This window comes from Gorilla gorilla, chromosome 20 (assembly GCF_029281585.2).
Source record: "Gorilla gorilla gorilla isolate KB3781 chromosome 20, NHGRI_mGorGor1-v2.1_pri, whole genome shotgun sequence".
In the NCBI taxonomy this organism is placed as follows: Eukaryota; Metazoa; Chordata; class Mammalia; order Primates; family Hominidae; genus Gorilla; species Gorilla gorilla.
The window spans coordinates 47,866,267-47,931,169 of record NC_073244.2 but is presented as its reverse complement, the minus strand read 5'-3'; the positions used below and the strand labels follow the sequence as shown (position 1 = coordinate 47,931,169).

General features: G+C 40.8%; 1 protein-coding gene and 1 long non-coding RNA gene across 9 annotated transcripts; one reads left to right on the top strand and one right to left on the bottom strand.

Moving 5' to 3' along the window:
- Positions 1–18,533: 18,533 nt before the first annotated feature.
- On the bottom strand, positions 18,534–52,480 carry ZNF567 (zinc finger protein 567). 8 transcript variants are annotated; one of them, XM_063701836.1, is made up of 7 exons: positions 52,223–52,480; positions 50,388–50,488; positions 47,375–47,498; positions 45,007–45,081; positions 27,334–27,460; positions 26,978–27,064; positions 18,534–20,910 (listed from the first exon to the last, which is right to left on the bottom strand). In XM_063701836.1, the coding sequence occupies exons 4-7, from the start codon at positions 45,013–45,015 to the stop codon at positions 19,190–19,192; spliced, it is 1,944 nt and encodes a 647-aa protein (XP_063557906.1). In that variant the 5' UTR covers positions 45,016–45,081; positions 47,375–47,498; positions 50,388–50,488; positions 52,223–52,480; the 3' UTR covers positions 18,534–19,189. The 8 variants fall into 8 exon arrangements, with proteins under 8 accessions (XP_063557906.1, XP_063557907.1, XP_055225100.1 ...); XM_063701837.1 differs by having other exon boundaries at positions 52,256–52,480; XM_055369125.2 differs by lacking the exon at positions 47,375–47,498 and having other exon boundaries at positions 50,164–50,488.
- Positions 52,441–54,159, top strand: LOC109024176 (uncharacterized). The gene is made up of 2 exons (XR_004068097.3): positions 52,441–52,622; positions 53,084–54,159. It is a non-coding gene; the product is annotated as an uncharacterized lncRNA (long non-coding RNA).
- Positions 54,160–64,903: the final 10,744 nt, after the last annotated feature.

Below are 64,903 nucleotides of genomic sequence, written 5' to 3'. Positions count from 1 at the left end.
AATTCTCCTGCTTTAGCCTCCCAAGTAGCTGGGACTACAGGCATGTGCCACTGTATCCTGCTAATTTTTTGTAGACACAGGGTTTCATCATGTTGCCCAGGCTGGTCTTGAACTCCTGAACTCAAGTGATCCACCTGCCTCAGCCTCCTAAAGTGCTGGGATTACAGGCGTGAGTGAGCCACCACACCTGGCCTTATCATGTTCTTTTTTTTCACAAATATTTTCTTTTTGAAATTGACATAGAAAAATTGTACGCATTTGTGGGGAACATAGTGATGTTTTGGTACACATAACATATAGTCAGCAGATCAGGGTAATTATTAATAGTATAACCCCACTTCAAACATCTTTTTTGTTGTTGTTGTTGAGAATATTCAGTATACTCCTTCTTGCTATGTGGCTGTGGTTTTTTTAAATCTTTTTTCTTTTCTTTTTTTTGAGACAGAGTGTTGCTCTGTTGCCCAGGCTGGAGTGCAATGGCAACATCTCAGCTCACTGCAACCTCCGCCACCCAGGTTCAAGCGATTCTCTTGCCTCAGCCTCCCAAGTGGCTGGGATTACAGGCACACACCACCACGCCCAGCTAATTTTTTGTATTTTTAGTAGAGACAAGGTTTCGCCATGTTGGTAAAGCTGGTCTTGAACTCCTGACCTCAGGTGATCCACCTGCCTTGGCCTCCCAAAGTGCTTGGATTACAGGCATGAGCCACCGCGCCCGGCCTTAAAATCTTTTTTTTTTTAATTTTTTTTAATTTGTAACTTTTGTGGGTACATAGTAAGTGTATATATAAGGTATATGAGATGTTTTGATACAGGAATGCAGTGCATAATAATCACATCATGGAGAATGGGGTATCCATCCTCTCAGGCATTTATCTTTTGTGTTACAAATAATCCAATTATACTCTTTTAGGTATTTTTAAATGTAAAATTACTTTATTATTGAGTATAGTCACCCCGTGTTGTTATCAAATAGTAGGTCTTTTTCATTCTTTTTTTACCCATTAACCCTCATCACTTCCCCCATGACTTTTCTCAGCCTCCATTAACCATCCTTCTACTCTCTCTGTCTGTGAGTTCAATTGTTTTGATTTTCAGATTCCACAAACAAGTGAGAACCTGTGATGTTTGCCATTCTGTGCCTGGCTTACTTCACTTAACATAATGATCTCAAATTCCATCCATGTCGTTGCAAATGACAGGATCTCATTCTTTTTTTATGGCTGAATATTATTCCCTCATGTACACAAACTACATTTTCTTTATCCATTCATCTGTTGATGGACACTGAGGTTGCTTCCAAATCTTGGCTATTGTGGACAGTGCTGCAGCAAACATGGAGTGCAGTTGTCTTTTCGATATACTGATTTCCTTTCTTTTGGGTATATGCCCAGCAGTGGGATTGCTGGATCATATGACAGTTCTATTTTTAGTTTTCTGAGGGACCTCCAAACTGTTTTCCATAGTAGCTATACTAGTTTATATTCCTACCAACAGCATATAAGGGTTCCCTTTTCTTTGCGTCCTTGCCGGCATTTGTTATTTTTTTGTCCTTCTGATAATAGCTATCCTAATTGGGGTGAGATGATATCTCTTTGTAGTTTTGATTTGCATTTCTCTGATGATTAGTGATATTGAGATTTTTTTCATATACCCATTGGCCATTTGTATGTCTTCTTTTGAGAAATGTCTGTTCAGATCTTTTGCCCATTTTTTTAATCGGGGTTTTTTTTTTTGCTATTGAGTTGTCTGAGCTCCTTATATGTTCTTATATATTCTCATATATATAATTATATAAGAGAATACTAATCCCCTGTCAGATGGGTTGTTTGCAAATATTTTCTCCCGTCTTGTGGGTTGTCTCTTCATGTTATTGATTGTTTCCTTTGCTGCACAGAAACTTTATTTTGATGTAATCTCAGTTGTCTGACTGAATTCATTTTTCAGTTCTAACAGTTTTTTGGTGGAGTCTTGCTTTTGTTGCCTGTGCTTTTATGGTCTTATATAAAAAAGTCTTTGTGTAGACCAATGTCTGTGAGTGTTTCCCCTATATTTTCTTCTAGTAGCAGGTCTTACATTTTGACTTTATTTTTGTGTATGGTAAAGATAGAGGTCTAGTTTCATTCTTCTGCATGTAATTATCCAAATTTCCCAGCACCATTTATGAAAAAAACGTTCCTTTCCCCATTGTATATTCTTGGCACCTTTGTCAAAGATTAGTTGGTTGTAAATGTATGGATTGATATTTGGGTTCTCTATTCTATGACATCGGTCTGTGTCTGTTTTTATGCCAGTACTATGCTGATTTGGTTACTATAGGTTTGTAGAAAATTTAAGTCAGGTAGTATGATGTCTCCAGCTTTGTTCTTTTTGCTCAGAATTCCTTTGGCTACTCAGGGTCTTTTGTGGTTCTACATACATTTTAGGATTTTTTTCCTATTTCTATGAAGAATGTCATTGGCATTTTGATAGAGATCATATTGAATCTATAAATTGCTTTGAGTAGTACTGTCATTTTAATTATTCTAATCCATGAGCATGGAATATCTTCCCCTTTTTTGTGTGTCATCTTCTACTTCTTTCATCAGTTTTTCATAGTTTTCCTCATATACATCTTTCACTTCTTTGGTTAACTTGATTCCTAGGTATTTTCTATACTTTGTAGCTTCTTAAGTGTGATTGCTTTCCTTGATTTCTTTTTTCAGGTTATTTGCTGTTAGTGTATATTAAATGTTATGATTTTGATATGTTGATTTTGTATCCTGCAACCTTACTGAATTCAGTTTTCAGTTCTAACGGTTTTTTGGTGGAGTCTTTAGGTTATTAAGCATATAAGATCATGTCTTCTGCAGAATTTGACTTCTTTTTCAATTTGGATGCCCTTTTTTTTCTTGCTTAATTGCTCTTGCCAGGATTTCCAGCACTATGTTGAATAAAGGTGGTAAAGGTGAGCATTTCTGTCTTGTTTCAGATCTTAGAGAACATACCTTATTGCGGGATCTGGCCAGTAGCCTGCAATGCAACGGGGCTCTCTCTTTGTTCCCAGGCAGATCGGCAGGTTGAGAAATAATAGACACACACAAGATAGTGAAAGCTGGGTCCAGGGGGGTCACCACCTTCTGGTCCCGCGGTGCCAACAATGCACTGGATATACCAGCATTTATTATTAAGTTTAATGAGGGCGGGGGTAGGTTAGTGAGGGATTTAGGGTCATTTGATTATGAGGTGAGATGGTCACATGGGGATGAAGTAATTCTTTAACATAACATCTGTATGCAGAAGTACAGTATACAGAGATAAGAATTTACAATAGTGTGCATCAGTAATTTCTAACAGAACCTTAACACAGAAACGCAGTCTCCATAACCTATGATTAGCAAGACATTAATCAGCAGTAACAGTTGCAGCAAAAGCTGGTTACAAACAATCCATAGAAACAGGACGTGAAGCCAGACAACCGGTTAGACCAGAAATTCTCAGAAGGGAGTATGCCTTAACCCTAAAGAGACCTAGAAGAGCTGTGGCAAGATGAGGGCGTATAGCCCTATCTTATCCATATGAACAGGCACCTCCAATGCGTCCATTTATAGGCTCCCCACAAGGGTCGCATTCCATTCCCAGAGCTATGAACATCTGCTTTTCTGGGATAGGAATCTTGGTGATGTGAAACCTCCCTGACTGCATGTCCGTTTATAGGCTCTCTGCAAAGGAAAGCACATCACGTGCTGTTGGCTCATTCTGGCAGTCCAACTTGGCATTGTCTTTACACAATCCTGCATGCAACTTTGTATTTACAATAATCAGGAGCATTTCATCTTTTATTCCATAGCAATAGTTTCACGGGGTCTCCCTACAATACCTTTAATTTTTCCCCACTCAGTACAATGTTAGCTGTAAGTCTGTCATATATGGCCTTTATTTTCTAGAGGTATGTTCCTTCTATACCCACTTTGATGAGGGTTTTTATCATAAACAGATGTTGAATTTTATCAAATGCTTTTTCAGCATCTATTCAAATAATCATGTGGTTTTTCTTTTTGATTCTGTGAATGTGATGTACCACATTTATTGATTTGTGTATGTTGAGCCATCCTTGCATCCCTGGGATGAATTTCATTTGATCAAGGTGAATGATTTTTTTTTTTTTTTTTTTGAGACAGAGTCTTGCTCTGTTCCCCAGGCTGGAGTGCAGTGGCACAATCTCAGCTCACTGCAACCTCTGCCTCCCGGGTTCAAGTGATTCTCCTGCCTCAGCCTCCCCAGCAGCTAGGATTACAGGTACATGCCACCGTGCCCAGCTAATTTTTTTGTTTTTTAGTAGAGACAAGGTTTCACCATGTTGACAGACTGGTTTTGAACTCCTGACCTCAAGTGATCCACCTGCCTCGGCCACCCAAAGTGCTGGGATTACAGGCGTGAGCCACCATGCCCGGCCAGTAAATGATCTTTTAAATGTGTTGCTGAATTCAGTTTGCTATTATTTTCTTAAGGATTTTTGCATCTTTCTTCATCAGTGAAGATGTCGTTTTCTTTCTTTGTTGTACTCATGTCTGATTTTGGTATCAGAGTTATGCTGGCCCTCCTCTTCAATTTTTGTGAAGAGTTTCAGTAGAATTGGTACTAGTTCTTCTTTAAATGTTTGATTCAGCAGTGAAGCCATAAGGTCCTGGGCTTTTCTTCAATGGTAGACATTTTATTATGGCTTCAATCTGCGGTATGTCTCCAAGAGTTTATCCATTTCTTCTGGGTTTTCCAACTTGTTGCCATATAGTTGTTCATGATTGTCTCTGATGATTCTTTGTGGTCTGTTATTATGTGTCCTTTTATTAAGAAAAACAAACTGGATCTCTCCCTCTGTGGCCCAGGCTGGAGTGCAGTGGCACAATCATAGCTCACTGCAGTCTTGAACTCCTGGGCTGGAAGGATCCTCTCGACTCAGCCTCCCAAGTAGCTGGAATTATAGGCGTGCACCACCATGCCTGGCTAATTTTTTAGAGATGGGACTAATTTTGTAGAGATGGGGTCTTACTGCGTTGCCTAGGCTCAGGTGCTCCTCTTGCCTTGGCCTCCCAAAGTGCTGGGATTACAGATATAAGCCACCATGCCCAACAACCTTCTTCATTTCTGATTTTATTTACTTGGATCTTTTTTTTTCTTCTTAGTCTACCTAAAGGTTTGTTGATTTTATCTTTTCAAAGAATCAACTTTTTATTTCACTGATCTACTGTATTTTCTTTTTTCTTTCTTTTTTTAGATGGAGTTTTGCTCTTGTTCCCCAGGCTGGAGTACAATGGCGCGATATCAGCTCACCCCAACCTTTGCCTCTGGCATTCGAGCAATTCTCCTGCCTCAGCCTCCCAAGTAGCTGGGATTACAGGCATGTGCCACAACACCCAGCTAATTTTTATATTTTTAGTAGAGACGGGTTTTCTCCATGTTGGTCAGGCTGGTCTTGAACTCCCGAACTCAGGTGATCTGCCCGCCTCAGCCTCCCAAAGTGCTGGGATTACAGGCATGAGCTACTGCTCCTGGCCTTTTCTATTTTTTTAGAGATAGGGTCTCACTCTGTTGCCCAGTCTAGAGTGCAGTCACACAATCAAAGCTTGTTGCACCCTCTGAACTCATAGGGTCAAGCTGTCCTCCTGCCTTTAGCCTCCTAAGTAGCTGGGAGTATAGGCACTTGCCACTGTGCCTGAGTAAAATTTTTTATTTTATTTTGTAGAGATGGGGGTCTCACTTTGTTGCCCAGGCTGGTCTTGAACTCCTAGCATCAAGTGATCCACCTGCTGCAGCCACTCAAAGTGCTGAGATTCTTCTAGGTGTGAACCACCGTGCCTAGCCTGTTTTTGTTGTTGTTGTTGTTTTAGCCTCAATTTCATTTATTTCTGCTCAAATCTTTATTATTTCTTTCCTTCTACTGTTTTGGGTTTGGTTTGTTCTTGCTTTTCTAGTTCCTTGAGGTGCATCATTAGATTGTTTATTTGAAGTGTTTCTAGTTTTCTGATATAGACATGTATTTCTATAAACTTCCTTCTTAATACTGCTTTTGCTGTGTCCCACAGATTTTGGTATATTTCCATTTTTATGTGTTTCAAGATATTTTAAAATTTCCTTTTTTGGTTGGGATATGTTCTTGCTCTGTTGCCCAGTGCAGTGGTATGATCATAGCTCACTGCAACCTCAACCTCCTCAGCTTAAGCATCCTCCTGCCTCAGCCTCCCAAGTAGCTGGGACTATAAGCATATGCCACATGCTCAGTCAATTTTTTAATTTTTAGTAGAGACAAGGTCTATGTTGCACAGGCTGGTCTCAAACTCCTGGACTCAAGCCTTCCTCCTGCCTAGCATCCCAAAGTAGTGAGATTACAGGCATGAGCCATTGTATCTGGCCTTAAATTTCCTTCTTAATTTCTTCACTGATCCATTGGTCATTCATTAATATGTTGTTTAATTTCTATGTGTTTATGAAGTGTTTGAGGTTCCTCTTGTTATTTATTTCTAGTTTTATTCCATTGTGGTCAGAAAAGATACTGGATATGATTTCTACTTTTAAACATTTGTTTAGACTTGTTTTGTGGTCGAAGATATGGTCTATTCTGGAGAATATGCCATGTACTAATGAAAAGAATGTGTATTCTCCAACAGTTGGGTGAAATGCTCTGTAAATATCAGGCCTATTAGGTCTAGTGTGTAGTTTACCTCTAATATTTGTTGATTTTCTCTCTGGATGATATGTCCATTACTGAAAATGGTGTGTTAAATCTCCTAATATTATTATATTGTAGTCCATCTCTCCCTTTAGCTATATTGTTTCCTTTATATACATGGGAGCTCCAGTGTTGTGTGCAAATATATTTATAATTGTTATATTCTGTTTCTGAATTGACCCCTTAATCATTATATAGTGACCATCTTTGTCTCTTTTTTGTCTTTGATTTATAGTCTATTTTACTTCATAAAACTAGAGCTACTTCTGCTCTTTTCTAGTTTCCAGTTGCATGGGGTATCTTTTTCCATGTCTTCACTTTCAATCTGTGCATATTTTTACAGGTGAAGTGGGTTTCTTGTCAGCAGCATATAGTTGTGTTTTATCTTTATTCATTCAGCCACTGTATGCCTTTAACTGGGGAATTGAGTTCATTTACATTTAGTATTATTTTTGATAAATAAGTACTTAAAAGTGCCATTTTGTTGCCTGTTTTACTCCTCTCCTCCTTTCTTCTTTCCTGTGTCCCTTTGTGATTAAGCGATTTTTCTCTAGTAAGGTGTTTTAATTCATTGCTTTTTATTTTTAGTGACTCTTTCATAGGTTTTTGCTTTGTGGTTACTATGAGGCTTACAAAAAACATAGTATACATACAGTAAATCACTTTAAAGAGGTGCCAACCTATCTTAGATCACAAATAAAAGAATAGAAATAAAGAAAAATGGAAAAAATTTTCCACACTTTAACCCCTTCCCCCCATATTTTTACTTTTAGTTCTCCAAATTTACATATGTTTATATTACCTCTCTCTTAAGAGGTTGCTGTGGCCATTATTGTTTTTGATAGATATGTCTTTTGGGCTTCATGCTAGAGTTATAAGTGAATTACACACATTTATAGTAGTAGAGTATCCTGGGTTTGTCTGTTTACTTAATTTTACTGGTGGGTTTTGTACCTTCTTTGAAAAAACTTTTTGCACATTAATGTTCTTTCTTTCAGATTGAAAAACTCCTAGGCTGTGTGCAGTGGCTCATGCCTGTAAACCTAGCACTTTGGGAGGCCAAGGCGGGCAGATACTTGAGCTCAGGAGTGTGAGACCAACCTGTGCAACATGGCAAAACCCCATCTCTATAAAAAAAATACCAAAATTAGCTGGACATGGTGGCACACACCTGTAGTCCCAGCTGCTCGAGAGGCTGAGGTGGGAGGATTGCTTGAACCTGGGAGGTTGAGGCTGCAGTGAGCCAAGATCGCACCAGTACACTCCAGCCTGGGTGACAAAGTGAGACCCTGTCTCAAAAAATAAAAAAGAAAAGGACAAAAAAGAAAAAACAAAAACTCCCTTTAGCGTTTCTTGTAACAGGGGTATGGTGGTGGTGAATTCTCTTAGCATTTGTTTGTCTGGGAAAAACTTTCTCTTTCATATTTGAAAGCTAACTTTGCTGGATAGGGTATTCTTGGATGGCAATGTTTATTCTTATGGCACTTCTAAAATGTCATTTGACTCCCTCCTGTCCTGTATGGTTTCCATTGATAAGTCTGTTGCCAGATGAATTAGGGCTCCTTTAAATGCCATTTGTTTATTTTCTCTTACTGCTTTCAGGATCCTCTCTTTTTCCTTGACCTTTGAGAGTTTATTATATGACTTGGGGTAATCATATTTGGGTCAACTCTGTTTGTTGTTCTCTGACCTTCCTGTACCTGGATATGTATATCTTTCTCAAGTTTTGGAAAGTTTTCTTTCCAAAGAAGACTGGAAAGTTACTAATATTTTTAAAAATAATCTTTGTACCCCTGTCTCTTGCTCAACTCTTTCCTCAACATCAATGATTCTTAAATTTGGTCTATTGAGGTAATGTTCTACATCTTGTAGATGATCTTTGTTCCTTTTCATTCTGTGTTCTTTTTTTCCCCCTCTGACTTTCTGTTTTCAAATAACTTATTTTGGAGCTCATGGATTCTTTCTTCTATTGGACCCATTCTGCCATTGAGAGCCTATAATGAATTCTGTTTAGAAATTTCATTTTTTAGTTGCAAGATTTGATTTCGGTTTTTTTATTTTTTTCAATTTCTTTGATACATTTCTGAATTGCTTTTCAGTCTTATCTCGGAAATCACTAAGTTTCTTTAGAACTGCTATTTTCAATTTTTATCACACAGCTCACATATTGCCATCTTGTTAGGATGAGTTACTGGTTTCTTGCTTTGTTCATTTGGTGAGATCATGGTTCCCTCTTTAGGCATGTTGCTTATGGATGTACATTGATGTCTTTGCATTGAAGTATTATTTATTTATTCCAATGTTCTCTGACTGGCTTGTTACAATTTTTTTTTTTTTTGATACGGAGTCTCGCTCTGTCACCCAGGCTGGAGTGCAGTGGCGCGATCCCGGCTCACTGCAAGCTCCGCCTCCCGATTCACGCCATTCTCCTGCCTCAGCCTCCAAGTAGCTGGGACTACAGGCGCCCGCCACCACGCCCAGCTAATTTTTTGCATTTTTTTAGTAGAGACGGGGTTTCACCGGGTTAGCCAGGATGGTCTTGATCTCCTGACCTCGTGATCTGCCCGCCTCGGCCTTCCAAAGTGCTGGGATTACAGGCGTCAGCCATCGCGCCCAGCCTACAATTTTTACCGGACATATTGGCTTAGAGGTTTTTTATCATGAGGTTACTGCCTCCTTTTCAGCTCTAGGTGGTGCCTTAAAACCTGGTTCGCCTTGGCTTTAGTAACGGTTGGAACAATTCACTTCCTTAATGGGGTAGGTCCCAAAGAGGGTATTCTGGCCATGTGGGAGGGCTGGCTAGGGGTTTGTGCCCAAGAGATCTGTGGAATGAACCTCCTACAGCATGGTGCTGCTGAACAGCCACACTGAGTTTAAACAAGATCTACATGTTGGGCTTAGAGGATAAAGCTCTTATATATCTTTTTTTTTTTTTTTTTTTTCTTTTTTTGAGACAGAGTCTTGCTCTGTCTCCCAGGCTGGAGTGCAGCGGCATGATCTCGGCTCATTGAAAGCTCCGCCTCCCGGGTTCACGCCATTTTCCTGCCTCAGCCTCCCGAGTAGCTAGGACTACAGGTGCCCGCCACCACGCCTGGCTAATTTTTTGTATTTTTAGTAGAGACGGGGTTTCACCGTGTTAGCCAGGATGGTCTCGATCTCCTGATCCGCCCACCTTGGCCTCCCAAAGTGCTGGGAGTACAGGCGTGAGCCACCACGCCTGGCCTAACCACACTGATTTTGCGTCTCCTCTGGCCAAGTTACAAACCAGAGTTTCCCACGGGTTAAGGCAAGGCCAGGACACCCAAGATGGTGGGGAAGCTGGTGGTGCACCTCAACCTCACTTTTTCCACTACAGAAACCATGAGTTGAGGGGAAATTTTCTACATGTTTGGTGCCAGGCAGAATTGGGGAAGAGGTGTCATGGATGTGGAAGTCTGATTCTCCTACCACTGCTCAGAGATTTTTCACTTCTCTGTAGCTCCAGAACTGACTCATCTTCATATTTGAGTTCTAGAATATTGTTGGTGATAATCTTGGTGATGCACACTTGTTTTTGGTTTTCTGTTGGTGGGCAGTGAAGCCAGTTTTCTTCTGCTCCATCATTTGGAACCAGTAGTCTTCGAACACTTAAATCTTAGAGCCAATGACAACCTATTTGCTTTATCACCACCCTCACCACATCCTCCTTCATTATTCTCTAAACTCTCTTTGCCTCCTTCAAGTTGTGTAAAAACATTATTGAAATATATTTCTAATGTACATTATTTTCAATTCATCACTTATCTCCAAGGTTTTGGGTTTTTTTCCTGGTACAGGAAAACATCTGTTTTCTTGCTTTTTTCAGGTTTGGAGACCAAGTATGACACAAATACATTATTTCCAGAAGAAAAAATTTTGAAATACATTAGCTGGAATACTTCACAAAGAGAAGCTGCCCACTGATGCTACTTGGATACCCCCAGCTGGTACTGTTCACATAGGATAACCAAGATATATTTTTTCCTTTTAGATACCAGTTTTTAAGATAATAACTTTGCTCCTTATTGTTCTGTGATCACTGATTCTTTAGTATTGCTATAAGTTTGGGAATTTAAATGTATTTGGTGTTTCAAATATAAATTTTTATAAATATAAATGTACATTTATATTTATTCAAATATAAGTGTACATTTATATTTATTCAAATATAAGTGTACATTTATATTTATTCAAATATAAGTGTACATTTATATTTATTCAAATATAAGTGTACATTTATATTTATTCAAATATAAGTGTACATTTATATTTATTCAAATATAAGTGTACATTTATATTTATTCAAATATAAGTGTACATTTATATTTATTCAAATATAAGTGTACATTTATATTTATTCAAATATAAGTGTACATTTATATTTATTCAAATATAAGTGTACATTTATATTTATTCAAATATAAGTGTACATTTATATTTATTCAAATATAAATGTATTTGGTGTGTTTCAAATATAAATTATTTTTATATTTAAGCTTGATTTGTCCTATCCTTGGTCATTGGGAACCTTTCCAAGTTGGCAGTGCTTTTTCATTAATCTACTGATTTTTTAAATTAGATTTGTTATTATCTGGTATGAGAAAATACTGCAGGCTCATTAAAAATTTTCTGCCCATACTTGGAATCAGCCACTTCTCCCAAGAAATCCTGGTTTCTTTTAGCAGGAAATGGTCCATAAATACCATAATGTATGTGCTAGTGATGTGTATTGCTGCTGGACTGGTCAAAGTGATACTCCCACCAATTAAAATTCAGGAATATAGAGTATTTACTTACTTTTTCTCTATTTCATACTATTTAATTAGAATCATTGTTCTCAATAACCTCAATTTGGATTTATCTGATGTTTCCTCATTTTAGATACAGGTTATACATTTTAAACAGAAATACCATTACAGCAATGATGTATCCTTCTCAGTGCATGTCATTAGGAGGCACATGGCATTGGTTTATCTATTATTGGCCCAAAGAAAAAACAAACAAACAAACAAACAAAACAGGCCAGGAGCGGTGGCTCATGCCTGTAAACCCAGTACTTTGGGAGGCCGAGGCGGGCAGATCATGAAGTCGGGAGTTCAAGACCAGCCTGACCAACATAGAGAAACCCCGTCTCTACTAAAAATACAAAATTAGCCGGGTGTGGTGGTGCATGCCTGTAATCCCATACTTGGGAGGCTGAGGCAGAAGAATTGCTTGAACCCGGGAGGTGGAGGTTGTGGTGAGCCGAGATTGCACCACTGCACTCCAGCCTGGTGATAGTGCAAGACTCCATCTCAAAAAGAAAAAAAAGTCCTAACAAAAGGATGCTCTGTGTAGAAACAGACCAAGAAAAGGGCACCCGAGCAAGACAAAACTTCTAGATAAGAATTGCAAGGCCGGGCGCGGTGGTTCACGCCTGTAATCCCAGTACTTTGGGAGGCCGAGGCAGGCGGATCATGAGGTCAGGAGATCGAGACCATCCTGGCTAACACAGTGAAACCCCGTCTCTACTAAAAATACAAAAAATTAGCCGGGCATGGTAATGGGTGCCTGTAGTCCCAGCTACTCGGGAGGCTGAGGCAGGAGAATGGCGTGAACCCAGGAGGTGGAGCTTGCAGTGAGTTGAGATTGCGCCACTGCATTCCAGCCTGGGTGATAGAGCGAGACTCCGTCTCAAAAAAAAAAAAATTGCTCTACTCGGCCAACCGCAGTGGCTCATGCCTGTAATCCCAGCACTTTGGGAGGCCGAGGCAGGCCAATCACTTGAGATCAGGAGTTTGTGAGACCAGCCTGGCCAACATAGGAAACCCCTTCTCTACTAAAAATACAAAATTAGCTGGGTGTGGTGGCACGTACCTGTAATCCCAGCTACTTGGGAGGCTGAGGCAGGAGAATTGCTTGAACCCGGGAGGCAGAGGTTACAGTCAGCCGAGATCGCACCATTGCACTCCAGCCTGGGTGAAGAAGTGAGACTCCATCTCAAAAAATAAATAAATAAATAAATAAATAAATAAATAAATAAATAAAATTGATCTACTCTAACCAAAAAGCACAGGAAAAAAAAAAGAAAAAGAAAGAAAGAAGGAAAGAAAGAAAGAAAGAAACTCAAAACACCTGATGCCACTCCACTCATGCACCTTGCAAAGGCTGAGTAGGGAACCTAGACTTCTACTCTCACTAGACTGTAACAAGATACTCTGACCTCCCTGCCAGGATGGTTTCAGGAAGACTGTGAAGGGAGCCAGGACTATAACTGCAGATGGAATTACGTAGGGCCCCTGGAGTCATTTGGGGAATCTGGATTTCCATTCCCATATGCAGCAGTAAAAAGATACTTGTTAAACTACCTGCTGGGCCAGTGTCGGAGTAGGCATAGTAAAGTCAGGATCTTCACTACTATCCCGCCTAACAGGGCCAGCCCTGCCTCTGTGGTGTATATGGAAGGCAAATGGAAATCATTAACAAGGCACCACTGTCTCTCTTACTGGGGTATAAGACAGGTATAAAAAGGTGACTAATAGGGAGCCAGAACTCCTCATTCACACCTAACCGTAAGGAGGAGCACTTCCACCCAGGTGTCAGTGGAGGGTGAGTGGGAAATCTGGATTCTCACCCCCTATGTGGCACAGCAAAATGGCACAGTTGCCCTCCCCATGCCAGGGTGGTATCAAAAAGCCAGCTAAAACAGGTTTAAATAAGATCTACAATCTCATAATAGATAAAATTGCACATTTCAATGGAAATTCAATAATTGTAACCAGGAAAATCTCAAATGAAAAAAGACGAGCATGAAGATGACAATGATGTCAGAATTATATGATAAATACATGAAGCAGACATCATAAAAATGCCTGAACAATCACACACTTGAAACAAATGAGATACAATATCTCAACAAAGAATTAGTCCAGACAAGAAATTAGAAGACATACAAAATAACCAAATAGAGAGTATAGAATTGAAAATATAACTAAAATAAACTCAAATGGAGGGACAAAGAGTAGAAACAGAGGAAACAGAGCAATCAGTGAACTGCAATACAGAACAATAGGAACTACCCAATCTGAACAACAGAGAGATAGTACACTGAAAAAAATAACATGAAAAGAATGAGGAACTGTGAGAATGTAACACAAGATTAACATTCATGCCCTTGAAATCCTGGAAGGAGAGGAAAAAGAAGACAGGGCTGAAAAAGTACTTAAGGAAGCCTGGACAACACGGTGATACCGTCTCTGTAAAAAATATAGAAGTTAGCCAGGCCTGTTGGTGCATTCCTGTAGTCCCAGCTACTCAGGAAGCTGAGGTGGGAGGATCGCTTAAATCCAGGAGGTCGAGGCTGCAGTGAGCTGTGATCATGCCACTGCACTCCAGACTGGGTGAGAGAGCAAGACATCCCCTCTCCCCTACTACAAAGGACTTAAAGTAGTAATTGCTAAGAACTCACCAAATTTGGCAAAAGACAGATTCAAGAAGCTGAGTGAATTTAAACAAGATAACTTTCTTCCCATCCCCAAAACGTAACACCACAACACATTGTACCCAACTTACGAAAATTAAAGACAAGGCCGGGTGCAGTGGCTTACACCTGTAATCCAGCACTTTGGGAGGCCGAGGCAGGCGGATCACCTGAGGTGAGGAGTTTGAGACCAGCCTGGCCAATAGAGTGAAACCCCGCCTCTACTAAAAATACCAAAATTAGCCGGGTGTGGTGGCATGCGCCTGTAATCCCAGCTACTTGAGAGACTGAGACAGGAGAGTCACTTGAAACTGGGAGGTAGAGGTTGCAGTGAGCCAAGATCACACCATTGTACTCCAGCCTGGGCAACAAGAGTGAAACTCCATCTCAAAAATAAAATAAAATTAAATAAAATTAAACTAAAGACAAAAAATAAAAATCTTGAAAGTAGTAAGACAGAAATACCATATTTTTAGAGGAAAAAAATTAAAATAGCAGATTTCTTATGAGAAACCATGAAGACCAGAAAGAAGTGACATTTTTCAAGTGCTGAAAGGAACAACTCTCAATCCCAAATCCTATTTTCAGCAAACCATGTTCAAGAATGAAAGAAACCTACATTAATCATTACAGAAACACAAATCAAAATCTCAATGAGATACTTGACACCCACAAAAAAGGTTATAATTCAAAAAAATTTTTGAAGGAAAATAAGTGATGAAAAGAATATGGAGGAATGTGAACTTTTTTTTTTTTTAATTTTTTTGAGACGGAGTCTTACTCTGTCACTCAGGCTGGAGTGCAGTGGCACAATCACAGCTCACTGCAACCTCTGCCTCCCAGGTTTAAGCTATTCCCCTGCCTCAGCCTCCCAAGTAGCTGGGATTACAGAACCCCACCACCAAGCTCAGCTAATTTTTTTTTTTTTTTTGAGATGAAGTCTCGCTTTTTCGCGCAGGCTGGAGTGCAGTGGCGTGATCTCGGCTCACTACAATGTCCACCTGCCTGGTTCAAACAATTCTCCTGCTTCAGCCTCCAGAGTAGCTGGGATTACAGGCACGCGCCACCATGCCTGCTAATTATTGTATTTTTAGTAGAGATGGGGTTTCGCCATGTTGGCCAGACTGGTCTTGAACTTCTGACCTCAATTGATCAGACCGCCTCAGCCTCTGAAAGTGCTGGGATTACAGGCATGAGCCACCACACCTGGCTTGAGAAATCTGAACCTTTTTGCATTGCCATTGGTAATGTAAAATAGTGAAGCCACTGGGGAAAACAGAATGATGATTGTTAAAAAAAATTAAATAAAGCAGGGCGCGGTGGCTCACGCCTGTAATCCCAGCACTTTGGGAGGCCGAGGTGGGCGGATCACCTGAGGTCGGATGTTCGAGACCAGCCTGACCAACATGGAGAAACCCTATCTCTACTAAAAACACAAAATTAGCCAGGCATGGGGGCACATGCCTGTAATCCCAGCTACTTGGGAGACTGAGGTGGGAGAATCGCTTGAACCCAAGAGGCAGAGGTTGTGGTGAGCCGAGATCACACCATTGCACTCCAGCCTGGGCAATAAGAGTGAAACTGTCTCAAAAAAAAAAAAAAAAAAAAAAAAAGAAATACAGAATTGCCATATGATACAGCCATAGACAGTTTCATAAGAAACTAAACAGTTTTTCATACAAAGAACATGTTAAAACTGAAAGTTATGAGCATGATTATGGAAAGATGCCCAATAATTATTATACAAATACTTTTGTGAATTGTTTATATATCCTATACTGGAAGTTTTCTTAGATAATAAAACATCCTTAAATAATCTCTGGGTTCATGATTATATTTTCTTTTTGAGACACAGTCTCACTCTCTTGGCCAGGCAGGCGTGCAATGGCATCATCTTGGCTCACTGCAACCTCCACCTACTGGGTTCAAGTGATTCTCCTGCCTTAGGCCCCCGAGTAGCTGGGATTACAGGAATGCGCCACCACACCTGGCTAATTTTTGTATTTTTAGTAGAGAGGGGGTTTCACTCTTGGCCAGGCTGGTCTCAAACTCCTGGCCTTAGGTGATCTGCCCACCTTGGCCTCCCAAAGTGCTGGGATTACAGGTGTGAGCCACCACGCCCAGCCTCAAAAGTTTCAAAGTTTGGCCATTTATAAAATTGCCCGTTAATATCTCATACTTTCTAGTTCTTCATATTCAAGAGCTATAAAACATGAATATATGTAGTATGTTTGAAAATAAAGTGGACATTGGATACAATGTTCTACTGAAACAGTACATGGCTATTTCATGATAATCAGTAAATCAGGAGACAGGGCAGCACATGCAGTGATGCCACAGATACTTTTTATTTTTTGTGGTAGCCACTGAAATGTCTGGAAATGCAAACTCAAAGGGGAGTAGAATGTCCCAGAGAATGTGACTCACATGTTCCCCAAATCTTTGGTGGGTTGACGCTAGGATAAACATCCAGTTAGGCCATCCTCTCCACCTAGAAAAACAAGGTAGGCTTCCATCTTTGGTCATGAGTACAATTCTTCTGTTAGTCACCATTGTTAGTATATACTAGTATATAACTCCCCTATAAATTCACAATGACAAAATCCTTGGGTTCTCACAGTTCTGATTATAAGTCCCATAATTACCTGTTTTAGTTACTTTAATAGGTTTATTAAACCTATTAATAATTCTTTATATTCTTTAAAAATGTATATTCTTTTAAAAATCTTTATGCATATATAAATTATTAAGGCTAAATTTAATGACATCTGTCTAGTCATTATAGACAAGGCATTTTACATATATACACACATACACACACGTGTGTTTTCTGTGTGCTAGTATCAAGTCTAAATTTTTATGCTTTTGTCTCATTGCCCTGTTCATTTTTTGCTATGAAATTATCAGAAAAATAAGGATTGACAAGAATGGTTCCATTTACTACTGATTGGCAATGGCTGTCCCTTTCTAACAGGCCAGAGGGTCTGTTTAATATATTTAATGTCAAATATTTGAACCCTGAACCATCTTTCTGTTTATGCAGATACGGTTTACAGTTCTAAATCTTTTAAAAAATAATTTTCAGGCTGGGCACGGTGGCTCACGCCTGTAATCCCAGCACTTTGGGAGGCCGAGGCGGATGGATCACGAGGTCAGGAGTTCAAGACCAGCCTGGCCAACATAGTGAAACCCTGTCTCTACTAAAAATACAAAAATTAGCTGCGTGTGGTGGCACGTGCCTGTAGTACCAGCTACTTGGGAGGCTGAGGTAGGAGAATCGTTTGAACCCAGGAGGCAGAGGTTACAGTGAGTTGAGACCATGTCGTTGCACTCCAGCCTGGACGATAGAGACTCCATTTCAAAAAATAAATTAATTAATAAATTTCACTTTCTACTGAATTTAATTACAATGACTTCATATACATAGTAAATACTGGTTGTAAGTAATCCTTCCCAAGAAGGACCTGCAATAACGCTGTTCAAGTTGCCACTGAGCTTACTCTTCTCGCCAAAAGGATACCGTGGAAGTCACTGTCTTCGCAGATTTCCAATTCTCAAACATCAAAATCTCTCTAGTCACTTATTTGGGATTTTCAGAGACTTACATTTCTTATAACATAGATTATGGTATAAAAGGCTTATGTTGTAGCCAGGCGTGGTGGGTCACCCTGTAATCCCAGCACTTTGGGAGGCCGAGGCAGGCGGATCATGAAGTCAGGAGTTCGAGACCAGTCTGACCAACGTGGTGAAACCCCGTCTCTACTAAAAATACAAAAATTAGCTGGGTGTGGTGGCACATGCCTGTAATCCCAGCTACTCAGAAGGCTGAGGCAGGAGAAGCGCTTGAACCCAGGAGGCAGAGGTTGCAGTGAGCCGAGATCGCTCCACTGCACTCCAGCCTGGGCAACAGAGCAAGACTCTGTCTCAAAAAAAAAAAAAAAAAAGACTCTGGTACTCTCAAATTTTCCTCACCTATTTCCCTTCTCAATGTCCCTTTCTCTTGTATGAATTCTAATTCCTTGATATTAAATAAGGTGTAATAAGCTATGGCTAAAGTACCCCTAAAATCATGACAACTACAAGATTTCCCTCCAATACGAATTTGCTTGTTTTGCATTTAAGCATTGAGAGACAGCTAAAGGCCTTCTACATATACTGCATTCACATGTCCATGATTTATTAATAGCCTTCTCACAATTATAAAGCCGCAAGGTTTCTTTTTAGTAGAAATTCTCCAGTCTGAATGACCAAAAAAACCTCATATATACTCTTGGAATGAATAAGTCCAGTCCCAGGTATAAATTCAACAGAAATACATACACGCAAACACACATGACATAAACAAGAATATTTACAGCAGTATTTTTATTATTACACAAAAGTATAAAAAATACAAATATCCATCAATAGGATAAACAGCAATATATTCTTAAAATGGAATAGTATGCAAAACGAAAATACACTACTGCCACATGCAATAATGTACAGATCTTAAAAAATTGAGTGAAATAAGCAAGACACAAAATAATTCATGATGTCTGATAAAATATATATTTATAAAATTGAAAACATGCAAAAACTACGTTTTGATGTTATAGGCTACGGAAGTGGTAACTCTTAGGTAAGTAACAACTAACTGCTTTTTATTACAGAGTGCAATGAGAAATATAGTTCATAAATATTTTCTCTTATGGAGATTAATGCTTATAATCATTGTGTATCTTGTCTCTGCATGTATTATATAAGTATTTTTAAAAAATAAACTATTTGAGTCAGTAGGAAGAGCAGTTGACTTTAAAATTTAGCTTCATAGCTGATAGAGTTCAATAATAATGATCATACTTATTTTATATGCTAGTAAACAGTAGACAGTTATTCCGTATGGTACTTTAATAATTATTAGACTTGTGATTTAAAATTACATTAACATGTTTCAGCATGCTTTTCTTTTTAAAACTAAATGTTTACAACAGCTTGTAAAGAATTCACATAAGAAACCACATCATTTATTGCATTTCAATGTTTTCTCCCTTGTGAGTTCTTTGATGGACAATGAGGTTTCTCTTATAACTGAAAGACTTACCACACTCATTACAAACATAGGGTTTCTCACCTGTGTGAGTTCTCTGATGTACAATAAGATTTGTCTTCTGGCGGAAGCACTTTCCACATTCACTACATTTATATGGTTTCTCTCCCGTATGAGTTCTTTGATGATGAATGAGATACGACTTCCTGCTAAAGGCTTTCCCACACTGAGGACATTCATAGGATTTCTGGCCGGTATGTATTTTCTGATGTACAGTGAGGGTTGCTTTCTGGCGAAAGGACTTCCCACATTCATTACAAATATAGGGTTTCTCCCCTGTATGAATTCTCTGATGTAGATTGAGATTTGTCTTTTGACTGAATGATTTACCACATTCATTACATTCATATGGTTTCTCTCCTGTGTGAGTTCGGTGATGATCAATGAGGTATGACTTCATTCTAAAGGCCTTCCCACAGTGAGGACATTCATAAGATTTCTCCCCTGTATGTGTTCTCTGATGTGCTACAAGGGTTGTCTTCTGGCGGAAGGACTTTCCACATTCACTACAAATATAGGGTTTCTCCTCATTATGAGTTTTCTCATGAAGAGCAAGGGTTGTCTTCTGGGAGAAGGATTTCCCACATTCATTACAAATATAGGGCTTTTCCCCTGTATGAGTTCTCTGATGTACAGTAAGATTTGCCTTCTGGTGAAAGGACTTCCCACATTCTTTACAAATATAGGGTTTCTCACCTGTATGGATTCTCTGATGTAGAGAGAGTGTTGTCTTCTGGCGGAAGGACTTCCCACAGTCATTACACTCATATGGTTTCTCTCCCGTGTGAGTTCTCTGATGACGAATGAGGTGTGACTTCAATCTGAAGGCATTCCTACATTGCAGACATTCATACGATTTCTCCCCTGTGTGTGTTCTCTGATGATCAGTGAGGGCTGTCTTTAGGCGGAAGGACTTACCACATTCAGTGCAAACAAAGGGTTTCTCTCCTGTGTGAGTTCTCTGATGATCAATGAGATATGATTTCCTTCTAAATGCATTTCCACATTGATGACATTGATAGGGTTTTTCTTCTGAGTGAATTCCCTGATGCAGAATCAATACTGATTTCCTGCAGAAAGATTTCCCACATTCATTGCATGTATGTTTTTTTTCAATATTGGTTGCTCTTCTTTTTTTATTATATACAGATGGGTTTTCTCCTTTGTAAGGTCTACTATGTGTAATCAGGCCTCCCCTTTTAAGGAATGATTTCTCACAGTCATTATATCCAAATGACTGTGCTGGAGTTTCCGTTTTCTGATACTGCATAAGAACTTCATTATGACTGAAAGCTCTGGCACTTTGATTATGGGATTTGACTTCAGGATGAGTAGTCTCTTGTTTAGTACTCAGGAGTGATTTCCCATATCCATTATACTCACTAAGTCTCTTTCTTGCAGGATTTAGATTACTGATGATTAATTCTGAAACATTTTTCAAAATCCTTCCATGAGTATCATATTCAGGAGGTAGATTTTTTGAATTCACAGGGTTTTTGCCTACAGTAAATGTCTTTTCATATATTTTACTCTTCTCCTTCACCAGTTTTTTGTGGTTGATGCTTACAACTGATCTAGAATACTTCTCTTGGTGTTCCTTGAATTTCACTAGAAAGTCTTCAGCTTTCCAGTTTTCTTCTAGAAAAGAATATAATTGATAACAATTTGTGAATCTTCACACATTTCCTATGCAAAGAAATTTTACTAGGGTCTAGCACATGGTGCAAAAAGAGACTCAGAACAAATGACCACTGGCCTGGCAGGGGTGCGGGGAGGGGAACCTAAACAAAAACTGCTTCAGAGTGGAAAAGGATGAAGATGTAAACAATAAACATTAATACCTTTTGCCATTTTGCACTAGAACTTCTTAGAGAAAGTGAAACCAACCAAGAAGTCAAAGAATGGTAGAAGGGGGTTGATGGTTAGATAAGTGTTCAGAAAAAATGAAGTGAACCTATCAAAAGCATTAAAATGTAAGCAGGATGGACAAGAAAAATTAGCAGAAATCTTTGTTTAGCGAAAATACTAGAGGAAAGATTACTTCTGGAGGACACAGATCACCTATAATTATTCTTATTTTTTTTTTTTTGAGACAAAGTCTCGTTTTCTCACCCAGGCTGGAGTGCAGTGGCGTGATCTCGGCTCACTGCAACCTCTGCCTCCTGGGTTCAAGCGATTCTCCTGCCTCAGCCTCCTGAATAGCTGGGATTACAGGCACGTGCCACCATGCCTAGCTAATTTTTTGTATTTTTAGTAGAGACGGGGTTTCACCATGCTGGCCAGGTTGGTCTCGAACTCCTGACCTCATGATCTGCCCACCTTGGCCTCCCAAAATGCTGGGATTACAGGTATGAGCCACTGTGCCCGGCCGATCACCAATACTTTTATACACACATCCCTAGATGACTGTGGTAAAACACTTCCAGCTGTTCAACCCACCTCCTCTATGTAGTCAACATTGATTAATTTAGCTTTTAAATTATCAATTCATTTTCTAATGTCTATGCTCTAATCCTCTACATAATTATGTATTATTTTCTCTTATGAACGGAAAATTAGGAAAATACTTCCGATAGCAACTTTAAAAAAGATCAGAATATATTCAATTGCTATATTCAGACTGCTGCTAAATCACTTCTTTCAGAATTGTTCAATAACAAAGCTCTCATGCCTAGTCCTCTTTTCAGTTACTGACTCACTTTTCCAGGTTTAAGACTGGCTTACATCCTTCCCCAATGCAGTAACATTCCTTTATTCCAGTTTTTCTTATGGTAGATCAGAATACCAATTTCAAATGGTAGACTGAACAATCTGGTCCTAAATCAGAGTAACTTTAACCTTCATTTCTCTTATAAAAGTATAGCTATTTCTAACTTTACTTACCTTGCAATCATCTATATCTGATGAAGCAATGTTAAAGCTATGCTCAAAAATATATTTCTTCATTGAGTCCAAGAACTTCAATTCTAACATATACAAGGAATTTCTCCTGTAAACAAAACTATATTGTCTAGATTCATTTTTTATATTCTCACAAGTTTTCAGGGTTGTCCACATACCTGACAGATCTCACCTGTTTATAACAGGTAGTTTTTGCCTCAGTCAGGCCTGATACTTACTGCCCTATATATACCTTACTTATTCCTAATAACACACTTGTGCACACATTCTTTTAATTAATTAGCTTGCCTTCCAGGTTTATTTCTATTTATCTTTAGAGAATCTTCAAAGAAATCATACCATTCCATGATCTCATAAACCCTTCATATATTTCCCCTACCATTTTAAGCTCTATTTCTTTAAAATTTTCAATATAATTATTGCCTAGGAAAACTTTGTTAACAAATCTTTTAACAACCTTACACTTTGACATAAATATTTCATGAAAAATGCAGACTTGATAGTGATCCTTCTTCATAGAAATAAATACTTTATTGGTGATCTTTAAACTCTTTTGGGCTCGGCATGGTTGCTCATGCCCGTAATCCCAGCACTTTGGCAAGCCGAAGCGGGCGGATCACCTGAGGTCAGGAGTTCCAGACCAGCCTGGCCAACATGGTGAAACTGTCCCTACTAAAAATACAAAAAAAGCTGGCCGGGCATGGTGGCATGCACCTGTACTCCCAGCTACTCCAGAGGCTGAGTCAGGAGCATTACTTGAACCCGGAAGGCGGAGTTTACAGTGAGCCGAGATCGCGCCACTGCACTCCAGCCTGGACGACAGAATGAGACTCCATCTTAAAAAAAAAAATTTTACATGATCACTGCATAATCATAGTTAGGTGGTGTCTGGCAGAATGCAACCACTTCAAGCACAATCTGTAGGGACACAGCATGAGTAGGTACATCTAAAAGGAACTTGCTAGTATATGCTTTCTGAATGGATGAAAAGATATCTCCCTTACATAGCTCCATAAGCAATTAACACAGTAACTACTGAATACCTAACATGTTAAATAATACCACAGTAATGAAGGTTCAAAAGGGATCTTATCTTTGAGGAAAAGAATCCTTAAGAATGCTTGATTCCTTCAAAGAAATGAAGATTCAAAAGGGATCTTATTTTTGAGGGAAAGAATCCTTAAGCATCCTTAAAAATCCTTAAGCAAAAACAATTAGGAATGAAATTATATGACTATTCAAGAGTTGTGCATGTTTGTGTTATAGTCAGTAGTTAGGACAGGAATTCAGAAAAAAAGGAAGGTAGATATGATGTGCAGTAATCAAGGAAGATTTCACAGAGAAATCTTGAGACTTAAACGATATAGTATAAAGGGAGAACACAACACAATGAAAAGTATCTATGTGATGACAAACCCTACATTCATGAACAACAATTAGGAGACTAGATCAAGTGGAAATTATCAAGAATTTTCTCCAAGAGAAAGTTGAAAAGACCAGATGAGGGCTTATTGTGACAGTTCCTGAAAGAAGAGAAATTTCCATTTCATAGAATAAATGATAAAAAATAGGGAAAAACTGATGGTATATTTTGTGAGGAAAGTAACAATATACATTGAATGAATCCAGACAAAACTTACCACAAAGACAAATGGTAATTCTAGTAATAAATACATGAAATAAGATAGTTGTCATTTTGTATGACGTCAGTGAGAAATGAGAATATGGGAGGATGTCAATATATTTCACAAGCTGATAAACATATTACAAATTGTGAAGAGATCCATAAGAAATGATAAGAGAGACAGAAAAATCAAGTTGACTTTGTAGTAGAAACAAAATAAATTTGAAGGGATTGGGCACGGTGGCTCAGGCCTGTAATCCCAGCACTTTGGGAGGCTGACACGGGCAGATCGCCTGAGGTCAGGAGTTCAAGACCAGCCTGACCAACATGGAGAAGCCCCATCTCTACTAAAAATACAAAATTAGCCGGGTGTGGTGACTCATGCCTGTAATCCCAGCTAACCAGGAGGCTGAGGCAGAAGAATTGCTTGAACCTGGGAGCCGGAGGTTGCGGTGAGTCGAGATCACACCATTGCACTCCAGCCTGGGCAACAAGAACGAAACTCCATCTCAAATAATAATAATAATAATAATAATAATAATAATAATATTATTTTGAGTTAAATAATGGGAGGCCGGGCATGGTGGCTCATGCCTGTAATCTGAGCACTTTGGGAGGCCGAGGCAGGTGGATCACCTGAGGTCAGGAGTTCGAGACCAGCCTGGCCAACATGGTGAAACCCCATCTCTACTAAAAATACAAAAATTAGCCGGGCATGGTGGTGGGCACCTGTAATCCCAGCTACTCCAGAGGCTGAGGCAGGAGAATCACTTGAACCCAGGAGGTGGAGTTTGCAGTGAGCCGAGACTGAACCACTGCACTCCAGCCTGGGTGGCACAGCAGGACTCCATCTCAAAAATAATAAATAAATAAATAAATAAATAAATAAATAGTGGGAAAAAATTTAAGAGCTGAGAAAGCCAGTGATTTTCATTTCTGACACATTGTCAGAAAATAGGTGAGATGATAGACTGTAGTACGCCTGATGAACTGGAGTGAAGGTAGGAGAAATGTGCTTTGTATGTTGACGTCAGTGCCATCTACATAAAATAAACAGCATCAGTCTGAGAATGCATGGAATCATTATAATTGAAAGGTAGATCATGTGAGGGCATATGAGAGAAATGAGACCGAGTGTTAAGTGAAACAATAAACATTTATTTAAAAAAATAAAATCTGTTACGACTATTATATGCCAAGCATTTTTCAGGTGATATGGCCACAGTGGTAAAGAAAACAGGCCAAGTTGTAAATAAGCATTCAAGGAATTAGGATAAGAATTAGTGTTATTTCACTTAAACAAAGGATTGATTGCAGGAATGATGAAAAGCCATGTAAAATGAACCACAGGGGTTTTATGGAAGAAAATGGCAACTTTGACTTTATCAACCTGGGTTGTGTTAAGTGAGTTCTAAAATTAATAGCTAAATTTGTAGTGAGAAGGGGAGCTTAGCACAGAAAACAAAGCTGAGGTGGTATGAAGGAAAGGAAATGTTAAGTAAGTAAGGAGAGGACCACTAACCAATAATTTTCTCTTTTTAAAGACAGGCTGAAGAAAGCCTGAAAGAAATCTATTACAATGGTGCCAGGTGCAGTAGCTCAAGCCTGTAATCCCAGCACTTTGGGAGGCCGAGGTGGGCAGATCACAAGGTCAGGAGTTTGAGACCAGCCTGGCCAACATGGTGAAACCCCATCTCTACTAAAAATACAAAAAAGTTAGCCAGGCCTGTTGGTGCGCACCTGTAATCCCAGCTACTTAGGAGGCTGAGGCAGGAGAATCATTTGAACCTGGGAGGCAGAGGTTGCAGTGAGCCAAGATGACGTCACTGCATTCCAGCCTGGGCGACAGAGTAAGACTCCATCTCAAAAACAAAAACAAAAAACAACCAATAAATAAATAAATAAATAAACCTTTCCTGATGAAACTTATCACAATGGCAAGATAAGGACTGAGAAGGCTGGAAAAAGATACACGAGCTAATAAAAAAGATCTAAAAGAAAGATGGCTTATGGTACATTCAGAGTGGCAGTTGTTTTTGATAATATGAAGCAAACTAGGAAAGAATGTATTTGGGGAGAGTGATATATATATGTATTATTTTTTTTTTTGAAATGGAGTCTTGCTCTGTTGCCCAGGCTGGAGTGCAATGGCACGATCTTGGCTCACTGGAACCTCCACCTACCGGGTTTAAGCGATTCTCCGGCCTCAGCCTCCCGAGTCGCTGGGATTACAGGCATGTGCCATCACACCCAGCTAATTTTTGTATTTTTAGTAGAGACAGGGTTTCATTATGTTGGCCAGGTTGGTTTCAAACTCCTGACCTCAGGTGATCTGCCCGCCTCAGCCTCCCGAAGTGCTAGGATTACAGGTGTGAGCCACCGTGCCCAGCCGGAGAGAGTGATATTTAAAAGTCTGGTTCTGTTTTTGTTTTTGAGACAGGGTCTTGGCTCTGTAGCCCAGGCTGGTGTGTAGTGGTATAATCCTAGCTCACGGTAACCTTGAATCCTTGGGCTCAAGTGATTCTCCTACCTCAACCTTCTGAGTAGCTGGAACCACAGGTGTATACCATCATTCCTGGCTTTTTTTTTTTTTTTGAGACAGGCTCTTGCTCTGTCTCCCAGGTTGGAGTGGTGCAATCACAGCTGACCACAGACTTGACTTCCTGGGCTCAAGTGATCCTCCCACCTTAGCTTCCTGAGTAGCTGGGACTAAAGGTGCACACCACCATGCCCAGCTAACTTTTGTATTTTTTTTTGTAAAGATGGGGTTTTGCCATGATTCCCAGGCTGGTTGCAAACTCCTGGGCTCAAGGGATCTGCCCATCTTGGCCTCCCAAAGTGCTGGGATGAAAGGTGTGAGCCACCACACCCAACCTTAGCTAATTTTTTATTTTTATCTTTTTGTAGTGATGGGGTCTTGCTATGCTGTCCAGGCTGGCTCTGAACTCGTGGCCTCAAGTTATCCTCTCACCTTGGCCTCCCAAAGTGTCAGATTATAGGCATGAGCCACCATACCTAGCCTAAAAGTCTGGTTTTGAGTTTTATAGGCATGAAGGTTTTCAGAGGTCAAGAGCCTTTAAAAAAAGATACTCCTGAAACATTTCAAAGGTATCACCCCCACTTGACCCCTTTAAATTTACATTCTGCTAGACTGTGTCTGCCTAGGAGCCAGAAACTCACCCAAGCAGGTATGACCTGCAAATGATGTCCATGGCTCTTCTCCTCGTTCCAACTTGAGGATCACATCAGGTTTGGTCATGTGACACCCTGAAAAGTGAAAAAAAAAGACTTAAGTTGATTGGGCTATAATACGATTGAAAAATGAGGAAGGGGCATGTTCAGTACTGCAAATTAAGACACCCATTTGTGTAACAATATAGGTAGCACCTTGCACTGGGCAAGTGAAGACACAATCATTCATTCTGCTAACCAAAAGGAATTCATCACCTCTTATTCCTGAAATTCAAGATTATACACAATTAGGCACTTTGAGAGGAAGTGCATGCTACTAAAGTTTAAAAGAGGATTTTTCTTACCCACAGAGATGAGGTGGCAATAGTTTTCCAACATCACATCCATATATAGAGTCTTCTGAGCATGATCCAGGTGCTGCCACTCCTCCTGAGTGAAGTCCACAGTCACATCATTGAAAGACACTGATCCCTAGAATGGATGGAACTGTAATCAGAACAGGTGGACTTGGCCAGGTACAGTGGCTCACGCCTGTAATCCCAGCACTTTGGGAGGCTGAGGTAGGTGGATCACTTGAGGTCATGAGTTAAAAACCACCCTGGCCAAGATGGTGAAACCCCATGTCTACTAAAAATACAAAAAATTAGCTGGGCATAGTGGCGTGCGCCTGTAATCCCAGTTACATGGGAGGCTGAGGCAGGAGAATAGCTTGAAACCAGGAGGCGGAGGATGCAGTGAGCCCAGATCATGCCACCGCACTCCAGCCTGCGCGACAGAGCAACACTCTATCAAAAAAAAAAAAAAAAGAAAAAGAACAGGTGGACTAGATATTGGGAACTACTTTTGACCCTGCTTCCTTGTGGCAGTCATACGAATCCTAATATAGAAAGACTACAATTTTCCCTGTTTTATGATTTATATTGTAGGGAAAACAAAAATCAAGGTAAAAATATCCATCAGTTAGTTTTTAAATAACACATTCTAAGAATATTTACTGTGAAGCCACTTAATGCCAAAAACTGTATTTATTTATGGAAGTGCCAAGACAAACACTGTTTCTGCTCAGAAGTTACCAGAGGCATGTAACACATACTTGCAAGAAAATGTAAGTAAACACAAACCTGCAAGGTGTCACAGGTACAACAAAGAAGTATGTACAAGATACAGCATGTATCACAAAGGTAGAACAATTTCTCAGGCTTCACTAAGGAGGAAAATTGTATGTGCATGGTGAGATTTTTCAGCATGCAGCAATAACAGAGTAAAACAGTCAGGGAAACTTTCCCTCAGATAATAATTATAAAATGTGCACATGCCATACAATAAACAACTAATAGCACTGGAAAGCAACCAAAGCAGGCGGAAACTGGAAAAGAGCTTATCCTTGAAGGATAGCAACTGCAATGTACAAGAACTGCTGATTTTGTGGCTGTTTTTGCATCACGGTACCTGAAACCCCACAGCTCTCATGGCATAAAACCACCACTTACTTCCTCAAAGGTGACGGGAGGACAGAAACGAGAGCTTGAGGCTGGGTGTGGTGGCTCATCTGAGGTCAGGAGTTCAAAACCAGCCCAGCTAACATGGCAAGACCCTGTCTCTACTAAAAATACAAAAATTAGCTGGGTGTGGTGGTGGGTGCCTGTAATCCTAGCTACTTGGGAGGCTGAGGCAGTACAATCGCTTGAACCCGGGAGATGGAGGTTGTAGTGAGCCGAGATTGTGCCACTGCACTCCACTCTGGGTGACAGAGAGAGACTGTGTCACACACACACACACACACACACACGCAAAAAGTGAGAGCTGGAAATTTAGGTTAATTCTGGAAGCGAGGGAACTACAGAAAGGATGAAAATGAAAATCTGAGCATAAACTCTGCCAAACTCCTGGTTGATAAAATATGCATGTGTTGGAGAGATCACCGAGGGCTTAGCAAAAAGCAGGCAGAAATACAACAGAAAAGAATCTTGAAAAATAAAAGTGCACCTAGTAAGATTCTAAGGCTTCTGCTTCTTGACTGATGGTATTCCACAACCTGCTCATAGCCCAAGAAGAATAAAACTTAAGGCTTATGGGATTAAGGTGTCAGAGCTTGGACTGACAAAGCAGCAGGAAGTGTAGAGGGTAAAACTTGAAAAAGAGAAATGCAGGACATAAGCCCCCAAATCTAAACACTCACCAATTCCTTGATTGAGAGAAAAGCAGATGAACACAAGAGAGAACCTATCTGCTTTCAGGAGGTTAGGGTAAAAGGCAGCAGCTAGAAGCTTGAAGAACTAAGAGGATATATCAGCTGCTTTACACTGAGCAGGAAGACAAAGTTTGATGTTTGATTACAAGCAAGCTAATTGCCTACTAAAAATAATAATAATTCTCAGAAGAACATAACAGACATAACAGAATTCAGATTACAATACTATTTATGATGTCCAGTTTTCTAGCAAAAATTACTAAACATGCAAACAAAACAAAACAAAAAGGAGTGGGGGGAATAAAACCTGTAGTCACAAAAAGACAATCACAGAAACTAACTCCTAGTGGGCCCTGATGTCGGATTTTGCCAAAAAAAAAAAAAAAAAAAAAAAGGCTTCAAAGTAGCTGTTCTAAATGTATTCAAAGAAATAACTGAAATAAAAAATTAACTAGAGAAGCTTGATAGGAGCGCAGAAATACAGAATCAGTATCTGTGTAAATCAATCAAGAAAAAGTAAGTAATCTGAACAGAAAGAAAAAAGAATCATGAAAAATGAACAGACTCACAAAGATCCATAGGTCATATTCAAAAATCCAACATGGATATAATTAGAGTCCCAGAATGGGGAGAGAAAAAGAAAGGGCATAAATAAATTTTATGGAAATAATGGCCTAACTCCAAACTTGGCAAGAACTTTTAATTTACATATTCAAAGAGTTTAATTAACCCTAAAAGGATAAACACCAAAGAAAACCACACTTAGCCAAATCCTAATTAAACTGCTACACAGCCAAGAATTCTACACGCAGCAAAACTATATATTCAAAATGAAGGCAACATAAAGATATTTTCAGATAAAACCTAGAGAATTCATCACCAGCAGGAATGCACCATCAAAAATACTAATAGGCTGGGTGTGGTGGCTTACTTCTGTAATCTGGGCACTTTGGAGGGCTGAGGCAGGAAGACTGCTTGAAGCTGGGAGTTTGAGATCAGCCTGGGCAACATCACCAGCAGGACTGCACCATCAAAAATGCTAATAGGCTGGGCGTGGTGGCTTACTTCTGTAATCCGGGCACTTTGTGGGGCTGAGGCAGGAAGACTGCTTGAAGCCAGGAGTTTGAGATCAGCCTGGGCAACAAAGTGAGATCTCCATCTCTGGAGTGGGGGAAGGGGAAGGGGTGGTGGGGCCTAAAGGAAATTCTTCAGGCTTAAGGTAAAAATAACACTAAGGTCTTTAGGAAGGTATGAAGAAAATAAGAAAAATTGTAAGTGTATAAATATTCATTTCCTTTCTTCTTTATGAGATATGACTGTTTCAAGCAGCAGTCAGGGAATGTCTTATGCTATTTTAGCATGAAAGCAACCATAGATAATATGTAAATAAATGAGCAAAGATGTGTTTCAATAAAACTTAGTTATGGACACTAACATTTAAATTTCATGAAGTTTTAGTGTGTCAGGAATATTTTTTCTTGTAAATGTTTTCAAACGTTTCAAATGCAAAGACAATTCTTAGCTCACAATCTGTACAAAATAGGAAACAGGCTGGATTTTGGCCTGTGGACTACAGACCCTTCTAATACCATTTATTGCAAACATAAGTATCATATACATGGCAAACAAAAAAGGAAAAGACAGGTATTAATAAATGAAACTATAATGTGGCAAGATTGATATATTTTTACCATAACTAATTTAATATTAACCTTAAGAAAATCCTGGTAAGTTGAAGATCCATACTGTAATCCTAGGGCAATCACACAAAAAATGCAAACGCATAACTGAAAAGCTAACAGAGGAATGAAAATGAATCATTAAAACGTATGTGACTGACACAAAATACAACAGAATGTAGGAATAGATAAGCAAAAACGGGTTAGGAGGAATTTAAATGCATATTACGAAGTGAATGAAGCCACTCTGAAAAGGCTACATGGTATATAGTCTTCCAGATTCTAACCAAATGGCATTCTGCAAAAGGCAACATTTTGGAGAGAGTAAAAAGATCAGTGGTTTCCAGGGGGTAGCAGGGAGGGAGGGATAAATAGGCAGAGCAAAGAGGATTTTTAGGGCAGTGAAACCATTTTGTAAGATAATATAATGGTGAATATGTGCCATTATATATTTGTCAAAACCCACATTATCAATATCAATAGTGAACCCTAATGTAAACTATGAATTTTGGGTGAAAATAATGTGTTAATGTAGCTCCAGGAATGGAACTAAATTAGCCGTAGACCAAAATGCTGCTCTTGACCTACACTAACAAAAACTTAAAAGCAAGCCTCAAAAGGATCAAAATGGACTGAAGTAACTTAATTCTTTAATGTAACATAACAAAATCCAGCATTCAGCAATTTAAAATTCAAGTAAAAAATTTCCAAGCATGCAAAATAGGACTAATATTCATGAGGGAAAAAAATGATTAAAAGAAACAGACCCAGAAAATGACAGAGGTAATGGATTTAACAAACAAGATGGGTTGGGCACAGTGGCTCGTGCCAGTAATTCCAGAACTCTGGGAAGCTGAGGCAGAAAGATCACTTGAGCCCAGGAGACCAGCCTGGGCAACATAGCGAAACCCTGTCTCTACAAAAAATTTAAAAATTAGCTAGGTGTGGTGGCACACACCTGTGGTCCCAGCTACACTGGAGACTGAGGTGGGGGGATCGCTTGAGCCCAGGAGTTAGAGGCTGCAGTGAGCTCTGATTGTACCACTGCACTCCAGCCTGGGCAACAGAGTCTCAAACAAACAAACGAAAAACCAGGATGTTAAAACAGGATTATTATAGGCCGGGCACACTGGCTCACGCCTGTAATCCCAGCACTTTGGGAGGTCTAGGCAGGCGGATCACCTGAGGTCAGGAGTTCGAGACCAGCCTGGACAAAATGGTGAAACCCCAATCTCCACTAAACATACAAAAATTAGCCGGGCATGGTGGCAGGTGCCTGTAATCCCAGCTACTCGGGAGGCTCAGGCAGGAGAATCACTTAAACCCGGAAGGCAGAGGTTGCAGTGAGCTGAGATCGCACCATTCCACTCTAGCCTGAGCGACAAGAGTAAAACTCCGTTTCAACAACAACAACAACAAAACAGGATTATAAACATACTCCATAAGCTCAAGAATGTAGAAAAAAAGATAAACATGAGAGAAATGGAAGATATAAAAAGGATCAAAGAAAAGTTCTAGAGAAGAAAAATACATGATATGAAAAATACAACAGGTGGTAGTAACAACAGATTACACATTGAAGAAAGAAAAGATCAGTGAACTTGAAGAGAAAGAAAGCAATATAAACGATGCAAAATGCTTTCACAGTTGGCTGAGTTCCAATAAAACTCTACAAAACCAGGCATCATGCCTGACTTAGCTCAAATGCAATGGTTTGCCAACCTCTGGCCTAGAGCAACCACTAAAAAACAAAACAAACAAGAAAATAAAGAAGTACTTCTAATAAGTGAATAAATAATACAGAAACAAATGAAATCATAAAAAATTTCTCAATCTTAAAAAAAAGAAAACATAATTGGAAAAAATAGGAAGATGGCATATTTAAATTCAACTATATTGATAATTACATTGAATGGACTAAAAACTCCAATTAAAAGATAAGAGTATCAGATTGGAGGAAAAAAGAAAAACCAAACCATCTACTAGCTGTACCAGATTAACTATAAACGTTAAAACATAGGTAAATAAAAGTATAAAGGATGGGCAAGGTGCAGTGGCTCACACCTATAATCCCAGCACTTTGGGAGGCCAGGCAGGAAGATCACTTGGACCCAGGAGTTCAAGACCAGCCTAGGCAACATAGTGAGACCCCACCTCTATAAAAAAATTAAAAATTAGCCGGATGAGGTGGCACATGCCTGTAGTCCTAGCTACTCAGGTGGCTACGGTGGGAGGATTGCTGGATCCTGGGAGGTTGATTGCACCACTGCACTCCAGTCTGGGTGACAGAACAAGATCCTGTCTCAAAAAAAAAAAAACAAAAACCAACAGTAAAAAGGATGGAAATCAGGTATATCATATACTATAGTTTGAATGTGTCCCCTCTAAAATTCAGGTGTAGGCCAGGCACAGTGGCTCACACCTGTAATCCTAGCACTTTGGGAGGCCAAGGCAGGCGGACTGCTTGAACCCAAAAGCTCAAGACCAGCCTAGACAACATGGTGAAATTGTGTCTCTACAAAAAATAGAAAAATTAGCTGGGCATGGTGTCACATGCCTGTAGTATCAGCTACTCAGTAGGCTGACGTGAGAGGATCGCGTGAGCCCAGGATGTTGAGGCTGAAGTGAGCCATGATTGTGCCACTGAAATCCAGCCTGGGCTACAAAGCGAGGCCCTATCTCGAAACAAAAACCAAACAATAATCAGGTGTTGCCAATGTGATAGTATTACGAAGTAGGGCCTTTAATACGTGATTAGGCCAGTCATTAAGATTTCTCCCTTTGTGAATAGGATTAAGGCCCTTGTAAAAGGGGCTTCATGTAGCATGTGGCTGGCTTGTACTTTTGCCATGTGAGGACATAGCCTCAAGGTGCCATCTTGGAAGCAGAGAAGAGACCTCACCAGACACCCAAACCTGCCTGAATCTTTATCTTGGACCTCCCAGCCTCCAGAATTGTGAGAAAATTTATTTTTGTTCTTCATAAATTATCCAGTTTCAGGCATTCTGTTATAGCAGCACAAAGAACAAAGACACCATACAATCATAAGAAAGTTAGAATGGCTATAAAAATATTAACCAAAATAGATTTCAGGACAATATTATTTAGAATATTATCAAGGATTAATTGAAGCATTTCATAATAATAGGGCAGGGTGAATTCATGAGAGGATACAACAATCCTAAATATAAGTGCATCTAAAAACAAAGCTTAGTTATAATAGAAGATTTCAACTTTCTTCCTTCAGTCATTGCTTTAACAGACTGAAGAACAATAAGAATACAGAAAACTTTGAACACAATCAACCAATTTAATCTCACTGATATTTACAGGGTACACCCAATAACATCAGAATATGCATTCTTTACAAGGGCACAGAGAAATCTGACCAAATTAAACTGTACTCTGTGCTATAAAAGAAGTCTCCATAAATTTAGGAAGACATCATATAGACTCTGCTCTGAATGCAACAGAATTAAACTAGAACCAGTTACAGGAAGCTATTTGGAAAATCCCCAAATATTTGGAAATTAAACACATTTCTAAATAACCAATGAGTAAAAAACAAACATGAGAAAATTAGAAAATATTTTCAACTGAATAAGAAAATGCAACATGTCAAAACTTGGGAGCCCTTTAAATAGTGCTTACAGAGAAATTTATAGCATTTAAAGCTTCTATTAGAAAAAAAGAAATGTCTTAACTCAATATACACTTCCGTCTATGTAAGAATTGGAAAAGAAGAGCTAATTATACCCAAAGTCATGAGAGGGAAAGGAAATACAAAATAAAAGAGGAGAAATGAGGAAACAAAAATACTAGAAGAAATCAATGAAACTAAAAGCTGCTGTGGTACTTTGAAAAGATCAACTACATTGATATACCTGTAGCCAAAGAACCAGGGGAAAAAGTGAGAGATACAAATCATCAATAACAAGAATAAAAAAGGGGTATTGTTACAGATTATACAAACATCAAAAGGATAAAAAGAGCAACAACTTTATGCCAATACATTTTACAACTTAGATGAACTGAACAAATTCCTAGACAGTCACAAACTACGAAAGCTCATTGAATTAAAAAGAAAAACTGATAACCTGAACAGTCTTCATTCTATTACCAAAATTGAACTACTGGTTAAACATCTTTCCACAAAGAAATCTCCAAGTCAGATAGATGGCTTCACAGTGAATTCTAACAAACGTTTAAGAAATAATACCAATTCTATATAAATTCTTTCAGAAAATAATAAGAGGAGAGAATACAACCCAATTCATTTATGAGATAGCATTACCCTGACATCAAACAGAAAAACTATACATTAGATCCATTATGAACCACAGACAAGAAAAATCAGTAACAACATATTAGCAAATTCATCATATTTAATATATAAAACAATACATACAAAAGTATTATATCATGACCAAGTGGAGTTTATCCCAGGACAACTAAATTTTTCAAAAATCAATCAACATAATTCATTATAGTAATATTAAAAAAAGAGGAAAGCCATATAATGTGAAAAACCAATAGATGAAGAAACACTTTTTTTGTTTTTTGTTTTGTTTTGAAACGGAGTTTTACTCTTTGTTGCCCAGGCTGGAGTGCAGTGGCACCATCTTGGCTCACTGCAACCTCTGCCTCCTGGGTTCAAGCGATTCTCCTGTCTCAGCCTCCTGAGCAACTAGGATTACAGGTGCCCACCACATCCAGATAATTTTTTTTGTATTTTTGTATGTTGCCCAGGCCAGTCTTGAACTCCTGGCTCAAGTGATTCACCTGCCCTGGCCTCCCAAAGTGCTGAGATTACAGGCATGAGCCACCACACCTGGCCCAGAAAAACTTTTGAGAAAATTTAACACTCATTCATGATAAAAACTATCAGCAAACTGGAATGTCTTCAATCATTTAAAAAGAAATTCCAGGCCAAATAGGAACAGCTCCGGTCTACAGCTTCCAGCGTGAGCGACGCAGAAGACGGGTGATTTCTGCATTTCCATCTGAGGTACCGGGTTCATCTCACTAGGGAGTGCCAGACAGTGGGCGCAGGACAGTGGGTGCAGCGCACCATGCACGAGACGAAGCAGGGCGAGGCATTGCCTCACTTGGGAAGCGCAAGGGGTCAGGATGTTCCCTTTCCTGGTCAAGGAAAGGGGTGACAGATGGCACCTGGAAAATCGGGTCACTCCCACCTGAATACTGCGCTTTTCTGACGGGCTTAGGAAACGGGGCACCAGGAGATTGTATTCCGCACGTGGCTCGGAGGGTCCTACGCCCACGGAGTCTCACTGATTGCTAGCACAGCAGTCTGAGATCAAACTGCAAGGCGGCAGCGAGGCTGGGGTAGGCGTGCCCTCCACTGTCCAGGCTCACTTAGGTAAACAAAGCAGCCGGGAAGCTCGAACTGGGTGGAGCCCACCACAGCTCAAGGAGACCTGCCTGCCTCTGTAGGCTCCACCTCTGGGGGCAGGGCACAGACAAAGAAAAAGACAGCAGTAACCTCTGCAGACTTAAATGTCCCTGTCTGACAGCTTTGAAGAGAGCAGTGGTTCTTCCAGCATGCAGCTGGAGATCTGAGAACGGGCAGACTGCCTCCTCAAGTGGGTCCCTGACCCCTGACCCCCGAGCAGCCTAACTGGGAGGCACCCCCACCCCAGTAGGGGCAGACTGACACCTCACACAGCCGGGTACTCCTCTGAGACAAAACTTCCAGAGGACCGATCAGACAGCAGCATTCGCAGATCACGAAAATCAGCGGTTCTGCAGACACCGCTGCTGATACCCAGGCAAACAAGGTCTGGAGTGGACCTCTAGCAAACTCCAACAGACCTGCAGCTGAGGGTCCTGTCTGTTAGAAGGAAAACTAACAAACAGAAAGGACATCCACACCAAAAACCCATCTGTACATCACCATCATCAAAGACCAAAAGTAGATAAAACCACAAAGATGGGGAAAAAACAGAGCAGAAAAACTGGAAACTCTAAAAAGCAGAGCACCTCTCCTCCTCCAAAGGAACACAGTTCCTCACCAGCAACAGAACAAAGCTGGACGGAGAATGACTTCGACAAGTTGAGAGAAGAAGGCTTCAGACGATCAAACTACTCCGAGCTACAGGAAGAAATTCAAACCAAAGGGAAAGAAGTTGAAAACTTTGAAAAAAATTTAGACGAATGTATAACTAGAATAACCAATAAAGAGAAGTGCTTAAAGGAGCTGATGGAGCTGAAAGCCAAGGCTTGAGAACTACGTGAAGAATGCAGAAGCCTCAGAAGCCGATGCGGTCAACTGGAAGAAAGGGTATCAATGATGGAAGATCAAATGAATGAAATGAAGCGAGAAGGGAAGTTTAGAGAAAAAAGAATAAAAAGAAACGAACAAAGCCTCCAAGAAATATGGGACTATTTGAAAAGACCAAATCTACGTCTGATTGGTGTACCTGAAAGTGACGGTGAGAATGGAACCAAGTTGGAAAACACTCTGCAGGATATTATCCAGGAGAACTTCCCTAATCTAGCAAGGCAGGCCAACTTCAGATTCAGGAAATACAGAGAATCCCACAAAGATACTCCTCGAGAAGAGCAACTCCAAGACACATAATTGTCAGATTCACCAAAGTTGAAATGAAGGAAAAAATGTTAAGGGCAGCCAGAGAGAAAGGTCGGGTTACCCACAAAGGGAAGCCCATCAGACTAACAGCGGATCTCTCGGCAGAAACTCTACAAGCCAGAAGACAGTGGGGGCCAATATTCAACATTCTTAAAGAAAAGAATTTTCAACCCAGAATTTCATATCCAGCCAAACTAAGCTTCATAAGTGAAGGAGAAATAAAATACCTTACAGACAAGCAAATGCTGAGAGATTTTTGTCACCAGCAGGCCTGCCCTAAAAGAGCTCCTGAAGGAAGCACTAAACATGGAAAGGAACAACCAGTACCAGCTGCTGCAAAATCATGCCAAAATGTAAAGACCATCGAGACTAGGAAGAAACTGCATCAACTAACGAGCAAAATAACCAGCTATCATCATAATGACAGGATCAAATTCACACATAACAATATTAACCTTAAATGTAAATGGACTAAATGCTCCAATTAAAAGACACAGACTGGCAAATTGGATAAAGAGTCAAGACCCATCAGTGTGCTGTATTCAGGAAACCCATCTCATGTGCAGAGACACACATAGGCTCAAAATAAAAGGATGGAGGAAGATCTACCAAGCAAATGGAAAACAAAAAAAGGCAGGGGTTGCAATCCTAGACTCTGATAAAACAGACTTTAAACCAACAAAGATCAAAATAGACAAAGAAGGCCATTACATAATGGTAAAGGGATCAATTCAACAAGAAGAGCTAACTATCCTAAATATATATGCACCCAATACAGGAGCACCCAGATGCATAAAGCAAGTCGTGAGTGACCTACAAAGAGACTTAGACTCCCACACAATAATAATGGGAGACTTTAACACCCCACTGTCAACATTAGACAGATCAACGAGACAGAAAGTTAACAAGGATACCCAGGAATTGAACCCAGCTCTGCACCAAGCGGACCTAATAGACATCTACAGAACTCTCCACCCCAAATCAACAGAATATACATTTTTTTCAGCACCACACCACACCTATTCCAAAATTGACCACATAGTTGGAAGTAAAGCTCTCCTCAGCAAATGTAAAAGAACAGAAATTATAACAAACTGTTTCTCAGACCACAGTGCAATCAAACTAGAACTCAAGATTAAGAAACTCACTCAAAACCGCTCAACTACATGGAAACTGAACAACCTGCTCCTGAATGACTACTGGGTACATAATGAAATGAAGGCAGAAATCAAGATGTTCTTTCAAACCAACGAGAACAAAAACACAACATACCAGAATCTCTGGGACACATTCAAAGCAGTGTGTAGAAGGAAATTTATACCACTAAATGCCCACAACAGAAAGCAGGAAAGATCCAAAATTGACACCCTAACATCACAATTAAAAGAACTAGAAAAGCAAGAGCAAACACATTCAAAAGCTAGCAGAAGGCAAGAAATAACTAAAATCAGAGCAGAACTGAAGGAAATAGAGACAAAAAAAACCCTTCAAAAAATTAATGAATCCAGGAGCTGGTTTTTTGAAAGGATCAACAAAATTGATAGACCGCTAGCAAGACTAATAAAGAAAAAAAGAAAGAAGAATCAAATAGACGCAATAAAAGATGATAAACGGGATATCACCACCGATCCCACAGAAATACAAACTACCATCAGAGAATACTACAAACACCTCTACGCAAATAAACTAGAAAATCTAGAAGAAATGTATAAACTCCTCGACACATACACTCTCCCAAGACTAAACCAGGGAGAAGTTGAATCTCTGAATAGACCAATAACAGGATCTGAAATTGTGGCAATAATCAATAGCTTACCAACCAAAAAGAGTCCAGGACCAGATGGATTCACAGCCGAATTCTACCAGAGGTACAAGGAGGAACTGGTACCATTCCTTCTGAAACTATTCCAATCAATAGAAAAAGAGGGAATCCTCCCTAACTCATTTTATGAGGCCAGTATCATCCTGATACCAAAGCCGGGCAGAGACACAACCAAAAAAGAGAATTTTAGACCAATATCCTTGATGAACATTGATGCAAAAATCCTCAATAAAATACTGGCAAACCGAATCCAGCAGCACATCAAAAAGCTTATCCACCATGATCAAGTGGGCTTCATCCCTGGGATGCAAGGCTGGTTCAACATACACAAATCAATAAATGTAATCCAGCACATAAACAGAACCGAAGACAAAAACCACATGATTATCTCAATAGAGGCAGAAAAGGCCTTTGACAAAATTCAACAACCCTTCATGCTAAAAACTCTCAATAAATTAGGTATTGATGGGACGTATCTCAAAATAATAAGAGCTATCTATGACAAACCCACAGCCAATATCATACTGAATGGGCAAAAACTGGAAGCATTCCCTTTGAAAACTGGCACAAGACAGGGATGCCCTCTCTCATCACTCCTATTCAACATAGTGTTGGAAGTTCTGGCCAGGGCAATTAGGCAGGAGAAGGAAATAAAGGGTATTCAATTAGGAAAAGAGGAAGTCAAATTATCCCTGTTTGCAGACGACATGATTGTATATCTAGAAAACCCCATTGTCTCAGCCCAAAATCTCCTTAAGCTGATAAGCAACTTCAGGAAAGTCTCAGGATACAAAATCAATGTACAAAAATCACAAGCATTCTTATACACCAATAACAGACAAACAGAGAGCCAAATCATGAGTGAACGCCCATTCACTATTGCTTCAAAGAGAATAAAATACTTAGGAATCCAACTTACAAGGGATGTGAAGGACCTTTTCAAGGAGAACTACAAACCACTGCTCAATGAAATAAAAGAGGATACAAACAAATGGAAGAACATTCCATGCTCATGGGTAGGAAGAATCAATATCATGAAAATGGCCATACTGCCCAAGGTAATTTATAGATTCAATGCCATCCCCATCAAGCTACCAATGACTTTCTTCACAGAATTGGAAAAAACTACTTTAAAGTTCATATGGAACCAAAAAAGAGCCCACATCGCCAAGTCAATCCTAAGCCGAAAGAACAAAGCTGGAGGCATCACGCTACCTGACTTCAAACTATACTACAAGGCTATAGTACCTAAAACAGCATGGTACTGGTACCAAAACAGAGATATAGATCAATGGAACAGAACAGAGCCCTCAGAAATAATGCCACTTATCTACAACTATCTGAGCTTTGACAAACCTGAGAAAAACAAGCAATGGGGAAAGGATTCCCTATTTAATAAATGGTGCTGGGAAAACTGGCTAGCCATATGTAGAAAGCTGAAACTGGATCCCTTCCTTACACCTTATACAAAAATTAATTCAAGATGGATTAAAGACTTAAACGTTAGACCTAAAACCATAAAAACCCTGAAGAAAATGTAGGCAATACCATTCAGGACATAGGCATGGGCAAGGACTTCATGTCTAAAACACCAAAAGCAATGGCAACAAAAGCCAAAATTGACAAATGGGATCTAATTAAACTAAAGAGCTTCTGCACAGCAAAAGAAACTACCATCAGAGTGAACAGGCAACCTACAAAATGGGAGAAAATTTTCGCAACCTACTCATCTGACAAAGGGCTAATATCCAGAATCTATAATGAACTCAAACAAATTTACAAGAAAAAAACAACCCCATCAAAAAGTGGGCAAAGGATATGAACAGACACTTCTCAAAAGAAGACATTTATGCAGCCAAAAGACACATGAAAAAATGCTCATCATCACCGGCCATCAGAGAAATGCAAATCAAAACCACAATGAGATACCATCTCACACCAGTTAGAATGGCAATCATTAAAAAGTCAGGAAACAACAGGTGCTGGAGAGGATGTGGAAAAATAGTAACACTTTTACACTGTTGGTGGGACTGTAAACTAGTTTAACCATTGTGGAAGTCAGTGTGGCGATTCCTCAGGGATCTAGAACTAGAAATACCATTTGACCCAGCCATCCCATTACTGGGTATATACCCAAAGGACTATAAATCATGCTGCTATAAAGACACATGCACACATATGTTTACTGCGGCACTATTCACAATAGCAAAGACTTGGAACCAACCCAAATGTCCAACAATGATAGACTGGATTAAGAAAATGTGGCACATATACACCATGGAATACTATGCAGCCATAAAAAATGATGAGTTCATGTCCTTTGTAGGGACATGGATGAAATTGGAAATCATCATTCTCCGTAAACTATCACAAGGACAAAAAACCAAACACTGCATGTTCTCACTCATAGATGGGAACTGAACAATGAGAACACATGGACACAGGAAGGGGAACATCACACTCTGGGGACTGTTGTGGGGTGGGGAGAAGGGGGAGGGATAGCATTAGGAGATATACCTAATGCTAAATGACGAGTTAATGGGTGCAGCACACCAGCATGGCACATGTATACATATGTAACTAACCTGCACACTGTGCACATGTACCCTAAAACTTAAAGTATAATAAAAAAAAAAAAAAGCAAAAGCAAAAAAAAAAAAAAAAGAAAAAAAAAGAAATTCCAGCCGGACATGGTGGCTCACACCTGTAATCCCAATACTTGGGGAAGCCAAGGCGGGCAGAACACTTGAGGCCAGAGTTCAAGACCAGCCTCGCCAATATGGTGAAATGCCGTCTCTACTAAAAATACAAAAATTAGGCCAGCATGGTGGTGCATGCCTGTAATCCCAGCTATGTGGGAGGCTGACGCACCAGAATCGCTTGAACCTGGGAGGCAGAGGTTGCAGTGAGCTGAGATCCACCACTGCACTCCAGCCTGGATGACAGGACAAGACTCTGTCTCAAGAAAAAAAAAAAAAAGAAAAAAAAATCCTAATCCTATAGCTAATATCAAGCTTAATAATGAAAATCAATGCCTTTCGCCTAAGTTGGGGACAAGACAAGAAAGTCTGTTCTTAGAACTTCTACTCAACATTGTACTGAAGGTTCTAGACAATGTAGTAAGGAAAGACAGAAATGAAGGGAATATAGATTAGAAAGAAAGAAAACAGTCATTATTCACATATGACAGGATTGTCCATACAGAAAATCCTAAGAATCTACCAAAAAAAAATTACTAGAATAAGAAAGTTTTGAAAGGTCGCAGGTCAAGATAAAAAAATCAATTGCATTTTCACATACTAGCAATAAACAGTGGGAAATTTAAATAAAAATGAACACCATTTACAGCAGCATTAAAAAATATCCAAGGATATAAAAAACATTTACAAGACTGGTACACTGAAAGGAACATTACTGAGAGAATTTAAGGAAGATCTAAATAAAAGGAGATGTGCATCATGTTCATTAACTGGAAAACTCTATTAGCATTAATGATTATTATTCTCGTATTTAAACTGTTATAAGCATTTTAACATTTTCTTGTCTCCTAATGAAATGTCTATATACATTCCTCTAAGACACTTTCCATCTGATGCTATAAAGAATAAAATTGGGAGTAACTGTTTAGTGTTATTGGTACAGAATTTCTATGTGAAATGAAGAAAAACAGTTCTGGAAATAGATAGTGTTGACAGTTACACAACTTGTGAACATACTTAATGGCTTTGAATTATACGCTAAAAAATGGTTAAAACGGTAAGCTCTCTGTTATGTATATTTTACCATAATAAAAAATTAAACACAAAAGTACAGAAAACAAAAATATGTAAGCAAGCATTGGGGTGAGCCCTTGGAGAAGTGGAAAATAAGTGAAGATGTTAAATGGGAAGACAAGTGACCACTATGAGAAAGGAACCCAAATAAAGATGGTATCAGTGGAGGATGGAGGGAACTGTGGTAAGAGGAACAGACTTTACCACTCAATAGTTTTGCAGTGAATGGGAGACTTTTAACTCATGTTGGCTGTATTGGCAGGTGGGTAGGGGTTGGGGCCCTAACCAGATTGGAAAAAAACAAAAGGATAGGATGGGCAGAAGGAGACAATGAGGTGAATCTCAGACATGTGCATGAAGGATCTGCGGAACATGTAGGTGGCGATATCTAGCTGGAGGCTGGATATGTAGTTTCAACAATACATCAAAAAAGACAGAGGTTTAGAATTAAAATTACTTGAGCATCATTAGAATAATAGTGGTAGGTAGTGAACAGGAGAGTGTAAATGGAAGAGAACCAATACAGAATCTGGAGAACACCAGTATTTAAGAGATCCAGATACGAAGATAAACGTTCTGACTGAAACAAGAAAGAGTAGTGTCTTTGAAACCAGAAGCAGAATATTTTAGGAGTTACACTTCTAGTTTAGTATGGCAGTCTATACAAATATATTTACTTCTACATCCAAACATAAAATTGGAAGAAATGTGAAAATAGAAATAAATCTAGAATACAATTAATATACTAAGAAGGTGTTATTGGAAGGCCACAGATTTTTAGAAATTGTTAGCAGCTGTGAGCAAAACTGAAGGTAGAGAAGAAACACAAGATTCTCAGTTCTTTGTACAAGTTGCCAATCACGTTTCCATCCTCAAAGCCTCAACACAAGACTTCTTGCTACTTACTAATTCTATATAAATTCTGTCAATTTCACTACCATCTTGACTCCAGTCTGTGGATGCAATAAAGCCTTATATATTTTTTTAATCTACACAAGACAGGTTCATTCAGTAATACATTTTCATTTAGTTCAAGGAAATGCATTTTTGTCCCTGCATAGCTTCTGGAAGAAGACTGAGAGAGGAGATGGTGAATGATATATCCACTATTTTTTTTTTTTTTTTAATAAAGAGAGTCTTGTTCTGTCACCCAGGCTGAAGTGCAGTGACATCATGGCTCATTGTAGACCTGACCTCTGGGCTTAAGCCATCCTCCCACCTAAACCTCCCAAATAACTGGGACCACAGGTGCATGCCACTGCACCTGCACTGGGCTAATTTTTTTCTTTTTTTGAGATTGAGTCTCACTCTGACACCCATGCTGGAGTGCAGCAGCGTAATCTTCACTCACTGCAACCTCTGCCTCCTGGATTCAAGCAATTATCTTGCCTCAGCCTCCCAACTGGCTGGGATTACAGGCGCCTGCCACCAAGCCCAGCTAATTTTTATATTTTTAGTAGAGACAGCATTTCACCATGTTGGCCAGGCTGGTCTCAAACTTCTGACCTCAGGTGATCTGCCCACCTCGGCCTCCCAAAGTGCTGGGATTACAGACGTGAGCCACCGCGCCTGGCCTATTTTTTTTTTTTTTAATTTCTGGTGGAGACAAGGATCTCTCTATGTTGCCCAGGCTGGCTGGTCTTGAACTCCTGGACTCAAGCAATTCTCCTGCCTCAGCCTCTCAAAGTGCTGGGAGCAAAGTGCTGTAAAGGTGTGAGCCACCATGCCTGGCCTGATATATCCACTTAATATGTCAACATTGGTTAAAATTGGGAGCATTTGTGGAAGGTAGAGTCTTATCTGACCAATATGGGAAGAAGTGAGGACCAGTTTTCTGAAGGGAAAGATAGGTAGGAGGATGTAGGACAAGACCGACACATGCCCAAATATCCTTAAAAAAAAAAAAAGACTTTCAGAAAGGAGAGAGAAACCATCGCCTTACCTGAGCCATGGTTTTGAGATATGAAAGAGATGACCAGTCCTTCCTTTGGAGTCCTCTTTAGAAAAGAGGCAGTTCCTAAGGAGGCAAAGCCGAGACAAAAAAAGCCACATGAGACCACATGTGCCTCACAGCTCTTATAATTCTATTAAAATTGCCTCCATTTCCCTTGTATTGATCCTTGTCCACTCTGAACATGCCACATAAATATAGATGGGACAACCAGCTAGGCAAATCCTGTTTTATCCCCAAGGCCAGAGATACAGGCTTTTGGGGCAGCAGGATGGATTTTGGGCAAGCTCCTCTCCCCTCAAGCACTACCTTTTCTCTCCTAGTCAGCCTACTGTTATTAACTACTTCCAAGCTGCTCTCCATTAAGGCTGTACCATTCATAGTACTGCCAGCAATATATGAGAATACCTGTCATTCCACACTGAGGAATACTACTGATACAAATTTTTTTATGCTTGTCTATCTAACACATGTAAATTGTGGTTCTAGTTTCTAGTTTTCTTACCATGAACAAGAAGCTTCTTTTCATAAGTTTAAAGAACGCTTTTAGCTTCTTATATGTGGTCTCATCATTTATTTCATTTTCTATTATTTTTATTTTCTGAATTGTTAGACTTCTTTAAAGGAAGGAAATTAATCCTTTATTTTTGTGGTAGGAGTTGCAAATAATTTTTCTTTTTTAGAGACAGGGTCATACTCTGCCATCCAGGCTGGAGTACAGTGGTACTATTCTAGCTCACTGCAACCTCAAACTCCTGAGCTCAAGCAATTCTGTCTCAGCCTCCCAAGTAGCTAGGACGAAAGACACACATCACCACACCTGGCTAATTTTTAAAATTATTATGATTTTTTGAGATGGGGTCTTGCAATGTTGCTCAGGCTGGTCTCAAACTCCTGGCCTCATGTGCTCCTCCTATATGTCATTACAGGCGTAAGCCACTGTGCCCGGCCCCAAATAATTTTTTATAGTTTCTCATTTGACTGTTTTTTTCTACGTAAAAATACAATTTTAAAAATTATTTGGCCATCTAGTTTGGTATCACAAAGTACTCCAGAATCTGTAATTCCTTCAATCATCAAAACTGCCATCTTTATCACATATTTTATGTCCTTCATATATCTAAGTAGAGCTGGGCTTTATATTTATTTCCACTGAACTGTTCATTTAATTGCCAGGATCACCTTACAGTTATCAGTTTTAAAACAGCTTAGTATCTACTAGGGCTACTTCCTTGACAGTTTTTCTCTCTCAGAATTTTTGGTGTTTATTTTCTCCTAACAATGCTAGAAAGTTCAAACATTTTTATTAAAATTTTAATGGAAATCCATGAAATGTAAGGAAGTTTTGACATTTTATCATGTTGTGTCTTCCTGTCCTTTTATTCAAGTCTTATTTTTATTTTATTTTTGAGACAGGGTCTCACTCTTTGCCTAGGCTAGATAGAATACAGTGGCATGATCATGGCTCACTGCAGCCTCGACTTCCTCAGCTCAAGCAATTCTCTCTCTTGCATAGCAGGGACCATAGGCATGTACCACCCACATCCAGCTAATTATTTTTTAATTTTAATTTTTTTGTTTTTGAGACAGGGTCTCACTCTGTTGCCCAGGATGGAGTGCAGTGGCCTATCACCGCTCATTGCAGCGTCGGCCTCACTGGGCTCAAGTGATCCTCCTATCTCAGCCTCCTGGGTAGCTGGGACTACAGGCGCACGCCATCAAGACCGGCTAATTTTTTTTTTTTTTTTTGGTAGAAATGGGGTCTTACTATGTTGCTTAGGCTAGTCTCCAACTCCTGGGCTCAAGCGATCTTCCTGCCTTGGCTTCCCAAAGTGCTGGGATTATAGGTGTGAACCACCACATACCGCCTACTCCCAGGGTTGCTGAAAACTTTGAGAAAGAGTAAGTGGCTCACAGGGGCAGGTATGGGATAAGATATTCTGCATGGCTTTGTCCAAAAGGGCCCAGAGTAGGAAACAGAATCCATGCCCAACGACAGGGAATCAGACACCATAGGCACTTCTCAGTCTTGCAGCAGGCTCTTTTTAAAATTTATTTATTTTGATTTTGAAATGATTATAGATCCACAGAAGCTTGCAAAAATAGTGCAGAGAGGTCTCATTCACCTTTCACCTAGCGTCTCCACAATGGTCACATCTTCCATAACCATAGCATATGGTCAAAATCAGAAAACTGGTTGAGCACAGTAGGTAGCTCATGCCTGTAATCCCATCACTTTGGGAGGACAAGGCAGTAAGATCGCATGAGCTTAGGAGTTTGAGACCAGCCTGGGAAACATAGTGAGACTCTGTCTCTACAAAATAAAAATACACAAATTAGCCAGCATGGTGGCGTGTACCTGTAGTCCCAGCTACTCAGGAGGCTGAGGCAGGAGGGTCACTTAAGCCCAGGAGTTTGAGGCTACAATGAACTATGACTGTGCCACTGTACTTCGACCTGGACAACAGAGCAAGACTCTGTCTCTAAAAAATAAAAACAAAAAATCAGAAAATTGTCATTACACAATGCACCAACTTCTTTCAGATATCAGTAGTTTTCCATGCATTCATTATGTGCGTGTTTTTACCATTTTATCACACATTTAGATTTGTGTCACCACCACCACAATCAAGAGGCAAAACTATTCCATGTAAAGATACCATTTTAAAGTAATTGTTTAAACGACCCATCAATACCACTCCTGAGTATCTATCCATGACAAACAAAGACATGTATCTACAAAAAGACCCGAATGTGAATGTTCATAGCAGTTTTATTCATAACCACCTCAGAATTGGAAACAACCCAAGTGTGCATCAATGGATACCCAGACAAACCAACTGTGATCCATCCAGACAATGGAATACTACTTTATACTAAGAAGAATGAAGCAATGATACATGCAATAATATGAGTGAATTGCAACATGCAACTGAACTGAGCTCATGCCTGTAATCCCAGCACTTTGGGAAGACAAGGCAGGAGGATTGCATGAGCTCAGGAGTTCGAGACCAGCCTGGGCAACATAGTGAGACTCTGTCTCTACAAAATAAAAATACACAAATTAGCCAGCATGAAGGCATGTACTTGTAGTCCCAGCTACAGCTTACTAATTGCAACATCCTTACTGAATGAAGCCAGACTCAAAAGGCTACATTCTGCATGACTCCTTTTATATGAGATGAAATTACAACAGAGGTTACTTCTGTGCCAGCGTGATTGGATGGGGGCTAGAAGTGTTCTGTTTTTGTTTTCTTTTTAAATTTGGGTGATGGTGGTGACATGAGTTTAAAAAAATGCAAATATATACATTTGCTTATATTAAAATAATGAAAGGATAAGCTGAAAACTTAGATAAAAGATAGAATATAATATTCTGTTGCTTTTGTCACTAACAAAGTATCCTGGAGGCCAGGCAAGGTAGCTCACACCTATAATCCCAGCACCTGAGGAGGCCAAGGTGGGCAGATCACTTGAGCCTAGGAGTTCAAGAACAGCCTAGGAAACATAGCAAGACCCCCAACTGTACAAAAATAAAATAAAATAAAATTAGCCAGGTATGGTTGTACATGCCTGTAGTCCCAGCTACTTGGGAGGCTGAGGTGGGAGGATCACCTGAACCCAGGGAGATTGAGGCTGCAGTGAGCCATGATCAAGCCACTGCACTCCAGCCTGGGCAACGGAGTGAGACCTTGTCTCAGAAACAAACAAAACAAGAAAACAAAAAAATCCAAAGTATCCTGGAGGCCCTTCTCCATAAATCCATGCAACTGATCCCTTTTCATGGCTGCATAATACTCCTCAGTGGCACTGTACTTGGTTAATTCAACCAGTTTCCTTCTCTTGGATATTTGGAATTCAATTATTTCTTTACACTTTCCAAAATAATTCCCTGTGATGTAGATCCAATGACCCTCACAAAAACCCTGAGTGAGGTAGGTCCTATTATACCTGAAATTGACTAACATGACTAACACAGGAGACACTCATGGCTTGCTCAGTGTTACACATTGCAGAGGTGGCCTAGCCAAGATTTTTTAAATGACAGCATTGAGATATAATTTACACACCATAAAATTCATCCATCTAAAGTATACGATTCAATGGTTTTTGGTATATTCACAAACCATCATAATGAACAATCATCCACAATCTAATTTTAGAACATTTCAATCACCATGAAAGAAACTCCAAAAGAATGCATGCCAAATTTAAGATCATTAAGATGTATGCCTATGTGTTTTTTCCTAAGAGTTTTATAGTTTCTTTTGTTTTGTTTTGAAACAAAGTCTCACTCTGTTGCCCAGGCTGGAGTGCAGTGGTGTGATCACGGCTCACTGCAGCCTCGACCTCCCTGGGCTCAGGTGATCCTCCCACCTCAGTCTCCTGAGTAGCTAGCCACAGGGGCGTGCTACTACGCCTGGCTAATTTTTGTATTTTTGTAGAGACAGGGTTTCACTAAGTTGCCCAGGCTGGTCTTGAACTCCTGGACTCAAGCAGTGCACACACCTCAGCCTCCCAAAGTGCTGGGATTACAGGTATGAGCCACCAAGCCCCACCAAAAGTCTTATTTTAAAATGTGCTCTTTAATAACATATCATGTAATTAGTAAAGTCACTTCCTTTGTATCTCTTATTTTTGATGACCACTGTAAATAAGTCTTTTTCCCCATACTTTCCACACACACACACACACCCTATTTATTTGTTAATGTTTTTTCCAACAACCCTGAGTTTTCTAATTGTTATCACTGTTCATTTTTAATAGGATGAAAACTTAGAAATATTTCTGCCTCAGCCTCAGCTGATATCCCAAAGATAGCAAATGAAACAAAATTCTAAGAGAACTTCATTCAAGAACAGGATCTTATAGAGCTGTTGAGCGTAAAATTTTGCTATCATTAAACTCCTCCTTTAAAGACGGTGGAGAGGCTGAGAGAGGAGAATGTATTTTTAAGAGACTGTTATTTTTAGAACAGTGTTTTTCCAGGGGGAAAAACGTGAGTGATTCTCCCTTTTTTACAACACACAAGGGGTCCCTCAGACCCTGAGGCCACCAGGAACCAAAGTGATGAGAGAATTCTTGGCAAAAATTTTACCTATTTCTAAGATTTGGGAGGACAAAGTGACGGAGGTGGCTAATTCTCACCTTAGCACTAGGTGAAGACCCCATGGGTGGAGGCTGTCTGGGTTGTCTTGGGTCCTATCAAAGAGGAATGACTGGACAAACCCACCCACCAGAGTCGGTGGGCCACTGAATGCCCAGAGGAAGCACTGGGGCAGCAGCTGGAGAAGAGGCTATGCCCATGAGAAGGGAAGTGTATCTGGAGGTTCCAAGCAGCAGGTTCTCTTGGAAGGTAAGAGATGACTTACACTAAATTATAGTGGTATCAGTCATGTTAGCCTCTTCTTGTCTCTGACTTCTGTCTTCTCATTCCTTTCCCAGCTCCCAATCCATGAGAGCTAAAGACTGCCTATAGGGAGTAAAGAGGAGACAAAATAAAGGTTTGGGGAATTAGAGAAGAAACTAATCATGTATCCTTTCACATTTCAGGCTTCCAGCAGAAGAAATTCATCCAGCAAAAAAAAAAAAAAATACACACACACACACACACACACACACACACACTCAAATAGGAATTTTGAGAGTGGCAGTTATGAGATAAAGTTTTTTTCTGTGTGGTCCCAGTGGTATTCCATTCATTTAAGCATATCAGTCATCAGTCAATACCAGGTTTCCCAATAAATGATCTTTTTTGGAAGGGAAGGGACGGAGTCTCGTTCTGTCGCCCAGGCTGGAGTGCAGTGGCGCGATCTTGGCTCACTGCAACTTCCACCTCCGAGTTCAAGCGATTCCCCTGCCTCAGCTCCCGAGTAGCTGGGGCTACAAGCATGCACCATCAGGCCCAGCTAATTTTTATATTTTTTAGTAGAGACGGGGTTTCACCACGCTGGTCAAACTCCTGACCTCAGGTGATCTGTCCGCCCCAGCCTCCCAAAGTGCTGGGATTGCAGGCGTGAGCCACCGCGCATGGGCCCAATCTTTTTTTTTTTTTTTTGAGACGGAGTCTTGCTCTGCCACCCAGGCTGGATTGCAGTGGCACGATCTCGGCTCACTGCAAGCTCCGCCTCCCGGGTTCACGCCATTCTCCTGACTCAGCCTCCCAAGTAGCTGGGACTACAGGCGCCGGCCACCACGCCCGGCTAATTTTTTGTATTTTTAGTAGAGACGGCGTTTCACCATGTTAACCAGGATGTTCTCGATCTCCTGACCTCGTGATCGGCCCGCCTCAGCCTTCCAAAGTGCTGGGATTACAGGCGTGAGCCACCGCGCCCGGCCCGCATGGGCCCAATCTTACCCTCTGAAAATTATTTTGCCTCTTCCTCTCCATTAAAAAAAAAAAAAATCACTACTTATTTTACTTGTCTAATTATCAGAGTCAAATTCTACAGGCATATATAAAATGCCCAATACTCATAAATCAATCTAAACAATGCATACTTTAGTCAACACTCGGTTTCTCAAGCACTCCACCTAAGTCACACAGTGTGCCACATTCACAGTCATCATAGGTCATGTACACCAAATACTTTTAAAATTAGGCATATTCATAGCTGTATCACCCACTACATAGTCATAATCCCATAGGCCCCCACGTCGTGCACAATTTCACAGAACTTATACTTCTACAAAAAGTAACATCCTTTCACTCACAATGCCCTCACTGTCGCCTCTCCAGAGTCGGACACAGGCTCAAACACAAATCGACTCGCACCTAATTTAAATTAAAACTTAAGACACGCAGGGACCCTATCACTTTCATAAACAACCGGTTCCACAACGTCACACAGAATAACACATTCCCCTACCACAACACACAGGACAGGTACGAAAAGCCACACACACACACACACGGAGCGCCTGTTGTGTGCAAGGCCGTGCTCCAGGAGCCAGGGGACGAAAATCAGACGAAATTCCTGCCACTGGGGAGCTCACCCCCCGCCTCGGGCAACCGGTTCCCTTCTTCAGGTGCTCCCGGGCCCGCGCTCTGGTTCCTGCTTCCCTCCCAGCCTTCTCTGGGGCCCGGACTCGCACTTTCCTCCAGCCAACTCCTCGTCCCAGGTTGCTCCTCTTCCTTTCTTGCTTTCCCCAGCCCAGGCTCCCGCCTCCCTCCTCAGCCTTCCTTACGGGTCACACCGTCACCCACCTTCTCCGCGCCCGCGGGACCCACCAGCCTAACCTTCGGTCGCCAGCCGGGCGTCTGCGCATGCGCACTCCCACGCGGACGATGCCTCCCAGGTGTCTCCGCGGCGCGTTCCTGCTGTCCACCCGCTACGCGCGCCTTCTCCACATCCGGGCGTTTCCGGCCTTGGACTACATTTCCCACAGGCGCCCGGGCCGTTTTCGAACTTTGATCTCCGGTTCCCCTTCCAAGTTCTCATAGTGCGTGGCTGGGATGGGGGCGGCGCTCACGGTGAGGAAGCCCCGAGCTCCCGGGACGCAGACAGGGTGTGCAGGGCCGTAGCTCGGGCCTGTGTATGCACGTGTGCGTGTGTGTTTGACGCCAGGACAAGGCGGCGGTGTGCGCGGCGAGGAGGCTGCGACAGGTGCGTGATTGTGTTCCTGTGCCTGCTCGGATGCGGGACCTTTGGGTGGCCGTGGTCGGCTGTCGGGTGTGTGACACTGTAGGGTTTGAGACCTTCCATCATGACAGTGCTGCTGTGGCCGTGTGATGGAAGAGCCTTTTAGGTCTGTGGTGGTGTGTGTGTAACGGGTAAAGCTTCATTTCTGCAGTGCTGTGTTTAATGTTGGGATTGAGGGGTCTGTCGAAGATCTCCCCAATGTGCCTGTGAGGACTATGATCCATGCCTATGTTAAGCAGAGTCATCTTGCAATGAAGCATGGCCCGCGTTGTCTTCTCAGGGCACACCTGTCCCCAGTTCTCAGCCTGGTGTTTGACACAGGGGATCCTGGCGGAGTGCCCACCTAAGCGGCAGTTTTAGACTCGATTGTTTCTTGGGCTCTGCATCTCTGAGTTCCCAGCTTCCTTTTTTCTCCCGCTTTATAGCTGTATAGACCCCAGCTGCAGTGAAATGGCCATCAAAAAGGGAAGGGATAATCTAGTGGTGGAATAAAATCTGCAAACAGAAAAAGCAGAGACCTGTTTTCGGAACGAGGCTTTTCGAGTTGTAAGTGTCCCTTAGGCAGAGTTCTGGGAAGACGTCTGGGGAGAACCTAGGAGTAGGATTCCTTCCTCAGAGGCTCTCCCTTGGGAACTCTCAGAGGTCAGGTTCCATGTGATCCACATCATTCCCAGAGCTGTCTCCGCAGGAGACTTACGTGAATTTAGAGAAAGTCCCCAGTCCTGGATATCAGTGACCCTGGCCTTTCCCTTGAATACTAAGAAGGGTTAGCAGTACTCCCATCTCCCTTTTACTTCCATCTGAGTATGTTTATGGTAGATGATGAGAGCTCGTGTGGTGGCAATAATTTTTTCCAATTTAGCCAATCTGGGTTCCAAGAAAGGTCTGATGTCTCATGATTCCTTACCCCTTCTCCCTTGCCTTGAGGTTCTCTAAGAGCCCCGAGGAAAGGGAACCGTTGCTGAGCATATCTGAAAACCAAGGTCAAGGAAGTTTTGTTGTATTTTCTATTTTTGTTCTCTTTGATTTTGTTTTTCAGCAAGGGAGTATTTTTTCTCCTCCTGAAATGCTAGTCAGTGGTTAGGTTACTATTAGGCAGGGCCTTGTGAGGTGCTTTGACCAATAGAATGTGGTGGAAGTGATATTGTGAGACTTCTGAGACAAAGCTTCAGGAAGTCTTGCAGCTTTTTCTCTTCCCCTTTTCCTGCCCTGAGACCACCATGACTGAAGGCTAAGAGCAACTTGCTTGCGGATTAAAGATCACTTGGAGAGAGAGGTCCAGTGAGCAACAACGGCCAGAAATTTCAGGGAGACCATCTTGAACCATCCAGCCTCCACCAAGCCAACAGCTGACAGCTGTCACATGAATATGATCAGCAGAAGAACCACTCAGGCAAGCCAAGCCCAAATTGCCAAGCCCCCCAAATAATGAGCTAATTATTTTTTGTTTTAAGCCATAAACTTTTGAGGTGGTTATATAGCAATAAATAACTGAAAAGGTGTTTAACTTTCCAGACTTTTTAAATGACCATATTGATATAATTGTATTGTTCAACCTGTTTTGTAAAGTGATTTCTCTGATACAGTATCTTGAAAATATTCCTTATCCTTAACTGTTTTCTACAACTTTGCATTTGTCTATCTTAGTATTATATTACATGGATATGTGGTAACTTATTTAACTACTAACTTCCCTTTGCAATTCCTTTTCCTTGCTGTCTAGCTCCCATGTCTTGACCAACTTTACATTCCCCTCCAGGACCTTATGGGCACATGGGTTCCTATCATTTCACGGGTATGTAGACTCAGGAATGTAGCATTGACTTCTGGGTGGAGTACAGATGACTGACACCCCCACCCCCATTCGGAGGAATTATTCAGGGGTGTGATATAACACCTACATACATTTATTTAACTAGCCAATTGGGTCTCCCCTTTTTTTGTTTTGAGACCGAGTCTTGTTCTGTCACCCAGGCTGGAGTGCAGTGGTGTGATCTCGGCTTACTGCAACCTCCGCCTCCCAGGTTCAAGGGATTCTCCTGCCTCAGCCTTCCGAGTAGCTGGGACTACAGGTGCCCACCACCATGTCCAGATAATTTTTGTATTTTTAGTAGACATGGGGTTTCGCCAAGTTGGCCAGACTGGTCTCAAACTCCTGACCTCACGTGATCTGCCTGCCTCAGTCTCCCAAAGTGTTGGGATTACAGGCATGAGCCATCGCGGCCAGCCGGGTCTCCCTTTTTACATCTGTTTTCCCCTTTCCAGTTCAAATTCTGTATTCTGGGAACATCTTACTTTCTTCACCCTGATTGATTAGGGAAACTTCAGGGTTCTTAGGTAACTTTCTGAAGGACTGGTTTAAGATTCCTAGAGTTGGAAATGGGCGTCTCTCCTGTGTTATTTCTAAAGTGTTATCATCCTAATCCTTCAGAATACTTTCTCGACTTCTTTCTGCTTGATGATTAAGGAATGGTCTCAATTCTCCATAGCCACATCAGACCAAAATTCCATTTCTTTGCCTATGTGAAAGGTTTATTATTAATTACCCTATTAATTTATGTCCAAACCAGATGTGATTTCCTTCTTGGAGCAACAGTTCGTGAAGAGGTTGGTTAACAGCAGTTCTGTGCCCAGGTAAATGAGAGGCAACTGATAAGAGGAACTCATTGTGTATAAAATCTTAGGTTTCTAGATTTAGGACCTTTAAGGCAGTATTTGAATTAGTGCTCTGGAATGTCTATGAAGAAAGTTTGGGTCTCTTCAGCCAGAATTCAGACCATTTCAACATTGCATTCCATGTATCATACACATATCTCCTTTTATTATTATTTTTTCTGCTCTCAAAGCAGATTTCTCTCATTGTAAAATTAGTAGATTCTTAATTCAGAAGATTGGAGAATATTAAAGAAGCTTAAAGTAAAGCACTTTGAACATTTTATTCCAAATCACTTCACCTCATTTGTGAATAAGTGCATGGATATAGGCTTATAGGACTTTTTCATTCAAAACAGGGTTATATAACAATTGTTTTGAGATCTACTTGTTTCTTCTAACAAAATATAGTGAACAAATTTTCATGTCACTAAATTATGAACTGTGTCATAATCTTTTAATGGCTGCACTGTTCTGTTTGTATATGTAAGTTCTTTCCAGCTTTTTCCCATTATATGCAATGTTTTACTGCATATGCCTTTCTGTGCACATGTGAATTGTATCTTTTGGATAGTCTTAGATATTTTGCTGAGAATGAGGTTTTCATAGTTAAAACCTGTTTACACATCTATATCAATTACCCTGATTAAGTTTGCACCAATATTCAACATACTATGAGAATGTCTATTCACTACTATATGGTATCATTAGTCTTTTATTATTATTATTATTTTATTATTATTATTTGAGACAGAGTCTCACTCTGTTGCCAGGCTAGAGTGCAGTGGCATGATCTCGGCTTACTGCAACCCCCGCCTCCAAGGTTCCAGCAATTCCCCCACCTCAGCCTCCCAAGTAGCTGGGACTACAAGGCGCATGTCACCACGCATGGCTAATTTTTGGTTTTTAGTAGAGATGGGGTTTCACCATGTTGGCCAGGATGGTCTCCATCTCCTGACCTTGTGATCCGTCTGCCTCGGCCTCCCAAAGTGCTGGGATTACAGGCGTGAGCCATTGCACCTGGCCATCATTAGTCTTTTAAATCCACCAATCCAGTAGAAATTATATTTATTTAAATGAATTACCCATGCACAGGTTTCATTCAGTGTAATAAAATATGGGCTTCAGAAACAAAAACCAGAACTGAAAGAAAATTGGTTTTGTAGGTAGAAAAATGTGATTTAAAAATGCAGATATGCCATTTATTTTGAGGGTGTATAGCTCACCCCTGTAATCCCAGCACTTTCGGAGGCTGAGACGGGTGGAACACTTGAGCCCAGGAGTTTGAGACCAGCCTGGGCAATATGGTGAAACCCCGTATCTACTAAAAATACAAAAAATTAGCTGGGTGTGGTGGTGCACCTGTAGTCCTAGCTACTTGGGAGGCTGAGATGGGAGGATCACCTGAGTCCAAGGAGGTTGAGGCTGTAGTGAGCCGTGATTGTGCCAATGCACTCCAACCTGAGCGTTGGGAGTGAGACCATGCCTCAAAAAAACAATAACAAAAAACTCTTAAAATTGAGGGAAAGACCCAAAAACCCGATAGAAAAAGTGAGTAAAAGAAATGAACACATGAAATCACACACACACAGACACACACACACACAAAGAGAGAGAGAGGAAGCACAAATTTTAAAATTATAGCTTGCTGGCTTTTTAAAAAAATAAACCCAGCCGGGTGTGGTGGCTCACGCCTGTAATCCCAGCACTTTGGGAGGCTGATGTGGGCGGATCACGAGGTCAGGAGATCGAGACCATTCTGGCTAACATGGTGAAACCCCGTCTCTACTAAAAATACAAAAAATTAGCTGGGCATGGTGGAGGGCGCCTGTAGTCCCAGCTACTCGGGAGGCTGAGGCAGGAGAATGGCGTGAACCCGGGAGGTGGAGCTTGCAGTGAGCCAAGATGGTGCCGCTGCACCCCAGCCTGGGTGGCAGAGTGAGACTCCATCTCAAAAAAATAATAATAAAATAATAAAAAAATAAACCCATGCAACCGCCATTACAGACATAGAAACTTTCCAACATCCCAGAAGGCTCCCTCATATCTCTTCCCAATCATTATACCTCAAAGTTAACCATTAGTTTGACCTCTATAATAGAATGGTTTGGTTTTGAACTTTATATAGGTGGAATCATATAGTATGTACTCTTGTGTCTGACCTCCTTTGCTCAACATTATTTCTATGTATATAGATACATATAGATAACATTATATCCATGTTGCTGTACATAGTAGTAGCTTGTAATTTAACCTTTTTTTTTTTTTTGAGACAGGGTCTCATTCTGTACTCCAGGCTAGAGTGACAGTGACACTATCATAGCTCACTGCCACCTCAAACTCCTAGACTCAAGCAATCCTCCCACCTCAGCCTCAGCTCCCCAAGTAGCTAGGACTACAGGTGCATACCACCACCACACCCAGACAATTTAAAAAATTTATAGAGATGGGGTCTCACTATGTTCCCCGGGCTGATCTTGAATTCCTGGCCTCAAGTGATCTCCTGTCTCTCAGCCTCTGAAAGTGCTGGGATGACAAGTGTGAGCCATAGCACCCACCCTTTATCATGTAATTATTTTGTTATTTCCCTCTTGTTCACTCTCTCTACATATATCTGGTTGTATGTCTTAAGTCTTATACTACTAGAAATTAGGAGTTAGGTTGATCAGTATATACAAAGTTTCAGTTATATGACAGGAATAAGTTTTGGTGTTCTATTGCATAACATGATGACTATAGTTAATAATATTAAACATATGAACTGGAGGGGGAACAAATCAGTCTATAACAATTCCCAATAAAAAAAAAAAAAAAGAAAACTTGGCCAGGTGCAGTGGCTCACACCTTGTAATCTCAGCACTTTGGGAGGACAAGGTGGGCCAATCGCTTGAGCCCAGGAGTTCAAGACCAGCCTGGGCAACATGGTGAAACTCCATCTCTGCAAAAAAATACAAAAAATTAGCTGGGTGTGGTTGTGTGCCTGTAGTCCCAGATACTTGGGAGGCTGAGGTGGGAGAATCACTTGAGCCCTGGAAGTCAAGGCTGTAGTGAGCCGTGATTGCACCACTGCACTCCAGCCTGGGCATCAGCGTGAGACCTTGTCTCAAAGAAACAAAACTCCTCTTAATGTCAAGGGAAAGACCCAAAAACCTGACAGAAAAGATGGGTAAGAGAAATTAACAATTCACAAAAAATATGTAAAAGGGACCCTTAAATGTGTAAAAAGAGAAATACAAATTAAAATAATATGGAGACAGGCCAGGTGAGGTGGCTTACACCTGTAATCCCAGTGCTTTGGGAGCCTGAGGTGGAAGGATTGCTTGAGGCCAGGAGGTTGAGATTACAGTGAGCTATGATTGCACCACTGCAATCTGGCCTGGACAACAGAGCAAGACCCTGTCTCTTGGCAGGGGGAGAGGGGAAATACTGAGACCATTTTTAATCTATCAAGATGACAAAAATTAAAAAGTATAACAATGTATTCTGTTGGTGAGACAGGATATAGTCGGCTGACTGATGACCCTGCAAAAAGATATGTCCATGTCCTAATCTCTGGAAATTGTGAATGTTACTTAATTTGGAAAGAGGGTCTTTGCAGATGAAATTAAATTAAGAATTTTGAGATGAGTAGTTCATCCTGGATTGTCTGGGTGGGTTGGGTCCTAAATCCAGTGACAAGCATCCTTAAAAGAGACACAAGGAGACTGGCAGACAGAGGAAGAAGAGGCAGCAATGTGACCCCGGAGGTGGAAATCTCAGTGATGGGGCCAGGAATGTCAAGGAATGGTCAAGGAATGGCTACAGCCACCAGAAAAAGAGGCAAAGTGAGGATTCTCCCCTAGAATCTCTAGGAGCGCTCCAGCCCTGCTGATGTCTAGATTTTTGGAGTTCTGGCCTCCAGAATGTGAGAGAGTAAACTATTGTTTAAAGCTACCAAGTTTGTGGTAACTTGTTAGAGCAGCCACAGGAATGAATGTACAGGGAATCGGGCAGTCTCATACACTGCTGGTGGGAAAACAAACCGGCACACCCCTTATGGTGGGAAATTTGACAACATGTACAAAAACTACCTACATATTTCCCTTGTGACCCAGACATTCCACTGTTAGGAATCTGCCCTGAAGATACAACTCCACCTATTAAAAAATACAGCCATTAGAATGGATGATGTTTACCGCTACTTGTTGACAAAGAAAAATGTTCACTTGTGTTAAATGAGAAAGACAGGCCTCAGAACAGCAACAATGTTCTAGCCGATTCTGTTTTTAATACTCAGTGTATGTAGAGGAGATTAAAGGGATTTATCGTGAGATGCTCATAGGGGGCAACTGTTATTTTAGATTTCTTTTTTAAAATTTTTAATTGACAAGTAATAATTGTACATATTGTATGTACAGTAATTGTACATATTGTATGTACAGTAATTGTACATATTGTATGTACAATTGTATATTGATGTATATATTTGTACAATAATTGTATATATTTATATGGTACAATGTGATATTTGTATGCATCAATACATGATGGAATGATCAAATCAGGCTGGTTAGCATATCCATTACCTCAAATATTTACCATTTCTTTGTGGTAAGAACATATAAAATCCTATCTTTTAGCTATTTTGAAATATACAATACAGTAACTATAGTCACTGTGTTGGACAAAAGAACAGCAGAATGTATTCTTCCTATCTAAACAAAACTTTGTACCTGTTAACCAGCATTTCCCCTTTCCCCATCCACCACATCCCCACCCCCCCCCCCCCAACCTTTGGCAACCACCCTCCTACTCTCTACTTCTAAGAGTTCAACTTTTTAGATTCCACATGTAAGTGAAATCATACAGTATTTGTCTCTCTGTGTCTGGCTTATTTCACTTAACATAATATCCTCTAGGTATACCCATGTTGTTGCAAATGACAGAATTTCATGTTTAAGGCTGAATAGTATTCCACTGTATATATATCCTCCATTTAAAAAATCCATTCATCCATTGATGGACACTTAGCTTGTTTCCATATCTTAGTTATTGTGAATAATGCTACAGTGAACATGGGAGTGCAGACATCTTTGACATACTGATGTCAATTCCTTGTGGGGTTGCTGGCTCATATGGTAATTCTATTTTTTGTTTTTTGAGGAAGCTCTACACTGTTTCCCAAAATGGCTGTAGTAATTTACAGTGCTCGCAACAGTGTTCCTTTTCTCTACATCCTCACCAACACTAACCCTTCATCTTTGTTTGTAATAGCAGGTGTCTAACAGGTGCACGGTAATATCTCACTGTGTTTTTTTTGTGGGGGATGGAGTCTCGCGCTGTCGCCCAGGCTGGAGTGCAGTGACGCAATCTCGGCTCACTGCAATCTCCACCTCCTGGGTTCAAGCGATTCTCCTGCCTCAGCCTCCCAAGTATCTGGGACTACAGGTGCGTACCACCATGCCTGGTTAATTTTTTGTATTTTTATTAGAGACGGGGTTTCACCATCTTAGCCAGGATGGTCTCGATCTCCTGACCTCATGATCTGCCCAGCTCGGCCTCCCAAAGTGCTGGGATTACAGGTGTGAGCCACCGCGCTCGGCCCCTCATTGTGGCTTTAATTTGCATTTATCTGATGATTAGAGATGTTTAGCATTTTTCGTATATGTGTTGGCCATTTGTATGTCTTCTTTTGAGAAATGTATACAAGTCCTTTGCCCATTTTTAATAGGGTTATTTGTATTCTGTTTTTTTTTTTGAGACGGAGTCTCACTCTGTCACCTAGGCTGGAGTGCTGGAGTGCAGTGGGCGATCTCGGCTCACTGCAAGCTCCGCCTCCCAGGTTCACACCATTCTCCTGCCTCAGCCTCCTGAGTAGCTGGGACTACAGGCACCCACCACTACGCCTGGCGAATTTTTTGTATTTTTTAGTAGAGATGGGGTTTCACCTAACCCCGAGGATGGTCTCGATCTCCTGACCTCATGATCCACCCACCTTGGCCTCCCAGAGTGCTAAGATTACAGGCATGAGCCACCACACCTGGCCGGTTATTTGTATTCTTGTTATTAAGAAGTCTGAGTTCCTTTTACATTTTGGATATTAGCCCCTTATCCAATATATGATTTGCAAGTATTTTCTCCTAATCTTTGGGTTGTCTCTTCATCCTATTGTTTCCTTTGCTATGCGGAATAGGATTCTCTGTTTTCTTAATTTTAATGCTCAGTATGTATTTCTTTTATAATTAGAAACTCTATAAGGCTAATCCCTCCTTAAAACTGGAAGAATTATAGAAGGAGCTATGGGCACACTGACACAGAGGGATGATGGTGAGGTGTCTTTGGGAACTCAGACTGAAGGGACCTCAGTTCTCTCCACTGGCCACTGAGGGAAAAGTTTCTCAAACAATACCTTGAAGTTTTGACTCTTCATATCAGCTGAGCATTTATCTGCAATGGCTTCCCTCTTCTTTGAGCCACCTTAACACATTACTCTCCACACATTCACGGCTATCTCCTTTTCTTCAATGGGGAAATCACATCTGGCTTAGAGATAAAAGGTCCTGTATATAGGAAAAGAAATTGGACTTAGGCCTGTTGTGGTGATGTCAATTCAGGGAGAGGAAAATATGAGACAGAGGAAGATAAAGTCACTTTAGGTGTCAAGAAAATGAAGCCTCAATAATAAAAACACAGTTGAGTGTTTGCAGCTATAATGATGTCAGATCAGTTCTTCCAAGGCTCTCAAGAGACTCACAATGAAAGAAAATACTCCCAGCAAGCAGATTATAAATAAAAAAGGAAAATATTCTTTAAAAATTTTTATTTTTAATTTTTATTTTATTTATTTATTTTTTTGAGTTGGAGTCTCACTCTGTTGCCCAGATTGGAGTGCAGTGGCATGATCTCAGCTCACTGCAAACTCCACCTCCTGGGTTCAAGCGATTCTTCTGCCTCAGCCTCCCAAGTAGCTGGGACTACAGGCGCGCACCACCATGCCTGGCTAACTTTTGTATTTTTAGTAGAGATGGGGTTTCGACATGTTGGCCATGCTGGTCTCGAACTCCTCACCTCAGGTGATCCACCCGCCTCGGCCTCCCAAAGTGCTGGGATTAAAGGCATGAACCACCATGCCTGGACTTTTTTTTTTTTTTTTTGAGACAGAGTCTCGCACTGTTGCCCAGGCTGGAATGCAGTGGCATGATCTCAGCTCACTGCAACCTCTGCCTCCCAAGTTCAAGCAATTCTCCTGCCTCAGCCTCCTGAGTAGCTGGGATTACAGGTGCCTGCCTCAACACTGGGCTAATTTTTTGTATTTTTAGTAGAGACAGGGTTTCACTATGTTGGCCAGGCTAGTCTCGAACTCCTGACCTTGTGACCCGCCCACCTCAGCCTCCCAAAGTGCTGGGATTACAGGTGTGAGCCACCACACCCGGCCTTTTTTTTTTTTTTTTTTTTTTGAGACGGAGTTTCGCTCTTGTTGCCCAGGCTAGAGTGCAATGGCATGGTCTCGGCTTACCACAACCTCTGCCTCCCAGGTTCATGCAATTCTCCTGCCTCAGCCTCCCAAGTAGCTGGGATTACAGGCATGCACCATCATACCCAGCTAATTTTGTATTTTTAGTAGAGACGGGGTTTCTCCATGTTGGTCAGGCTAGTCTCGAACTTCTGACCTCAGGTGATCTGCCCGCCTCGGCCTCCCAAAGTGCTGGGATTACAGGCATGAGCCACCGGGCCTGGCCCTATCTTTTATTTTTATAAATAGAGATGAAGTTTCACCATGTTGCCCAGGCTGGTATCGAGCTCCTGGGCTCAAGCGATCCCCCCACCTTGGCCTTCCAAAGTGCTGGGATTACAAGCGCGAGCCACCGAAATTATTCTTAACTAGCAAGACTAGGCTCTGACATCACATCCTTGTAGTTACATCCCTTTAAGCAGGGTTCAACCACTCACTCTGCACCTGGAGAACTTGATGGTTATCCCTCGAAGTGACAGTCCTGCAAATGACAAAAACACTCCAAATCTATTAGGTTGGTGCAAAAGTAATTACGCTTTTTGCCACTGAAAGTAAGTCCCACAGGACCCTGAGGGAAATGGGAGGGTGGGGTATACATAGCAGCTGGGCAGCATATGGAAGAAATTTCTCTGGCATGGTTCAGCTTTGAGTCTAGCAGGAATATACTAGTTTAAAAATTCCAGAACTTCCTCAGAACGAACTGTTAAGTGATCAGTTAAAAAAAAAAAAAAGTTGGTTGGGTGCAGTGGCTCACACCTGTAATCCCAGCACTTTGGGAGGTTGAGGCGGGCAGATCACTTGAGGTCAGAGGTTCGAGACCAGCCTGGCCAATATGGTGAAACCCCGTCTCAACTAAAAATACAAAAATTAGCCAGGCCTGGTGGCAGGTGCCTGTAATCCCCGCTACTCGGGAGGCTGAGGCAGGATAATCACTTGACCCAGGAGGCAGAGGTTGCAGTGAGCCAAGATGGTGCCACTGCACTCCAGCCTGGGCAACAGAGTGAGACTCTGTCTCAAAAAAAAAAAAAAAAAAAAAAGGTGTAGAATAATAGAAAAATATAGACAAATCCAAAACATGCTGACGGTGGCTACAGTAGGTTATAATATGTACAGCTATGCCATTTATCAAAGTGTACATATGTACATACAGATACATGTACATATGCATACAAATAGAATGCCAGACATCAGCAATAGAAAGAAAAATATCTAGAGGTATACTGGGTGTTTTTGTTTTTGTTTGAGACAGAGTCTTGCTCTGTCACCCAGTCTGGAGTGCAGCAGCGTGAACATGGCCCACTGCAGCCTTGACCTGCTGGGCTCAGCTGATCCTCCTGCCTCAGCCTCCTGTGTAGCTGGGACCACAGGCACATGCCACCACACCTAATTTTTTTTTTTTTTTTTTTTTTGAGACGGAGTCTCGCTCTGTCACCTAGGCTGGAGTGAAGTGGTGCAATCTTGGCTCACTGCAACCTCCGCCTCCCGGGTTCAAGTGATTCTCCTGCCTCAGCCTCCTGAGTAGCTGGCATTACAGGTGCACGCCACCACGCCCAGCTAATTTTTGTATTTTTAGTAGAGACAGGGTTTCACGATGTTGGTCAGGCTGGTTTTGAACTCCTGACCTTGTGAACCATCCGCCTCGGCCTCCCAAAGTGCTGGGATTACAAGCGTGAGCCACTGCACCTGGCCAATTTTTTATTTTTTGTAGAGATGGGGTCACATTCTGTTTCCCAGAGTGGTCTCCAACTCCTTGGGCTCAAGCAATCCTCCTGCTTCAGCCTCCCAAAGTACTGGTATTACATGTGTGAGCCACCACACCTAGCCAAGGTATACCTTTAACATTTAACATTTAATAGGCTGTGATACTGATTTTTTGTTTTAAATATACTTTTCTAAATTTAAACTTAAGTATACTTGTTACATATACTTGCTATTTTCTTTGCAAGAAACATCTGTTGATTTTAGAATGTATGTTTAAGGCATTTTATTAAATGGAAGATTTTCAAAAAGTAGATTAAAAAAGCTTTTAGGCCGGCTGCAGTGGCTCACGCCTATACTCCCTCCACTTTGGGAGGCTGAGGTGGACTGATCACTTGAGGCC

Bases quoted from the DNA above. Each gene is read 5' to 3' on its own strand.
- ZNF567 (XM_055369125.2), bottom strand. The intron at 27,065-27,333 runs GTAAGAAAAATC...TTCACTTTTCAG, and splicing joins TTGCCACCTCATCTCTGTGG to GGTGTCACATGACCAAACCT. The intron at 20,911-26,977 runs GTGAGTTTCTGG...ATTCTTTTCTAG, and splicing joins TGCAGGTCATACCTGCTTGG to AAGAAAACTGGAAAGCTGAA.